Genomic DNA, 72,089 nt, shown 5'->3' on the forward strand with positions numbered 1-72,089 from the left:
TGTCGTGCTGCTGCAGTGTATCAAAAGTTCTCGTCTTGAGTCCACGCAACACTTCAGCTTTCGCCCTCTCAGCTTGTCCATTGCTCCGGGGGTGTGCCATAGAGGCAAATGAGATCTTGCATCCGAGGGCATGAACATATTGCATGAAGGCATGACTCATGAACTGGGTGCCGTTATCGGTGATGATCCTTGCCGGAACTCCAAAACGACACACCAGATCTTTCAAGAACTTGATAGCTGACTGAGCAGTCACCTTTCTCACGGCAGTCACTTCCGGACACTTTGTAAACTTGTCGATGGCAACGAACAAGAATTCAAAGCCACCTAATTCTTGGGAGAAGGGGCCGAGGATATCGAGCCCCCAGACCGAAAATGGCCATGATGGAGGGATTGTCTGAAGAGCTTGGGCAGGCAGGTGTGTTTTCTTGGAATGGAAATGGCAGGCTTCACATTTCATGACTAGCTCGACCGCATCTTGGAGGGCTGTGGGCCAACAGAATCCTTGCCGGAATACTTTCCCAACTAATGCCCTTGATCCAATGTGGGAGCCGCACATTCCTTTGTGAATCTCAGCCAGCAGTTCCTTTCCTTCTTCCCGGCAGACACACTTCAATTTCACACCGTTGGACCTCCTTCTGTACAGAGTGTCATCGACAAACTGATACATACCGGCCCTCCGGGCTACTTTTTCAGCTTCATCTTGGTCGCCGGGAAGTTCTCCGGTCTGGAGAAAGTGGACAATGTGCCTTGCCCAAGTTGGAGCCTAGGGCTCGGCAACGAGGACTAACGGCACCTCCTCTGCGGCGGGAGCACCAAACTCGTTCGCGGGGTTCGTGGACCCGGCGGGAGGGGGTGGTCCGGTAGGCTGTGAGGAGTTGTTTCCGGCAGGGAATCTGCCGGGAGCAGACGGCTCTACCGGGAGAGGCTTTTTGGTGTCCAACTTTCTCCTTTTCCGGGCCATTGTTTCTGGGGATGCGGAGGATTGAGTGAGATGGAGAACAAAAGTTCCTGGTTCCACAGGAAGCTTCTGCGCAGCACACTTTGACAGATGATCAACTATGTTGTTTTGCGCACGGGGTACGTGCTCTGTTTGCAATCCGTCAAAGTGCTCCTCCAATCTCCTCACTTCCTCGACGTATGCCTCCATCAATGGACTTTGGTAATCCTTGTTGACTTGTCTCACCACAAGCTGTGAATCTCCTCGAATGATCAGCTTCTTAATTCCCACTTCAGTTGCAATCCTGAGCCCGCCAAGGAGCCCTTCATACTCTGCTGTATTGTTGGTTGCTTCTTCCCGGGCAAAATGCATTTGGACGACGTACTTCAAGTGCTCCCTGGAGGGGGCAACAAGAAGCACGCCAACCCATGCACCTTGCAGGGAAAAAGCACCATCATAATACATAATCCATTCTTGGGGTGATTCCTTGCCGGGGATAGCTATTTCTGTTACTTCCTCATCAGGAGTTGGCATCCATTCTGCAATAAACTCTGCCAATGCCCTGCTCTGGATAGTTGATGTGCTCTTAAACTTCAAACCAAAGCTGGATAGCTCCAAATCCCACTCCACTATTCTGCCAGTAGCCTGAGGGTTTCGGAGTATCCTGTGCAACAGAAAACGAGTGACAACCATGATCTCGTGGGCTTGGAAGTAGTGGTGCAGTTTCCTTGAGGCCATGATAAGACCAAAGATCGACTTTTCACGACAGAGTACCTTGATCTAGCCCCTTGTAGCAAGGAGCTGATGAAGTACACTGGACGCTGCACCACCTTCTTCCTTGCCGCGTCCTTGGGGTTGCTCTCGTTGCCGTGCTCATTTCTGTCCTGATCCTTCTCTGATTCTGCCGGTCGCTGCCTACTTTCTGCCTCATCCACTTCTCGCTGTGCTACCAAGGCCGCACTGACCACTTGGTTGGGTGCTGCCAAGTACAGCAGCAACGGCTCCTGGGGTTTGGGAGCAACCAAGGTAGGCACGGATGATAGATAGGTCTTCAAATCTTGTAAGGCTGCATCTGCTTCCGGGGTCCACTTCATAGGCCCTGCCTTCTTCAGAATTTTGAAGAGCGGTAGGGCACGCTCGGCAGACTTGGAGATGAATCTGCTTAGTGCGGTAACCCATCCCATCAGGCGCCTCACATCTTTAATTGTCCTTGGCGCTTGGATTTGCTCGATAGCTTTGATCTTGTCGGGGTTGGCTTCGATCCCGCGATGGGAAACGAAGAACCCAAGCAGCTTGCCGGAGGGAACACCGAACACACACTTCTCCGGGTTGAGCTTGAGATTGATCTTATGCAGATTAGCAAATATTTCCTCCAAATCCTTGATAAGGGAGGCCTTATCCTTGGTCTTGACCACAATATCATCCATGTAGGCTTCTATGTTTCTGTGCAACTGTGGCTCAAAACCAATCTGGACTGCCCTTGCAAAAGTGGACCCGACACTCTTTAATCTGAATGGCATGCGGACAAAGCAGTACGTACCACATGGAGTGATGAATGACGTCTTCTCTTCATCTTCCTTGGACATGAAGATCTGGTGATATCCGGAGTACGAGTCCAGAAAGGAGAGCAAATCACAACCTAAAGTGGAATCCACAATCTGGTCGATATGCGGCAAGGGAAATGGGTCTTTCGGGCAAGCCTTGTTGAGATCTATGAAATCAATGCAAAGCCTCCACTTTCCATTAGCCTTCCGTACTACCACTAGATTTGCCAACCATGTAGGATGCAGTACTCCTCTGACCAAACCAACTACTTCAAGTTTCTTGATCTCTTCTGCATTGACTGCTGCCTCTCCAAGGCCTGCTTCCGGACTTTCTGTTTGACAGGTCCGGCATGTGGGCAGACAACAAGGTGGTGCTCGATTACCTCCCTGGGAACACCGGGGATATCAGATGGTTGCCAAGCAAACACATCGATATTTGCCCGCAGCAAGGCAACGAGCGTGCTTTCCTATTTGTCATCAAGGGTGGCGCTGATAGTGAAAGTACTATCAACGCCAGCCAGCCCTGTCGGGACCTTCTTCACTTGGGGTACAACAACCTTGGATCTCTTGCTGTTAGAACACTCCGGCACGTCATCAATGGGTGTCGTGCACTCAGTGGGGGTACACTTCCCGGACTCTTTGTCGGAGGCCTTACGGCTTCTCTTCTTTCCTTTGCTTTCCTCGGCGGGAATTGCTGCTGCCGCTGCCTCTGCCGTGACAGCGTCCCGGTACATCTTGTCCACACAATGATTGCATCCTATCATTCGATGGGATGGTGATGACTCCCGGTGGCCGAGGCATCTTCAAGGTGTTGTAGGCATAGTGGGATGCCGCCATGAACTTAGCCAGGGCCGGGCGTCCAAGAATCCCATTGTACGGCAGGGGGAGATCAACCACATCAAACACAATCTTCTCAGTCCGGTAGTTTAGTTCTCCCCCAAACGTTACCGGCAACGTGATCTTTCCCTTAGGATGGATCCTGCCGGGATTAACTCCTTGAAACGTGACGGTAACCTCTAGCTCTTCTTCTCCTATCTGAAGCCTGCTGATGACTGTCGGGGAAATCAGATTCAACCCGGCCCCGCCATCCACCAGCGTCTTTGTGACCTTGAGGTTGCGAATCGTTGGGGAGACCAACAATGGCAAAAATCCTACCGCGGTGGTACGGCTAGGATGATCCTCCTCGTCAAAGATGATGGGCGTACGGGACCATTTGAGCGGCTTCCGGGCCTCTGGCGCTGGTTCCACGGCATTGACCTCTCGTGCCCGCCGTTTAAGTTGGCTATGAGAAGTGTGCAAAGATGCACCTCCATCAATGCACAGGGCGTATGTGGCCTTCTGAAAATCTTGCTCACTGGTTTCCTCTTCATCCCCTCCATCACTATCATCATCACAAGTATCCTTCTTTCATCCCTTGGCGGGCTTTCCTTGGTTCCGATGGGGTTCGCCGGGGCGGTTTGCTTCACCACCTCGGCCCTTACTGCCAGCGACATTCTGACCTTTCTCCTTATTACGCTTCTCATACTCTCCTTTCTGCTTCTTGACAAGCTGCTCAACTTGGTAACAGTCTTGAAGGTCGTGGCCCTTGGTCTGATGAATCTTGCAGTACGGCCTATCGCCTTTCCCAGCCTTCTCGGCAGCAGCGGCTTCCTAGCATTCAGCGCACGCGACATCTTCCTTGCCGAGGGCCTCAGCTTTGGCCTTCTTGCTGGTACTAGGCGTGCCCGATCCTTCAACAGTCATCACTGCCTTATCTCTCTGCTTCTTACTGCGCTTCTTGCCCCTCTTCTGATTGGTTGATTCATCATCATCCTCTGAATCAACATTGACACAATCTTCCTCTCCTGGCAACTTCCTTCCTCCATCCGAGCACACTTATCTACTAATGTGTAAAGCTCCTTCACAGTCTTGGGCAACCGCACGTTCATCTTAGAACGAATCCGGCGGTTCCGCACATTGGACTGGAAGGCAGCTATAATGGCTGCCGGATGGATATTTGGAATATTCCTATGAACTTTGCTGAATCTCTGTAAATACTTACGGAGAGTTTCTCCTTCCTTCTGCTGTAGAAGCTGCAAGTCGTTGGGCCTGCCGGGCTCTTGGTGGCCACCGGTGAACTCGTGGCACAGGTGTGCCCATGACGAAATGGAGTTCTCCGGCAGGTGCATCAGCCATGACCTGACATTGGATTTTAGGGCCAAAGGGAAGTAGTTGGCGAACACCTTCTCATCTCTTCCCCCGGCAGCCTGAACAGCGATGGTGTAGATGCTCAGGAACTCTGGCAGGTTTAGCCTCCCGTCGTACATCTCAGGTATCTCTGGCTCGAACGTGCGAACAGACAGCCAATAGACTTGCCGCAACTCTCGTGTAAAGGCAGGGCAGCCAACCTCGAAAGGTAGGCACCCGCCAACACCGAGCGCAGGCTCGTCGGCGTTGAGGCTGTTGCACCCGTCGGTCTGGCGGAGGTCGTCGCGGTGTCGATCAACAACGACGCACGCGTCTCCCCAGCGCCTATCCTCCGGGGCTCGACGTTGGCCTGGACATTCTCGAGGGTTAGAAGAGGCCATCGAGATGTCGTCGGGGTCTTGATTTGGTCGTGCTTCCGCTGGCTGCCGTGGCGGGGACTGCACCGTGGGGATGGCCCCCTCAGTGCGGGCAGCAGCGTGAGCCGCTGTTGTCGCTTGGGGAGGCTGTGGCGGGCCAGCTCGCCGTGAGCCCCCCCAGCTTCGGCGAAGCCGATCAGGCTTTGGATGGTGGCTCGCCATTCGTCCATCTGCTAGGCCGCTGGCGGAAACATCAGTAGCAGCTGAGCCCGCGCCATGGCCTCCAAAGTTGTACTTGCCATGGATGATGATGAAGTCGACCGTACCGTTGCTCGGCTCCTGACGGTACCAGCGGCGGTAGAACTGCGCCCCCGCTGTTGTTGCGGGGAGACCACCTAGAGGTGGAGCGGCGATGGTGCTCGAGGGCCAGTGGCTCCGTCGGGCGCAGGGGCTTGGCCGGCCCGTCCTGGGGGAGGTGCACGCGCTGGGGCCGCACCCATGGTGGGGGCGGCCGGAGGGCGGCGGTTCACCCCGGTCCGGGCGCCGTTGCTGTGGCTGTGCCCGTCGGCGGGAGAGAGGGGCGTAGATGGAGTGACCCCCACACCCGTACCTTGGGGAACGTGGCCGTCGGGGTGTTGCTGATGTTGTTCCCCTCCGGTGCCTCCTGCTCCTGCGTCGGCGGCGGGGGAAGCGGCGACGGCGCCGCCTGCTCCGACCACTTCCCCAGCAGCGTCCGCTTCCTTCGAGGTGGATGGGTGATACGTCTCCAACGTATCTATAATTTTTGATTGTTCCATGCTATTACATATTCTGTTTTGGATGTTTAATGGGCTTTATTATACACTTTTATATTATTTTTGGGACTAACCTACAAACCCAAGGCCCAGTGCAAATTGCTGTTTTTTTCGCCTATTTCAGTGTTTCGCAGAAAAGGAATATCAAACGGAGTCCAAACAGAATGAAACCTTCGGGAACGTGATTTTTGGAACAAACATGATCCAGAGGACTTGGAGTGGATGTCAAGAAACAACTAAGGAGGCCACAAGGCAGGGAGGCGCGCCTGCCCCCTGGGCGCGCCCCCACCCTCGTGGGCCCCTCGTGGCTCGACCGACCTACTTCTTCCTCCTATATATACCTACGTACCCCGAAACCATCCAGGAGCACCACGAAACCCTATTTCCACCGCCGCAACCTTCTGTACCCGTGAGATCCCATCTTGGGGCCTTTTCTGGCGCTCCGTCGGAGGGGGCATCGATCACTGAGGGCTTCTACATCAACACCATAGTCTCTCCGATGATGTGTGAGTAGTTTACCACAGACCTTCGGGTCCATAGTTATTAGCTAGATGGCTTCTTCTCTCTCTTTGGATCTCAATACAAAGTTCTCCTCGATCTTCTTGGAGATCTATTTGATGTAACTCTTTTTGCGGTGTGTTTGTCGAGATCCGATGAATTCTGGGTTTATGATCAAGATTATCTATGAACAATATTTGAATCTTCTTTGAATTCTTTTATGTATGATTGGTTATCTTTGCAAGTCTCCTCGAATTATCAGTTTGGTTTGGCCTACTAGATTGATCTTTCTTGCAATGGGAGAAGTGCTTAGCTTTGGGTCCAATCATGCGGTGCTCAATCCTAGTGACAGAAGGGGAAACGACACGTATTGTATTGTTGCCATCGAGGATAAAAAGATGGGGTTTATATCATATTGCTTGAGTTTATCCCTCTACATCATGTCATCTTGCCTAATGCGTTACTCTGTTCTTATGAACTTAATACTCTAGATGCATGCTGGATAGCGGTCGATGTGTGGAGTAATAGTAGTAGATGCAGGCAGGAGTCGGTCTACTTGTTGCAGACGTGATGCCTATATACATGATCATGCCTAGATATTCTCATAACTATGCTCAATTCTATCAATTGCTCGACAGTAATTTGTTCACCCACCGTAATACTTATGCTATCTTGAGAGAAGCCACTAGTAAAACCTATGGCCCCCGGGTCTATTCTCCATCATATAAGTTTACATCTACTTTACTTTGCATTCTTTACTTTCACTCTTTATCATAAAAATACCAAAAATATTATCTTATCATCTCTATCAGATCTCACTTTTGCAAGTGGCCGTGAAGGGATTGACAACCCCTTTATCGCGTTGGTTGCAAGGTTCTTATTTGTTTGTGTAGGTACGAGGGACTTGAGCGTGGTCTCCTACTGGATTGATACCTTGGTTCTCAAAAACTGAGGGAAATACTTGCGCTACTTTGCTGCATCACCCTTTCCTCTTCAAGGGAAAACCAATGCAGTGCTCAAGAGGTAGCAAGAAGGATTTCTGGCACCGTTGTTGGGGAGTCTACGCACAAGTCAAGACATACCAAGTACCCATCACAAACTCTTATCCCTCGCATTACATTATTTGCCATTTGCCTCTCGTTTTCCTCTCCCCCACTTCACCCTTGCAGTTTTATTTGCCTTCTTTTTCGTTTGCCTTTTTCTCGCCAGATCTATTGTTTGCTTGTGTTACCATGTGCCTTCTATTTGCTTGCATCTTTACTTGCTAAAAATCTATTGATATGGATCCACTTAAATTGTTCTACTTGGATCATCTTCGATCCTTATGTGCTCGTGCTGAAACCCCAACTAGCCTAGTTGATGGGAAATCTTTAGATGAGCATGCTAATTTTGTGCGTCACCATTTGTCTGAAAAAGGGAGACTCTTATGGGATCAAATAAATAGATTGTTGTGTTATGCTTGGAATCTTTGTGAAATTTGTGATATTACTTGTTGCTCTAAGAACCCTAAAAAACACCTCCCCTACCTATGTGAGTTTAATGAAAATGAAATCTTATCTTCTTATGCAAAGGGTGTTTATAGTTACTATGATATCGAACAAATTGAAGAATTTGTTGCTTTTAAGGGTGCTTATGAAGTTGCTTCTTTGATTGAAAAGTATGATATTACTCTTTACGAATCTGAAAATTTTGACATACTTGAATATTGCTATGAAACTATGCTCATAATGTCTATGTCAAAGAATTTATTGAGAGAATGACCGTTGCTTTGGGAAAAAATAATGATATGCATGAATCTATAGATAATGATGATTCCGATGATTTGATTGAAATATCCCTTGATGAACATGATGCTTGCTATTCTAGTGGCCATGATGCCAATATTTATGAAGATGAATTTGCTATAGTTCCTTATGTTAAACATGAGATCGTTGCTACTGCACCCATACTTGATAGTTCTTTCGATGAAAAGCATGATTGCAATGATGTTATTATAAATTCTCTTGATGTCAATTGTGCTAATAATATGCCAAACTCTAAGCTTGGGGATGCTAGTTTTGCTATGTCTACTACTTGTTGCAATGATCATGATTGGGGTGATTCTTCTTATGATCTTGAAAATTTATTTAAGTCCCGTGATGAATATGAGATTGATAATAGTGTTTGCAATAGTATTGAAAGTGGGTTTGGAAGAGTGTCAACTTTAGATCCCACATATTTGGATAATGTTCAATCTTATGAAGTTTTTGATAAAAGTGGGTTTGGAGAGGTCATCAATTTAGTTTATGTTATTCCCACTATTTTGGAAGAGTGTCAACTTTGCATGCATATGGATCATCTAGAGAATATGTTATGTGATAGCTATATTGTTTAATTTGAATATGATCTTACATGTAATTATTATGAGAGAGGAAAATATGATTATAGAAGTTTTCATGTTAAATTACCTCTCGCCATGGTGAGATTGCTATCGTCTTTTTCTTCTTCCTTGCATATGCTAAATTTTCCTTTCTATGATAATTTGTTTGCTTATAAAATGCCTATGCATAGGAAGTATCTTAGACTTAGATGTGTTTGTCACATGCTACATGATGCTCCTTTTGTGCTTCAATTCTTGTCCTTCATGTGAGCATCATTAAAATTATCAATGCCTAGCTAAAAGGTTTAAAAGAAAGGCGCTTGTTGGGAGGCAACCCAATTTTATTTTTGTTCCTGTTTAGCAATAAATATTTGATCTAGCCTCTGGTTAGATTTGTTTTATTGTTTTAATAAGCGTTTGTGCCAAGTAAAACCTATAGGATCTTCTTGGATGATAGTTATTTGATCTTGCTGAAAAAGTCAGAAACTTTATGCTCACCAAAATAATTGTTAAAAATCACCAGAACGTGATAAAATACTGATTCTAATTGCAGTAGATCAATAAACAAATTATCTAGGTCTTCCTATTTTGGTAGATTTTTCTGAGTTACAGAAGTTTGCGTTAGATGCAGATTACTACAGACTGTTCTGTTTTTGACAGATTCTTTTTTTCGTGTGTTGTTTGCTTATTTTGATGAATCTATGGCTAGTAATGGAGTTTATGAACCATAGAGAAGTTGGAATACATTAGGTTTAACACCAATACAAATAAATAATGAGTTCATTACAGTACCTTAAAGTGGTGGTTTGTTTTATTTCGCTAACGGAGCTCATGAGATTTTCTGTTGAGTTTTGTGTTGTGAAGTTTTCAAGTTTTGGGTAAAGATTTGATGGATTATGGAACAAGGAGTGGCAAGAGCCTAAGCTTGGGGATGCCCAAGGCACCCCAAGGTAAAATCCAAGGACAACCAAAAAGCCTAAGCTTTGGGATGCTCTGGAAGGCATCCCCTCTTTCGTCTTCGTCCATCGGTAACTTTACGTGGAGCTATATTTTTATTCACCACATGATATGTGTTTTGCTTGGAGCGTCTTGTATGATTTGAGTCTTTACTTTTTAGTTTACCACAATCATCCTTGCTGTAAACACCTTTTGGGAGAGACACACATTAATCAGAATTTATTAGAATACTCTATGTGCTTCACTTATATCTTTTGAGCTAGAAAATTTTGCTCTATGTGCTTCACTTATATCTTTTAGAGCACGGCGGTGGTTTTATTTTATAGAAATTATTGATCTCTCATGCTTCACTTATATTATTTTGAGAGTCCTTTAGAACAGCATGGTAATTTGCTTTTGTTATAAAATTAGTCCTAATATGATAGGCATCCAAGATAAAAACTTTAAAGTGCATTGAATACTAAGAGAAGTTTGATTCTTGATAATTGTTTTGAGATATAAAGGTGGTAATGTTAGAGTTGTGCTAGTTGAGTAATTATGAAATTGAGAAATACTTGTGTTGAGGTTTGCCAGTCCCGTAGCATGCACGTATGGTAAACGTTATGTGACAAATTTGAAGCATGAGGTGTTCTTTGAGTGTCGACCTTTGTGTGGAGGTCGGGATCGCGCGATGGTTAACTCCTACCAACCCTTCCCCTAGGAGCATGCGTGTAGTGCTTGGTTTTGATGACTTGTAGATTTTTGCAATAAGTATGTGAGTTCTTTATGACTAATGTTGAGTCCATGGATTATACGCACTCTCACCCTTCCATCATTGCTAGCCTCTTCGGTACCGTGCATTGCCCTTTCTCACCTCGAGAGTTGGTGCAAACTTCGCCGGTGCATCCAAACCCTGTGATATGATACGCTCTATCACACATAAGCCTCCTTATATCTTCCTCAAAACAGCCACCATACCTACCTATTATGGCATTTCCATAGCCATTCCGAGATATATTGCCATGCAACTTTCCACCATTCCGTTTATTATGACACGCAGCATCATTGTCATATTGCCTTGCATGATCATGTAGTTGACATCGTATTTGTGGCAAAGCCACCATGCTTAATTTTTCATACATGTCACTCTTGATTCATTGCATATCCCGGTACACCGCCGGAGGCATTCACATAGAGTCATATTTTGTTCTAAGTATCGAGTTGTAATTCTTGAGTTGTAAGTAAATAAAAGTGTGATGATCATCATTAGAGCATTGTCCCATGTGAGGAAAGGATGATGGAGACTATGATTCCCCCACAAGTCGGGATGAGACTCCGGACGAAAAAAAAGAAAAAAAAAGAGGCCAAAAGAAAAAAGAGAGAAGGCCCAAACAAAAGAATGAGAGAAAAAGAGAGAAGGGACAATGTTACTATCCTTTTTCCACACTTGTGCTACAAAGTAGCACCATGATCTTCATGATAGGGAGTCTCTTATTTTGTCACTTTTATATACTAGTGGGAATTTTTCATTACAGAACTTGGCTTGTATATTCCAATGATGGGCTTCCTCAAATGCCCTAGGTCTTCGTGAGCAAGCAAGTTGGATGCACACCCACTTAGTTTCTTTTAATGAGCTTCCATATATTTATATCTCTAGTGCATATGTTGCATGGCAATCCCTACTCCTTGCATTGACATCAATCGATGGGCATCTCCATAGCCCGTTGATTAGCCGCGTCAATGTGAGACTTTCTCCTTTTTTGTCTTCTCACACAACCTCCATTATCATATTCTATTCCACCCATAGTGATATGTCCATGGCTTGCGGTCATATATTGCGTAAAAGTTGAAAAAGTTTGAAAAGGCTAAGTATGAAACAATTGCTTGGATGAAACCGGGGTTGTGCATGATGAGAGCATTTTGTGTGACGAAAATGAAGCATGGCCAAACTATATGATTTTGTAGGGATAAGCTTTCTTTGGCTATGTTATTTTGATAAGACATAATTACTTGGTTAGCATGCTTGAAGTATTATTATTTTTATGTCAACATTAAACTTTTATCTTGAATCTTTCGGATCTGAACATTCATGCCACAATAAAGAAAATTACATTAAGGAATATGCTATAAATCATTCCACATCAAAAAATCTGTTTTTATCATTTACCTACTCGAGGACGAGCAGGAATTAAGCTTGGGGATGCTTGATACGTCTCCAACGTATCTATAGTTTCTGATTGTTCCACGCTATTATATATTCTGTTTTGGATGTTTAATGGGCTTTATTATACACTTTTATATTATTTTTGGGACTAACCTACTAACCCAAGGCCCAGTGCAAATTGCTGTTTTTTTGCCTATTTCGGTGTTTCGCAGAAAAGGAATATCAAACGGAGTCCAAACGGAATGAAACCTTCGGGAACGTGATTTTTGGAACAAACGTGATCCAGAGGACTTGGAGTGGACGTCAAGAAACAACCGAGGAGGCCACGAGGCAGGGAGGCGCGCCCCCACCCTCGTTGGCCCCTCGTGGCTCCACCAACCTACTTCTTCCTCCTATATATACCTACGTACCCCGAAACCATCCAGGAGCACCACAAAACCCTATTTCCACCGCCGCAACCTTCTGTACCCGTGAGATCCCATCTTGGGGCCTTTTCCGGCGCTCCCCCGGAGGGGGCATCGATCATGGAGGGCTTCTACATCAACACCATAGCCTCTCCGATGATGTGTGAGTAGTTTACCACAGACCTTTGGGTCCATAGTTATTAGCTAGACGGCTTCTTCTCTCTCTTTGGATCTCAGTACAAACTTCTCCTCGATCTTCTTGGAGATCTATTTGATGTAACTCTTTTTGCGGTGTGTTTGTCGAGATCCGATGAATTGTGGGTTTATGATCAAGATTATCTATGAACAATATTTGAATCTTCTCTGAATTCTTTTATGTATGATTGGTTATCTTTGCAAGTCTCTTCGAATTATCAGTTTGGTTTGGCCTACTAGATTGATCTTTCTTGCAATGGGAGAACTGCTTAGCTTTGGGTTCAATCATGCGGTGCTCGATCCTAGTGACAAAAGGGGAAACGACACGTATTGTATTGTTGCCATCGAGGATAAAAAGATGGGGTTTATATCATATTGCTTGAGTTTATCCCTCTACATCATGTCATCTTGCCTAATGCGTTACTCTGTTCTTATGAACTTAATACTCTAGATGCATGCTGGATAGCGGTCGATGTGTGGAGTAATAGTAGTAGATGCAGGCAGGAGTCGGTCTACTTGTTGCAGACGTGATGCCTATATACATGATCATGCCTAGATATTCTCATAACTATGCTCAATTCTATCAATTGCTCGACAGTAATTTGTTCACCCAGCATAATACTTATGCTATCTTGAGAGAAGCCACTAGTGAAACCTATGGCCCCCGGGTCTATTCTCCATCATATATGTTTACATCTATTTTACTTTGCGTTCTTTACTTTCACTCTTTATCATAAAAATACCAAAAATATTATCTTATCATCTCTATCAGATCTCACTTTTGCAAGTGGCCGTGAAGGGATTGACAACCCCTTTATTGCGTTGGTTGCAAGGTTATTATTTGTTTGTGTAGGTACGAGGGACTTGAGCGTGGTCTCCTACTGGATTGATACCTTGGTTCTCAAAAACTGAGGGAAATACTTACGCTACTTTGCTGCATCACCCTTTCTTCTTCAAGGGAAAACCAACACAGTGCTCAAGAGGTAGCAATGGGTGAGCTGTAGGACTGGATTTCTTCTTGGGCGCCATTGCCTATGGCGTCGTCAAAGATGAAGATGGTGATGAAAATGACGCACACTGCACACGTCTTCGGGTTTGCACAAGCGAGCCACCTACCTGGCGTGCCAAAGATGTCGCAGGAAACCACGGCCGCCTATGGGGCCAGGAGGCCCCTTGCTGGTTCGGCAGGGGGACGTCGCGTTGTACAAAGAGCAAACGAACGTGTGATAGCACGACAAAGATCACGCGGGCAATTTTACCCAGGTTCGGGCCACCGTGAGGCGTAAAACCCTACTCCTACTTTGGTGGATTGATGGTGGAAAGGTGGTGGAGGTGCATAGTACACTTGCCCGGCAAGGCCACTACAAAAAAAAAGACACATCTGTGACATTTTGGGCCGAACGAAAAAAAATTCTGTCATACATATGACACTTCTATGACGATAATTGTGACAAAACCCGGTATCATCATAGATGTGGTGGGCTCCTACTTCTATGACAAAAAATCATGACAGAAAATGGGCTTTTCGTCCTGGGCGGGCCGGAGACGCAGCTGTATGACATTCTTTGGGCCATCCATGACAGAAAAAACCATGGTAGAAGCAAGGGGGAGGAAAGTTTCGGGGAGTTCCCGGTTACGGTGGAAGGTCGGGGGCCGAGCGATGCGCGTTTCTCTCGTACACGTGCGCGCGTGTGTGTGAGGCGTTGGCTCTAACTGAACCCGAGCGAGGCATTGGGCTCTAACTGAACCCGAGCGATTGCACTGCAGGCTACGCGTTACTGAACCCGAGCGATCGATCGATGGCTGTTAACTGAACCCGATCGAGCGATTCCTTCGCTACTGCTGCTAACTGAAGCCGATTGATTGGATGAATAGTGAGCGTTGCGGGGGGGGGGGGGGTTGGATGAACAGTGGGCGGTGGCGTTGCCTCTGGATGAACAGGACCCCGTGGTGTGGAGGGCTGGATGAACAGTAGATGGTGGAGGGGTGCCCGTGGAGGGGTGGTTGAACAGGACCCCGTGGTGTGGAGGGCTGGATGAACAGTAGATGGTGGAGGGGTGCCCGTGGAGGGGTGGTTGAACAGTAGCCGGTGGAGTAGCGCGCGGTGGAGGCTGGATGAACAGGAGCCCATGGAGGCTGGAGGAGGTCGACGGTAGCCCGTGGAGGCTGGAGGAGGTCGATGGTGGAGACGAACAGTATCCCGTGGAGTCCCGTTTTGCGGTACGCCACACCCCTCCCGATCAACAGGACCCCCGTTTCGACCATAGTGCTCCAACACAAGTCCGTTTCCTCCGCTTTGCGGTACGCCACACCCCTCCCGATCAATAGGACCCCCGTTTCGACCGTAGGAGGTCCGTTTCCTCCGTTTTGCGGTACGCCAGAACCCTCCCGATGAACAGGATCCCGTTTCGAACGTGGCCAGTCAAACACAAGGCCGTTTCCTCCGTTTTGCGGTACGCCAGGCCTCGTTTCCATCGCCTGTTCCGTCCAAGCCCTCCCGATGAACACGACCACGCATTCCGTTCCGACCCAGCCGGTTGGCTCCCACGCGTTCCGTTGCCTCCAGATGAACACGACGCATTCCGTTGCCTCCCCATGAACACGACGCATTCCGTCGCCTCCCCATGAACACGACGACGACGATGTTTCTCCGTTCCGACCCAGCCATGTACACGAGCCCTGGCCGTACATATGCGCGAGTAGGCGTTCGAGACCCTGCCCGTATGTACATACGTGGCCGTATTTTCTTTCTTGCACCATGGCCGATGTACGTACTTGTACATGCTACGTGCGCGCCTCTACTACGACACGTACGTGCCTCTACTACGACACGTGCGCGCCTCTACATCGACCAGTATATATGTACGTACACGTTCGCGACCAGAATGACAACGCTACGTACGCTCGACCAGGTGGGTCCCGACTGTCAGGAACTTCCTTGCCCGCGAAGATGTAGCTGGTGGGTCCCAGCAGTCAGGGGGGCGAATCATTTTTTTTTGCCCGGACGCACTTCCTTGCGTGCGAAGGTGTAGCTGTTGGGTCCCAGCAGTCAGGGGGGAATCGTTTTGTTTTTTTTGCCCGGACGCACTTCCTTGCGTGCGAAGATGTAGCTAGTAGGTCCCAGCAGTTAGGGGGGCGAATCGTTTTTTTTTCAGACGCACTTCCTTGCGTGCGAAGATGTAGCTGGTGGGTCCCAGCAGTCAGGGGGAAACGTTTTTTTCATGAAATACGGTGGCCCATCCGGTGGGTCCCCGCTGTCAGGTGGAGGAATAATTATTTTGCGCGCAATAAGGAGGCACTTCCTTGCTGCGGCCGTGGACCCAGCTGTCAGCCTCTCCACGTACAGTCCACGTCGGATGGAAGCCATTCCTTGACCACATTGACCACGCCGCGCCGAGAGCACCAGGGCGGTGGACGACGGTGAGGCCTAGGAAGGGGACGACGCGGAGCCGGGGAAGACGCGGCTGTGGATGCCCACGCGTAGAGGAGTATGAGGGTTCACTCGTTCGGCTGCGGTGTGAGGCTGCCGTCGCCACAGAATAACAGGGGGTGTGGGTGCGTAGAGGGATGGCCTGGCCAGCGGTGGGAGTAGTAGGGGGCGGTGAGCCCTCCGCGGCATCACAGCCGGCCACGGGCGGCAGGAGCAGGCGGCACGACCGGCGCTGCTTTGGGCGGCTGGAGCAAGAAGACCAGAGGTTGAAGAAGCACTACGGCTGTTGGATGGACATCGTACGGTCACTGGAGCTAGAATCGTTCATATATTGACTAAAGTTGACAAAGGCCTCCGTCCCTGTCAACTTAGTAGGCCCACAAGTCAGCCTCCCACCAAGGTGGGTCCCAGCTAGCAGGGGGTATTCATTTTTTTGTCTGTAATAAGGAGGCACTTCCGGTGGGTCCGAGCTGACAGCGGGGGGAACGTTTTTTCGCGAAATACGGTGGCCCGTCCTGTGGGTCCCAGCAGTCAGGGGGAAACATTTTTTTCGCGAAATACTGGTGGCCCGTCCGGTGGGTCCCTGCTGTCAGGTGGAGGAATAATTATTTTCCGCGTAATAAGGAGGCACTTCCTTGCGGCCGCCGTGGACCCAGCTGTCAGCCTCTCCACGTACAGTACTCTTCCGATGGAAGTCGGTCGTTGACCACATTGACCACCCGCGCCGAGAGCACCACGACGGTGGACGACGGCGAAGCCTAGGAAGGGGACGACACGGAGCCGGGGAAGACGCGGCAATGGAAGCCCGCGCGGAGAGGAGTACGAGGGTTCACCGGTTCGGCTGCGGTGTGAGGCTGCCGTCGCCGCAGAATAACAGGGGGTGTGGGTGAGTAGAGGGATGCCCTGGCCAGCGGTGGGAGTAGTAGGGGGCGCTGAGGCCTGCGCGGCAGCACAGCCGGCCACGGGAGGCGGGAGTAGGCGGTCCTGCCGGCACTGCTTTGGCGGCTGGAGCAAGAAGATCAGAGATTGAAGAAACACGACGGCCATTGGATTGACATCCAACGGTTACGTCTGCTAGAATCGTTTGTTGACGTATATAATAACTAAAAAAATCTTGCATACGCGTCAACTAAACAGGCCCACAAGTCAGACCACTCCCTCTTTTTTTTAATAATTTATATATAGCTCATGGCAACTTCTTGTGCAATTTATTGCAGTCGTTTTTTTTTGGTTGGCCAGGTCGAATTTCACATATTTCTGTGGGTTCCAAACTATTTTTAATACCGAAATGTTGAGCCAGATTTATAGTACTTTGAAGATATATTTAAATTAGGTTAATGCCCAGTGAAATAGGAATCTGAAAATGTGAAAAAATTAAGAAATTATAAAGTAATTGCCAATTTGTCATCTGTTTTTATATTTACAACCCATTTCATATTACTTTCAAGATTTGCAGGCATCTTGAAAGAGTTGCAGCCCATCAGGGCATTGAAAAATAAGTAGGCCTGGATTGGGTATTCTTCAGAAAAAATAAACTGGGCTCATTTTCACAAAGAAAAAATAGCTGGGCTGGTCACATGGTGAACATAAAATATAAGCCTGGGCTAGACGGGCCACAGCCCAGTTCAAACCCTGCTCCGTCTCAACAATACCAAACAAAAAAAATACTGCTCGAGTAGCTACGTCCCAGGTGTCAGCCGATCTTGTGCGGTTCTCTTGTCTATTGTCTACATACGCTCACAATGTCTTGGGTCCCAGATGTCAGGAAAACACTAGGAGGAAGCATTTTATTTTTCCATACGCTGACGTGGTGGGCCCCTACTGTCATCCTCTCCACGTACTTCTGTCGATTCCTGTTGTTTGTTGACCATGTTGACAACGCGAGAGGGCGGCGCCACGGCGAGCGCACCAAAGCGCGTGGAGGACGTCGGCGTTAACGATTTAGGAGACGGTGGGGCGGCGATGCGTGCGCTAAGGCGCAGCTAGCCGTGGGAGGCGGAAGCAGGCGGCCCCGCCGGTGCTGGTTTGGCTTTGGCGGCTGGAGGAAGACAGGACTGAAGAAACACGACAGACTGTAAAAGCAGTAGGAGTACTTAACAACCTTAACTGAAACCAGCAGGGGCACTTAACAACCAAAGCTGAAAGCAGTATGAGTACTTATACAGGTTCAACCATACAAAGCACGCCTCGAACAGTGCTACTTTGCCTACAGTTAGCCAAGGGTGAGGCTGCCAAGCCCCAGGACAAGGCCCAGGCGCCACCCCGCGCATCCACAACCTTCTGAAAGCGGCTTCATCTCGCAATGTGGTCAATAAACAGGATATTCGCTTTAGAGCCATGGAAAAGCATGAACATAATCTTATGTCCTATTCTCCAAGATGGACGGGCATTCATTATTTGAGACCACCCATGAATAAGTATCTTTTCACCTCCAAGGGGAATTGAGTAGGTCGACATAAACATCATGTTGTGACCAAGCGCAAGTCTGACCCGACCATGGTCAGGCATCTGTACAGGAACAATAGAACTCGGCAGTTCCCGTTTCAAGAAGATCACAGCTGTAAAACTGTGTATAAGCAATAGTTTATGAACAACATATATAACAGAAAACAGCTCGTACCATAAGTTTCTCGACACAGTTGGACCTGTTCAACGAGTGCAGTAGTGGCACACATATCCCACGTGGCCTTCCACCATTGAAACGCCCCACAAGGACCTCAAGACGATCAATAAAGTGTAGGAACTTGTGGATGTCGATCCAGTCAACTTCAGTGCCATTAGTAACAACCGAGTTATTACAGAGTAACAAACGAGCAGACTGCTTAACTCTGAAAAAACCTACACGTGCCACCAATTATAAGAAAATATTAGTTAGAAGTAGCATCTTCGTGAGAGATTCGTTGCTACTTCTAAAGTTAAATTATGATTAGTTAGACAGAATAGGTGGATTAAGAAGTAATCGAGGCAACAAGCAAGAACCAGATACAAAACTAACATGGATGAACAATTGGAACGACGTTGGGGTGGAAGATCGCAGTGAAGATGAGACCAGGTTCTGCTATTTCCATCAACATTCGTGCGCCAACTTTCAGTCCGTAACACTTGAGAAAGTTTATCCAAGTTCGGCCATAAGAAAAGCAGCGATCTTCTTGGTTCATGAACCCAACTCGGAACTTATATCCATGGCTTGTCTTCACTGTGACCATTAGACTAGTGTATTCAGTTATGGCAAGGCCGAGCATCTTGAGTACATGTGTTCTGGCAGAGCAAATAATACACTGCAGGAAAAATAATATGAGAACACTGCATGTTCAAAAAAACCCCACCCACCCGGATAGAAAAGAGGATTCTAGGAACATACTGTGCGCGTTTCAAAATGCTGTGTTAGGATGAGAAGGAACAAGTGTGGCGTCTCGCCGAGGGTGCAGAAACCTGTAGGGTACTCGCACTTTGGGCACTGCAAATGAAACACACTAGATTCAGTAGGAAGAAAAATGCATCAACGGCGGCGGCTGCCATCCTAGGATTACCTGCGACCAAGGGGCTTGGATTTATCGGGGATGGATGAAGAATTCGTACCTGGTTCTCCATGAGAAAACCCTATGCAATCGCCGAGAGGGGTTTTCTCTGAACAAGCAGACGAGGGAGAAGGGGATTCAGGCCCAGTGAAATATTGCCGCTTCGTCCGTCCAGCTTACTGCTAAAGCTGGAAAGGGGGGTTGTGATTTGACGGCTCATTGGGCATTACTGCAGCGCTACGACCGGGGTGTGTCTACCGTGAAGTTGTGCACTCTAATTTGTGCATATGGCACATGGACCCCGTTGCCGGTTGCCCCACATATCAGCGAAAGGAAGTAGAAAGACAGGAGTAACTAGTTACACATAAATATATTTTTTATAGAGAGATACTCCCTCTGTAAAGAAATATACAAATCTTTTATATCACAGGCTCACCTTGCCGAGAAATATACTCCCTCTGCAACGCACGGGCATTATGGGGGTTCAGCTTTTTTATGGGGGTTCAGTTGAGAATATAATACTCAGATAGGCTCACGGTTCTGGACTTTGGGCCGCAGGCCGACCCTGCATGTTTGGGGGCCCATGTGTTCTACCTCAGCGCTTTTCATCTTGCAAGCGATCAGTACGGCACTGGTTTTAGATGCTGTCGCAAGGGGAATACACAAAATTGAATAAAGCACGGCAGCTGTTGGAATGAAATCGAACGACAGTTCCTGACCAGCAATCAGATTTGCAATTCTATCAATGATATACCATGTGATAAATAATACTGTCGTACTACTTATACACACAGGACACTTGTTTCACCATGCCAGATTATTACATCAAAATCTCTCGGAGGATAGATCAGTCCGGCAGTTGTGTGCTGCTACTGAAGAATTTCAAAGTTGATTTGGACCAGCTCTCCTTGCCGAGAAAGTTCGATTTTGACATCATCCCCTACCGCAAGATATGATTTAGATTTGAACCTTGACCATCCTTTAGCATCAATCATCATGCGACCATCCTTTGTACTTACGGTATATTGAGCAGGTTCATTCACACCAAGGCTGCGCATGGTAAGAGAAACTTGGCCGCGGTCGCCCGGATTGTTGAACGACTCCCTCGTTGCTCTAGGAATTCTCTGTTTGCAAACAAGAAGACATACCCAAATAGTTAGATCAACACAGTGAATCATGTGAAACAACATGGAAAGAAAAAAGAACGAAGCACTTGGGTGGCCAATGCTTACCAAGAAGGTGGACATGTCGGTTTTTGTAAGGACTTTGGTATATGAAGTGCGAACTGCAGCCCAGTCTGTTGCCGGTGCAACTGCACAGGCCAGAGCAGATGCAGGTGCAAGTGTTGGTGCAGGTGCCGAAGCCGCCGCTGCTGCCGGAGATGGTGCTCCTTGTAGAGCTGGTGCCGGTGTCGATGCCCGATCCTCCGGTAGATCAGACTGATCCGCTGACGCGGTCGGTGCCCAATCCTCAGCTGAATCAGACTGAGCTGCTGCCGCTGTCAGTGCTAGAGCAACTGTCGGTGCTCGATCTGTGCGAGACAGCGGCGATCGTGTCTGGTCTGCTATGATCAGCTTTCTAACTTGACTAGGATCCGTGACCGTGATCCAGTTTTTTCTTCATTTCTTTTAAACGCGAGAAGGACTAATTGTGGCATTTAGGTTAAACCAAACTGCACTTCATCATAGGGATTCAGCTCGTACTCAGACAACAGACTGATCCAATTTTTTCCAGTAATATAAGTGATGGACAGTGCCTTCGTTACTGACACGACATAAGAAGTGAAACCTGCAAAAATAGCCATCGTAGAGCAAACCAAACGGTTTATTCTGTGATGAATGTCACATGGCAGAACCTGCATCATAAAATTGCAGGAAAAGAAAGAAAACATGACATTAAATCAATAAGATTTAGACAGTAAATCAATAAGATTTACTTGATGTGACACGAGTGAATCCTTACCAGGAAATCACTATGTTGAAGTACTAAACAGAAGATTGATCGTCCAACTAGGCGTGGCATGCAGGGGCCCCGCCTACTCCCACAAGCAGGACAGTCCAAAGGTCGTGACAAATCGTATGGACCGAACATCCATGGGACTGGAAATCCTGGTGGGTGCGATAAACCCTGCAATGCATACAGATATTGGAGTGTAACCATAATTGATAAACCGTCCTCACAAAAAATATGATCTGGATACTTCAAAATATACAGACTGAATTGAGTGGACAGACATTGACATAGACATTAACATAGACCGTTCACACACCAAAAGCGGCAGTACTAATAAACAATACAGGGTTCACAAACACAAATCAAGTACTGAACAATAGTACTTACTAAAGACAAGCAAAGTTGCACTAACTAAACTCTGCAGACTATTTCTTGCCACCGACCTACGGGATGAACCCCGCATAACTAACTAGGCCATGGACTTCGTGTGAGATGTCTACATGCACCATCACCATCTTGTCAACCTTGGAGAACCTAACAGAGTGGTCTTTCCACTCATAAACATGATGATTAAGACAGGCCGCATCAGATTTGTTGGGAAGCTTTACAAGAACCACACCCTTCGTAATCGAAGGCACAGCCAGGAAATTGTTGTGGTCAAGTACAGCCTCGAGAACACGCCTGACAACAATGCTACAGGAAAACACTAGTTCAGGACACGTGGTGACAAGGACACAATAGCTGGATAGTTCAGCAGTAGAACTCATCATCAGGTCTTCCAGTTCACATGGCATGACTTTGAGAACTTCATCTCCACCACGGACCTGGTTCTAATTCAAACAGAAACCATATTTTATTACTACCTCCGTTCAGAAATATAAGATGATTTTCGATATTATGTTCCATATATGACTACATATATGCACAGAAATGAGTGAACAAAGACACTAGAACATGTCTTCAAAGGCATGAGAGCAGAGGGATTACATGCAATATCCATAACACAAGTTACTGAGGCAAATATACCCTCTTAAAAGGTAGCATTGATGTTCATAAAGTACTCCCTCCGTCCCAAAATTCTTATCTTAGATTTGTCTAGATACGGATGTATCAAGTCACATTTTAGTATTAGATACATCCGTATCTAGACAAATCTAAGACAAGAAATTTGGGACAGAGGGAGTAGTTGAAAGTAATCTATAAGAAATCAGTGTCAACCTCTCGCATGTTTTGGTCAAAAGAGGAATTTAGAACCGTCATTTGGCACACTAAAATCACATGCAAGATCACCCAGAAAGTTGTACTACCAGCACTAGTACTACATGTTAGATGAAAAAATACGATCAAGATCGAGAAAAAGATCGTCAACAAGAGACATTACCTGGACTTGCTTAATGAGGGATCCCGGAGAGGGGGGCTTGGATAGGGCGATGGCTTTGAGCTTGTCTGCGGTAGTCTCGGTGGGGTGCTTGCGCTTCTTCGTACCATGAGCCTCGACAGTTTTGGCCAGAGCCATAGACATCACGTCGGCCGGTGCTCCGGCGTCCATCCAAGAGAGGAAGCTGAGAGAGAAGAGTGAAAGGAGGAACGAGATGAGGGAGAAGCGAAGCGAGTGGGGGTTTTCTTCAAGAGAGGAAGCTGAGAGAGAAGAGTGAAATGATGGTTGCTTCGTCCGTCCAACTTACTGCTAGAAAGGAGGGGGTTTTGTGATTTGACGGCTCATTGGGCATTACTGCGGCGGTTCGATCGGGGTAGTCTACCGTCACTCTACTACGGAGTAATTTAGTGCATGGCTGGTGGACCCAGGTGCTGGCTGTCCCACACGTCGGCGAAAGTGAGTAATTTAATGCATGGCTGGAGGAGGATCCGCACAGTAGAGCGTGTCCACTGTTTTTCTGAAGAAAAAAATGACTACAGCAAGCGTTTCCACTCTTACGACGGAGGAGTGCGAAACACGGCAGCCACTTGAACATACACAGTGCTCCTACTACTAGGCATGTGCAGTGGTTCATACGTCAGTACTACACAATCTTGTTGCTAGTGTAGTAAGATATGACGATAACAAATGATGTTGTGCGCATGTCAACTACTCCTATATGTAACATAGTACCGCTTTTTCGATTGTCCGGTCGAGAATGAATGGTGAGATCAATGTTAACAGAACTAGGTCCACAGCGCACGGAGAGTACGGTGCTACAGTACTCCACGAAACATGAACCATATGAAGCACGAATAGTGTTAGGCAGGGTGTATGAAGGGTGCACGGGATGGGAGCAAAAGTTCCCTTCTTGACCCACTTTTGGGTGTTTGGCAGAGTGCATGAAGGGTGCATGAGTCCACACTAGTAGGTTGACAAAAATACACGAAGAGGAAACAACTATATTGATATGAGAATGCAACCAAACACACCCACACGCTTTGTGCTACAGTGACTGATCTGCACCGTCTGAGTTTGATCCAACGGTCATGTTGCGCCGAGACATGGACATGCCCATGCAGAGGGCGCCTAAACACCACCGAAGTCCCTCTGCTTCTCGAGGCGCACGACGTTGGTGATGCAGGGTGCAACCGCCCGCAGAGCCCACTCCCGGTCGACGGGAGCCAGCTCGTCAAAGACGGCGTCCAATGGCACGAATGGGTTCCGGTGACGGAGCCCTGAAAGGATTCGCCCGGCAACGGCAACGGCAGCCCGCAAGCCCTCCTTGTCCAGCTCAGCCCCCACCATCGCGTGGAGACAGCTCAGCTCCTCGGAGATATAGGTGAAGAAGGAGACCAGGTCAGGAAGCCGCAGCTCGTTGAAGTCGACCGGGTGGTCGAACGGGTTTAGCCCGACGGCCGGCATCGTCGCGCTGGCACGACGGTAGGCATCGCGCAGCCGCAACACGTGCGTGGCAACTTGGTTCACCAAGTGGCTGAGGCGATCCTGGACCTCGTCACGATCGGCCGCTCACGCTCCAGCCGGCTCCCCTGACGGCCTATCATATCTCCCGCTTTCTGCAGCAACGCCGCCGTCGCCTCGAGCATCTTTGTGGTGGACGCCTGCCGCTTTTGAAGCTCCGTGAACTCCCACACATAACGGAGGAGCATGACACTCCTCTCCTCCTTGAGCTCACGGAGCTCCACGTCCTTGGCCCTGAGCTCCGCATCCTTGGCATGGAGCTCCTGTGTCAGGCGCCTCACCTCGGACTCCGTGATCTGCTGCGCCGCCATGGCACCAGGTAGAAGCAATGGGGAGAGGAAGCAAAGGGGGCGAAACGGCTGAAAGGCAATGCAATCTACGGGAAGGCGAAGGGAGCGGGGAATCTTTTGGTTTTCACCACGGTAAAACACCAGTCGACGACTTCTCACATCAGGGAGCAGTGGGTTTTTACAGGCGGAGTCATCGTGACTAATTGCTGCCGCGCCTGCTCCCGTCAATCAAAAAATTAAAAATCCTGCCGCGCCTGCTCCCGTCAATCAAAAAAATAAAAATCCTGCCGCACCCAAACACCAGAGCAACGCCGCGGTGGATATTTAAATTTACCTGCCGGCAAGTAGATAAAAAAGGGGTGAAAAAACAAATATGGCGGCGGCCTAGCTAATCGGTCGAACTAGCCCAACTAGCTAGCCACCGTGCTTCACTGATGTACTCGGCGGGAAAGGTGGTCTTTCGTGATTTGACGACTCATTTACTTGCTTTGGTGCTACGACCGAGGAGGACCCAGAAAACATGCGGTAGGGCGTCCCACGTCAGGAAGAATATATGCGTGCACCACCCGGGAGGACCCCGAAACCGCGCGGTAGGGTGTGCCACGTCTCGGCACGGAGGAAAAATGTGCGTGTAAAAATATACTGTATCAGACGTAGTACCTATGGTTCGACCTCGGGACCCAGCCAGTCGGTCGAAAACACCCCACTAGCCACATAGCTTCATCATGCAAACATGGCACGGAGGATAGATGTGGTTATCTCCGTCTCGACCAGCCACAACGTCTCTTGTTCTAGGCGATTATTCTATTTTCCAAGCTTTTTTTTAGTTGTAATAACACCACAGCAAGCTAGCACCGCTCTTCGTGTGTGCCCGTGCAAAGGTTAGATGATGGAGAGAAGAGAGATTGAGATCGCAGACCTGGGACCCACCAGTAAGTGAGACAACGGTCATGCACGTGTTGACGAGGCACTCCCTCTACTCTACTCAACGCAAGTACTGTATAAACCAAGTTATGGGACAAAGCCAACAACCGTTTGTTTTTTCAGGCTATCGACTTACGCTTTGTAGTCCAGGTTGCCAGTTCGAATCTCGTCTTTCAGATTTGTTAGTTTTAGGTCCAAATTTGATTAATGACAAGTGGGACCCCCGTGTGTTGTTCTGATATTTCAGCGTAGGATGGTTTTTTGAACAAACACTTTGCGCGGTTAGACAAGTAACGACACAAGTTACACGTATTTTGCAAGTTTACGAACAAAAATGACAGCGGCATAGAATATCACATCCACCCCGCAGCTTAGATACTATGGTGATATGAGTTTTTACACCGTTGGAAGTGATATCCAATGGCTTGGGAGTAGTCTTTGTAATTATGCGCAATTTCCAAACTCTCCAAAGGTTTTTTTGCAAATAAAACATGCAGGCCTCGTGTGTGCCGCTGCATCTTCGATCCAACGGCTCCCCGGTGCTCATATTAGGTGCTCCCCATAGCTTAATTACCCGCTACGGTGATATGAGCATCTAAGTCGTATGATCAGTGATCAGTTGGCACATGCGTAGTACTTGTACTTTCTGCGCATTTCCCAAACTCCATCAGCTATATATTGCAAAAATATTCAAACCTCCTACTGTGGGCCATTAGATCTCAGTGAACTCGTATCACCATAGAATCTACGGTGCGGGAGCACCTCATACTCTCCCGTGCGAGAAAACATAAGGTGCTATCGCAGCTTGGATGCTACGGTGGTACGAGCTTGGAGGTCGTTTGATCTGAGATCCAATGGCATCTGAGCAATCTTTGTGCTTGTAAGCAGTGGCCGAACTCTTTTGGGGCTTTTCTGCAAAAAACCATTCGAACCACCGAGGAGGTGTTGGGTCACAAATCCAACGCCTCCGAAGAGCTTGTATCACCAAAGCATCTAAGGTGTGGTAGCACATGATATTCTTACATACAGGAGAATATGATGTCCTCCGTCATCTTAGATGCTACGGTGATACGAGCTTCGAGGTCGTTGGATATGGGATCAAAGGGCATCTAAGTAGTTTTTGTACAAACTGTGTGCAATTCTCAAACTCATCAAGGTTTCCTGCAAAAATATTAAGACACATCATGTGAGCTGCTATATCTCAGATCTACAAGCTCCAAGCAAATCGTATCGGCATATAGCATCTAAGGTATGGGGGCACATGATATTCTCCCGGGGAGGAGGGGTGGGGGGTGCACAACCAATCGGTGGTTGGGAGGGTGGGGACAAATATAATCTAAACAACCCTAAACAGAGCTCCACAATTTTATCTAAGGTCGAGGGGTTGACCCCCGACAATCATAGCTCCGCCTAAACACAACATTTGCATGTACTGTAGTACTAGACTTAATATTCATGTTTCAGTTTCATGTTCATTTTAAATATTGAACTGAGGACCATGGATGTCTTACATTTTACTCCCTTCGTTCCTAAATATTAGTCTTTTTAGAGGCTTCAAATGGACTGGCACATACGGATGTATATAGACATATTTTAGAGTCTAGATTCACTCATCTTGCTCCGTATGTAGTCACTTGTTGAACTCTCTAAAAGACTAATATTTAGGAATAGAAGGAGTATTTTTGAATTCGTGTCATACATGCATGGTTTGGAAAAATAGATGCACTATACTTATTGGATTGTTGTTGTGTTCGTGCGTGTGTGTCTCTGTGTGTGTGTGTGTGTGTGTGGTCATATGCTTGATACATACAAAGTTTTCTCACCTCCATATTGTTCATCTTTTAAATTTGAATTTGCATTGGAAAACTTACTAGGGATACCATGAAATGTGAAATCCACGTTGAGATCACTACATCACAAACTCACTCCAATTCAACAACTCGTCATAAATCAATTACCACGTTGAGATTAGTATTTGCAAGGAAAATACGGGTATTGTAATACACATAGATTCGTTCGGCAATTTAAAAGGTTCCTTTCGTATTCTCGAATGGTAGGACCCCACGGCGTACCAGCCAGACCTTGGCTCGTGTTGATCATTAAAAAAACGGGCTCGTGTCCTTCGGTGGCGTGCGTGGTACGCACATTAGGCAACCCCAACCAGTCGAGCCTCAGCGTTTCAAGTCGAAATATCTGGCGGCCAGAATTCCAGCCCTAGGAAATTCCCCTCATGTCCCCGGTCCATAATGACTACCGATGAACAACGGAGGGATGCTTTAGTAACTAGACAACGTTACCTACCATGCCGAGAACGGTTCAATTCCCTCGGTCGCTGCTCGTCAAGGTGACCCGTCAACTGCATTGCCTAGTACTACTACTACTACACCGGGATGAGCACAGAATTGAGCCCGTTTGTTCGTGCCTAGTACTTGAGTTAATATATCAGGCAATGCATTGGTACGGAGGGATTATCCTTTTACTCTGCATATATAACTTGTCTGAAGTCTAACTAAGCAAAATGTTTGACCAAATCCTTTCTTAAGATATACAACAGGACAGATGTACGGCTTGAAAATTTATTGCATGATGCAGGTTATGATATTGTTTCGAATCCTGGATCTTAAATTTCAGAAAATCCAAAATTGAGCATAAATTCTTGAAACTAAGCATGGTCACATGATATGGCACAAATATTACTTCGTAAGTTTTTTCTTCAATTGAGACAAGCTGCTTATGACAAGTTGCACAAATGAAGAGCCAAGGTATTTTGGAACAAAGACCTGTCACGTTAAGGCGAACGCTTTCACTATTGAAACCGTGGGCATTTACGTGCCGCCACGAGTCCCCGCTTCTCATCGGCAGGTGCCGTCCGAGCAAGCATGTGAGTCGACGGGAGGCGTGCGAGCAGACCGTTGCGCCGGCTGTCAGGGAGGCGTGCGAGCAGACCGCTGTGCAGGCTCACCGGGAGGCGAGCCCTTTGACCAGGCTCCGCCGCCCACCGTCATCCCAACTGCTCCCACTTTTAATGTCGCCGGCGCCGCAATTTAAAATTAACCCCGCACTACCCGGTATCGCTACAATCCTCTCTCTTCCTCTCCGATTCTCCTGTCGTCTACCTCCAACTAGCCTGACCTAAATGTACGCCATGCCGCATCACGATGGTCTGCCCTTAGTGTTCCAGTTTCCTGAGGAAGACACCCAGCCGGAGTCTCAAGAACATAAGGCGCTTTGGGACGAGCTTGAACTAGCCTTGCGGGAAGACGCCATGCCTGTCCCCGCTCCCGTTCTGGCTCCCGTCGCCCCGACTGCGCCAGCGCCCATCCCCGTGGCATTGATGGGCTGGGAGCCGCACATTGTCGTGGAGCTTGATCCCACGGGGTTCCACGAGGTCCCCGCCGACTTTCACGCGCCCGTGCACCTGCCAGCGCATGCGCCTGCGCGTGCACTGACGCGCACGCCCGTGCCGGTGCCCGTGCACCTGGCAGCGCATGCGCCTGCGCGTGCACTGACGTGCGCGCCCGTGCCGGTGCCCGTGCACACGAATGTCTCCGCTGCGCCGTTGATAGCGCATGTCCCCGGGCGGGTGCCAGTGCCCCCCTCAGCGGCATGGATGGCCGCCGTCGACCGCTTCCTTGCACCAACGCCAGTCGCCTCGTCCCGCCAGTTGACTCGCTCCGAAGTCCAGAACATTTTGGCCCTCCTTGAAGCTAGGCCAACGTCCAGGAGTACGCCAACAACGGCGCAAGACGCCGCCGTCGCCGTCGATCAGTGGCCCGACGACACACGGAGCATGGCAGAGGAGCCGCTTCCCACCGCGAGACGCCCCCGCCGCCGCCGCGTAATCTAAATTTGCCATGAAAAACGTTCAGATTGCCATGCTTAAAATCCGAACGTTTATCATTTCCGTTATTTTATATTTATCATCGTATAATTTAAAGTCGGAGTCAGATTGAACGAAATATATGGTTTGATCGATTGAATGTTCTGCTAGAGCCGTATCAAATTAAATATAAAACGTCATCAAGCCACATGTATTCCTTGTCATCCAACGACCTAGACTGCTTCAATGTTGAGCGCTCAACACGTTTAGCGTGCAGTTAATTTCATGCCAAAAATTAGTGCTAATCACATGACAACACGCAAATAATATCCTAGTAGTTAATATCCGCATGCACTTAATATACTTCCAAATTAACGTGCATTGCACGTACACACTGACTAGTGCTGCTAGTATGTGAAACTGGTGCCGTGACTTGTGAACGCGTCCAGATATGGTCAACGGCAATATCGCCCGCGAGTTCTTCCTGTTTGCCCGTGCGTCTAAACGCAGAAGGGGAGGAGAGAGAGAGCACACATGGAACCCACCAGTAAGTGAAGGCGAATAGTACTAAAAATAATATTACATGTTATCTATTAATTAGGTTGTGGTAATATAAAAACATTATGTGAACAATGGGGGTACAACAAACATTGCTATTCTACGTATGTTGCCTATTGACGTGCGGCTTGAAGGCCCGGTCACATGTTCGATCCTCGTCCTTTATTTTTTAATTTGTATATGGGTCCAAATTTGTTTCATGACATGTGGGCCCCTCGGTGTGTAGTTTGTAGCACTTTAATTTGTGGGTCAAAATTTGTTCCATTCCAAGTGGACTATCGGTGTGTAGTTTTGTAGCTTATTTCTAATAATTAAAGAGAACAACATAGTTTTTTCAATAATACCATGGTGCGACGTTGAAGGCGAGAAAGGACGTGCGAGAGAGCGATGACCGAGCCAGAGGGAAATCAACTAGGGGAGTTGCGTGGGTTGCAACGGTGTTTGACGTAGTTGTGGGCCGAATGCTACGAAAATATAATCTAAACCGACCGGAATAAATGCCTACACAAATTAATCCAAGGTTGGAGGGCCCCTCGCAATGTAAATAGCTCCGGCTTTGCGAGGGATGGAGAGGTAGTAGCTTCAACGCGTGGAAGATACGGTGTGAGAAAGCGAGGTCAATCGAGAGATATATAGATAGAGAGACAAAGTGAGTGTGGTCCGACATTCATTGAACAAATATATATGCTCTGGAGAGATATTGTCCGATTGAGCTTTTTGGCAAGGGTGAGGGCTGTAAGATAGAGCTTGAGAGATGATCCAGTCACAGACGTGTAGATATATTTTGTGCGTGGGAGGAAGCAAGGTCAACCGATCACATAGGGTCGCCGTGCGATCGAAAGAGTGAGACGGGTTGGGGAGAGTGACCTAGATAGACGATGTGCGTGAGAGAGTATACAATGTGAATAGGTCGAATTGGGCTCAAACATGGTGATATATCGTTTTTGTCCGAGAAAGAGCGAGGTCAATCGAGACATACGGAGAGAGAGAGAGAGAGAGAGAGAGAGATTGAGTGAGCGTGGCCCACCATGAGGTCGAAAGAGTGGCGGCAGCTTGGATGGACTGACCTAGATAGACAATCTGCGTGAGAGAGTATAGAGTGTGTCGATCGAGGCCCGAACAGGGAGATATATCATTTGTGTGTGAAAGAAAACGAGATTAAACGAGACTCAGATAAAGAGAGCGAGATTGAGCGAGTGTGGCCCGCCGTGCGGAAGAAAGAGTGAGACAGTCTCGAGGGAGTGACCTAGATATACACTGTGCATGCGTGCGCACGAGAGGTTGGGGGGCTAGATAGGCAATGCATGTATTTAGCGCGAGAGGGTGAGAGGGAGAGGGGGGAGAGAGAGAGAGCTCGGCATGGGGTGCAATGGCGGGTGTGTGAGGTAAATACATTTGGTAACAGAGTGGAAAAAGGGGTTGTGTAGTTGAGAGACTTAGAGATCGAAACATGGAGAGAAAGAATGAACGTGTGTTGGAAACCGATAACTTCCTAAGGTGGTTAGGAGAGGAAGATTGACCGATACAGGAAGTATGTAGCATTTGTGCGGGGGGGGGGGGCTAAAAACAACATTTGAATGTACATAGTACGAGACTTAATATCGATGTTTCAATTCGGTGTACATTGTAAGATTTGAACCGAGGACCAGGCATACGGGTAATTATTTTGAATTCGTGCCATACTAAGTTTCGAAAAGTTGACATTGACTCAGTTTGTTGTGCTATTTTGTAGGTCATATGTTTGAATCCATCCAAAAGTTTGCTCACTACCATGGTGTTCATCATATACATATGAATTTGTATTAAAAAACTAGCGTGGATACAGTGAAATGCGAAATCCATGTTAGAATTGGAGATCGCTATGTGACATACACTCTAATTCAAATAACTAACTACGTGACACACACTCTAATTCAAATAACTAATTATGTGACACACACTCTAATCCACGTTAGCGTGGGTACCGTTTCGATTTTTTTTCAAATAACTCCTCATTAATTAATTTATAGGACTCCCTCTGTTCACTTTTATAAGACCTTGAAGACATTTCAGACAATGTGCAAAACAGTTCATTTTAAGTTGTCTGAAACGACTTACAAAAGTGAACGGATGGAGTATCTCGTTTCGAATGACTAATTATTGCAAGGAAAACACAGGCATGGTAATACATACAGATTTGTTTGCAAATGAAAGAAGATTCGTTTGCATTCTCAAATGTAGGCGCACCAGGCAGACCAGGGTCATGTCGGGGTGGACGCTGCTTCGGTGCCTTAAAGGCAACTGCCTTTGGGTCACTGACATGTGGGCCAGCCACCTATTGGGCCCACATGTCATGGACACAAAGGCAGGTGCCTTAAGGCACCGAAGCATAGTCCTGTCGGGCTGGTCGCGTGTGTCGGGCGGACGCGTAGCACCCAGCCACCCACCCCCCCCCCCTTAAAAAAAGGACGACGACAATATAAGTTCGCGCTTCCACGTTTCGGATTGAAATATCTGGTGGCCCCAATTCCAGCCCTGCAAAATCTCTCTTCTCCACCGTCCCCTTCCGCGCCCAGATTGCTCAAATCCCTAATTCGCCGCCAACCCTCGAATCGCCCCTCGTCTCATCTCTTTCCCCACCGTTCCCCACCTCTGTGCCAGACGACGACGACAAAGACGACGGTCGCGCTTCACCACCGCACCGGAGCTACCTCATCTACGCCCTCGTCCACCGCACCGGGTGGTCCACCGACAACGTCGGTCGCCGCAACCGACGTGCCTCACAGACACCGAGTTCCACCGCATCAGGTGCGCTTCACCGACGCCGTCTCCCAACTCACCGGGGCTACTTCACCGAGCACATCGTCACACCTCCGCCCCCCGAGGCCGTTGGGGCTTCACCAACGGTCTCGTCCACCGCATCATAGCGCTCCGCTGCCACTCAAGATCTGCATCCATGCGCGGCCAGCCAACGCCAGCGCATCACCCTCAACGGCTCTGAAGTGACCCGCACTCTAGCTAGGCGAGCATGACCAAACGCCGGCCCGAACTAGGTATCCACACATCACTCCCTTGTGCACTGTTCCGACGATGTTTGGATATCCTTTCACTGCTCTCTTAGCTTACACGCCTATGCAACTCTGACTTTAACTCTTATTTCTTCTGGAGATATCATCTGAAACAAGCAAATCCATTTTTTAGCGAAGCATGACGGCGCTACGGGATCTGGTACACATCTTGCACACCCGTGTAACCTTGTAAGTATCTGTCCTCCGGTACAACATCAAGGTCGATTCCTCTTATTTGATCAACCATTCGCCATGTCAAAAATGCAGAGGGGGATGCAAGGAGCACAAGGCCTGCACATCCAAGCAAGTGGTAAACATGGACTTGTACATGGAACATCCCAAGCGCAAGCAGAGCTGCAGTGAGCCTGTACAACGAGCTAGCGTAAGTCCCTGCATTTCATTTAATTCGTACTGGCATTCGTGTATGATTTGTGTGCAGTGGCTGATCCACGAATTCAAGTTACCAGGGGCGAACATTTAACTTAAAAAATACGAAGGCACTTGCACTCCGGAAATCAACATAACTTGAGAAATGTGAAGCTACATGCACTTTGAAAACTAGCTAATGATCCAAAGTAGTTCAGATTATAAACACTAAATGATGCAAGCACCAAAAACACAAAATGCAACATGGTGTACAAGGACTACAAACATGGTCTGTACCTGCTTGAATTATTCGTTCTCTGGCTGAAAATATCGAAGTGTAATTGCACGTATAACCAGTGCGCAAACTGCATATCAATATATCTATCCTGCACAAGTATGCCAATAGTTTCAAACAACAGATTAGAAAAGTATTTATGCTATGTTGTCATGATACGGGTACTTTCTGGTAGATGGCCTCGACGTTTCCTCAAGCTATGAAAATGCACTATAATTTGCTTGTCATCAATGCCTGCAAATCTCTGTCTCTCTCAACATAGTAGATCATCATTAGACACTAAATCCTTCAATGAGCTTGCAAAATGCTTGCATTAGATCCCTCATTAGACACTATATGTTCATCACCAGGAGCATGTAAAATGTTTGCATCAAATCCTTCATTAGCAGTCTGTTCATTAGACACTTCAGGCTCAAGAACAACATGAGCTTGTATGTTTGCATCGGAAACTTGATTAGATACATCAGATTCAGTCCGTTCAGTATTGATTGGGGGAGTTATAAAATAAGTAGATATTGGTTTCATTTTCTCATAGATTCCCTACATACAAGCAGTTTTACAACACCGTCTGGTTTAACTATTGGCTAGAAATTGAAGAGTTGAATTAGATATAATCAGGGATGTGATGTACCTGCTCGTTGCGCATGCTACTCTTGCAAGCTGCGACTGTCCGTTTGCGCAAGCTCGATGCCATGCCCGTGCTGCCGCCGCTGCCTCCCACCCAGGCTACACCCACGCTTGGATCTTCATCTTCTTGTCCGTCCGTTCGCTTGAAGCCCGGCGACCGCCCTCCAACGAGGGCATGAGGAAGTGTTGTGTCGGTCTGTCCAGCGGCGGCTAGGTTAGGAGCGAACCAAACTGGAGGCTGGAGCGAATGAATTGGGATTTTTCCTGCTGTCGATCGATATGGGAGGCGCTCATTTGGGCCGCGAGCCTGCTATAGGGCCTGCCTTGCACTTATGTTATTGGCCCATCCAAATTGAAACATTTTTCTTCATTTTTTACATTGCCTGCTCTTGCATTCGGACGAACAAAACTAGCATGGGCCAACCTGGACGACTCAAACTAGGTGCACACTTTCCAGCCACCTAAGGCGCCCGCCCATACCAGCCCCTATGGTGGCGTCGCCCCTTTTTGCGTGTATGATTGGATAGTGAAAAATATTCCAGTGGCGCTTTTGATTTACCCATAGAATGGTTGAATTGCTTGTTTCTATGAACTGAGTTCACCAATAATGTGAAGGATGCCAGTCTTTTCATCCTATTGTAGATTGCTTAGATCTCGATATGCCAAAAGTAATCGCATGAAATATACAGTAAAAGCTAGTGTGATGTGTTTGGCTACAACTAGTCTAACTACATGTCCTCATATAACATATCAAGGATGCACCATCTTACCAGATTAACCATTCGACTTACCCATGCAGTGTGGGAAGAAAGAAGTATTGGGACTACGTATCCAAGCAATTGATGCCATGGACTCCTTCGTACAACCTTGTAAGAGAAAAGGAAGTTGCAGTGTGCCTGTACAAAGAACTAGCGTAAGTTCAGTTACCTGCTTCTCGGAATTTTAGTTAGCCACTTATTGCAAAATTGTTCAATTACGTTGCTTGGCTTAATTTAGTTTGCTACTGATTACATAATGGCACAGCCTGTTAATCATATTGAGACTGCGCCTATCTATGTGTTTGATACTTACTGTTAAGAATTACCTATTTGCCTAAACTTAAATATCTACTTATTTGTTTAACTGCTTTGCTGCTGCAACAGCGGGTTACAATGATGTTAATAACTACTTTTCAACATCCAATTGAAACTCTTTAATTCCTTTTTTGTTTAACTGGTTTGCTGTTATAACTCCCAGTTGAGATGTTTTGCTAACTTCAACTTTTCTGAATCCAATCGAAACTTTAATGGCAAAACAGGTTAGCCCAGATCAAAGAGCGAGGTCCCCATAGACGTTGCATCATCCCACAGCAATGGCACCGGCCCAATCGTGCATTATGAATTGCCAACTGTTGATGCTCTAGAGGCTAAACTAGTGGTAGAAAGAGATTCTGCTTATGCACTTAGAGATGAAGTTGACATGTTGAGGAAGCAAACAGCACAATCACAAGCAGTACTCAAGACAACCATTAAATATTTGGTGGATTTCAAAACGAAGCAAGCTGAGACTAACCAGATTGTTAAGGTCCTGAAGGAAAAGAGGAAATTAAATTCCTACTTGGTAAATCATAGGTGAAATGTTCTTTCCATAGTTGAATAACCTTTGTGTTGTCTGTTCATGTAATCAATCAAACCATTTGTTTTAGAGATCATGTAATAATTGTTTTTTTTTGTTTTTTGGTTTGTAATTTTATTTTAGCACAAGTTTGTATTAATTGATAAGACTCGGAGACATTTCATTTGGATTGCTGTGCCAGACCTACAAATATGCCAATCGGGCTGAATGTGCATTCAGCAGTAGTAGTAGTATAGATGGACCATAAGTGGCACGCATCGGAAAGGGCCAAGATGCTGGCTAAAAAAAGGATGTTGTTGTAGCCAAAAAAAAGTACAGCGGCCTGGCTTATGTATGTTAGTTGATATTATTGATCCATATACTATATAAGTGTTTATATGTCTGTTAGTTCTGTACATTCTTGGTTGATTGACTCGGTATTTGAATCTTGATACATCGCTTGTGTACATATCTAAATGGGAAGTACACATTATGTTGCGTGTGACATTTGAGTTGGACATGAAGTGTTCCAAATATTCGAATTCACCTTAAACTGGATTCTAGTTTCTGAATTTGAGTATCGACATATTTAAACCATATTCATATATGACAGTGGAATACATCTTTGTCATCCTTTTGAAGATATATAAAAACACATAGAATGATTTATAAAGATTCATATAGGAATACAAAATGGATTCGAATTTAGTTGCCAGGGTAAACGTGGATGCTTATTGTCCCAAAATTCGAAAGAAGCAGCAAAATGTCCACTCCCACGTCGGCTGCCCGAAGCCAAGTGTTTGGGAGATGGAAATTACTGTCTACCCATTACACGGACAATCCATCGGCCCGATTTCCACTGCTCTAAATAGGGGTAGGTTAGTAACTTCAATTAGACGTGACACGACCGCCTCTGAGCCCATTCCGACACGGTGGGCGTCAAACATGGGCGGCAAAACTCATTTGATTCAAGCTCGTCCGAAAGACCTCTGTTTCTCCCTCCATTCCCCATTCATACACAGTGGGCGGCAAAACAAACTCGACTCGGCCGAAATCGATGTAGGCAAATATTTTCAATAGGGGCAGGTTTGTAACTTCACTCAGACGTGACACAACCGCCCTACCTATCAGCCCTGTTCATACACCGTGGGCGCCAACCATGGGCGCCAACCACCCTCTCCTCGCCCGAAATCGCTCTGGGCAAATATTGGCGAGATGCGAGATTACCGTCCTATCCCCAACCGACGAGACGTCCAAATTTTAAATGGGGGATAAGTTCGTAACTTTCCCATATTTCAGACAGGCGCGTCCCAAAAACATGGTTCCCCGTACCTCTCCCTCCATTTTCCTATTCATACACCGTCCACGCTAGAACACCCCATCCCCACACCAGCCTCCGTCCGCCACCCCATCCATCGCCGCCGTCCTCCACCACATCCATCGCCACCGTCCTCCACCATGCCAGAGCGCCTACCAAGATCGCGTCGTCCACTGCTAGAGATGGACGTTTCTCATCCACGGCGACAGACGAATAGCCTTGCATCGCGTCCTCTCGCTTCATCGGCGTCGTCGTCCTCTTTGCCGGGGCCGCTCACACGACCTTCTCTTCCACCGCAACGGGACTTATCCCCCGATGCACCCGTCTACCGTCGCAGATCTGCTTCAACACCACCGACAGCCATCGCACCCCCGATGCCTACATGGCGCCGCAAGAGAGGTGGTACTTCATATCTCCTCAACTTTTTCATCTCAACCAGAAAATAGAACTTAACTTGGTTACTCTACTTTCTTTTCAGCTCTTAGAATTTAGTTCTTAGTTCGAAGCAAACAATGGATGCTAAATATCATTTCTCCGGTTTGCAGCTTCAAATCTGCCACGGCACAGCCATAATACGGTTTAATTGATCATGCTTAGGGTTTAATTGATCATGTTGGTTCCGTGGTGGTTTCTTTAATAGAAATCGGAGAGGAAACCCTCTTTTTCTAAAAAAATATGCTTAGAGTTCCCCCTTTTATGATCACTATACGATCAGAATACGTGCTTCATGTCATAATAACACTACTCCACCCATCAAGCTAAACAAGCTTAGTTGTTCAAATACGAATCTGATATTATTAAAACAGAGTTGTTTAATTGGTCAGCTAAATGTTCCTAAATTAGTTTCGAAAATGCATGTTTGCCACTCGGGTGTGTATCTCTACAGGGTGCCCGCGGTGGGCCGGCCCACCCTGGGATTTTGGGTCGTCCCAGGCCCCGATTCCCCTCTGTTCTACTGCGCGCTTCCGATCTCTACTCGCCCCCAGCCGCCTGCCTCGCCGGCGACTTGCCGTCCCCGGACGGCATGACTCTAGGAGGAGACGCCGGACTAACAGGAGGCTAGGAGCCGCTCGCCGAACAGCGTCACCGCTGCCCGAGCGTGCCGCCGTGCCTACCTTCCCAGTCCGTTCAGGGCTCAGGCGTGCAGCACCCACCAAGCCAACCCGATTTATCCTGAGATACGTCCTCAACACTTAGCAGCCACTCCTCATCACCCATTTTCTAATTGATTCATTACTCATTAGGCAGTTCTGTCATTAGGGTTTGTTGTGTGCTCAGTGCTACCTACACTTAATGGTTCAGATGTATTTCGGTAATCTTTAGTACCTCTAAAGTTCACAGGGTTTTCAAAATTCCGGCCCTCAGAACAGAAACTAGTCATTTTGGATTGTTGGTCGTAGTGACTATGACCCAGATTACTACTGCAAGCCAGGTTTGTTGACAATTTTACTTGTCTTTCTTACTCATTCGATATAATATCCAATTATTCACGTCGATTAGTTGCAAACAATAAATTCTTGAGTTATCCTTCCCTTGACATGGAGAAGGGCATTATAAAGACGGTGTTAACTGTTAATGTAAGTCAGTCCTTCTAAAGCCTTTATCCTCAACTGCTGTTTAATTTGCTCATACTCCCTATCGTTTACTGCTGTTTAGTTTGCTGTTTCTACCAAAATGCATGTTCGTAAGAACCGTAAGTTCTAAGTTTTACTTCTAAAACCAAATTCCTTATTCATACCATGCACATTAATTAATACTCCCTATATGTATGCTTGTTTTTGTGGATCTATAATCCAGTGTGTGGTGAAGCAGCCCACGTTTGCACCTTGTCATCTCCTGTTTTATCTTACTGATGTTGCTGATGATATGAACAACATGCCATGTACATTATCCAGAATAGATACAATGATTTTCTTTGCCCTTCATCTATGCTTGTTATGTTGACATGGTAATCCAGTAGTGTGGTGTAGCTCCCCGCATTATGAACAATGCCAAATTATGCTATTGATATTTTGAACTTACTCTTTATTTTCTAATTTGAAATTGGATAGAATTGACAGAATAGTTATCATCTTTGTTTATACACGTGCAAAACCTGTCATCTCTCTGCTTTGTTTCAGGGTGATATGCCTGATGGCATGCACAAGTCTGCTGAAGGCTGTGAGACAAACCCAACATATATTGCAGCAAAGAAGGCAAAACATCTTGAAGATAGCGAGACAACCCCAAAGTCTTGTCTTGATGCAGTGTTCAAGTTACTTGAGACTAACAGTCAGACAAGCTCACAGAATTCATTGTCTGAATCAGTTCGACTTCTTCAGTCCCAAGTTCTAGCATAAAGGCATTCTACAACTCAACTTCGACTTGAAGTCCTATCTCTAAGAAAGATTGCGGAGAACACCAATGAGAACCTCATCGCTAAACAACTACACCTGGAAGCTATGACCGACATGCTAGGCCGGTCTCACAGCCTTGCTCAGCAGCTTGCGCAGCAATTCCCCCGCAAGGCTAACCTTTCTTGAACTATCTTGGAAGTGGTCTCGGTTCAGTATTATTTTGTTACGCTGCAATGGTGCCCAGTTTTTGTAATCTGCTTCTTCGTTGCGCTTTATGATCACTGGTGGCGAACTTCGATGCCCAGTGGATGTAATATACCTTAAATCCTTTATTGTATAGTGTAGGTTTATTCTTAGTTACTATGCCGTAATTTCTTTATTGTCTAGAGTAGGTTTGTTCTTAATTCCTACTAGTTACTGCCATCATTCGCTATCTGAAAAAAATCAGATGTAGTCGACCGGACCGAAACATTTGACTCTAACGGGCCAGGTTTTTAGCAGGCCACAATTGGGCCGGCCTGCGTCTTTCTTGGGCCCGAATGATTGGGGCCTTCACACATTGCGCCAGGCCCAAACTTACACCGGCCTATATTTTAGTTGGGCCTTTTGTCGACCCAGTGCTTAGTTTGGCCCAGGTAGCGTTGGGCCATTAATAGGCTGAATATTGTACTGGCCTGTTATGGCCGAGATGAAACCACGGGCCTTTAGCAGGCCAAAATGCATGTTGGGCCTCAATTTTCACTAGTCGTCGACGGGCCTTCAGCAGGCCGAAATGTAGACCGGGCCGTTTTGGGCCCAGTTAGCTCACGGGCCGTTACCAGGCCGAAATATATCTCGGGCCTTAGTTGGCCCACTGATATCATGGGCCTTTAAGAGGCCGAAAGCTTAGCACAGGCATCAACGGGCCGAATTACGCGACAGGCCTTTAACAGGCCCAAAGTCACGTTGGGCTTAACTGTTGCCACCTTTAGCACGGGCCGTTAGTGGGCCTGATGTCCCGTCGGACCATATATGGCCCATGGGCAACACGGGCCATTCCCAGGCCAAAAGTCACACCGGGCTGAAATGGGCCCATGTCTACATCAGGCCTCTAACAGGCCGAAAGTCACTGGGCTGTAGATGGGCCCAAATATTCGGTGAACAATTAACGGGCCATATCTGGCTTCGGGCCGCAAATGGGCCCAAATATTGGGTGAACAATTAACGGGCAAGATCTGGCTTCGGGCCATAAATGGGCCCAAATATTGGGCGAACAATTAACGGGCCAGATCTGGCTTCGGGACGTAAATGGGCCTTTATTAAGCAGGCCGTTATTGGGCTGGCCCACTAGTACCTGATTAAGTTCTATGGGCCTTTGACTGGGCTGGCCTTTTTAACCTATATGGGCCTCTGTTGGGCCCAGCCACGTGTCGACGTATCATAGGCATGTCTCCTCCAATGGACGGGCGACATCTGGCCCACTGACGAGCTGACAGGTGTTCCCTTCGGCCAATCAGAATTTTACACGTGGAAATTTCCCATTGGTCAGGGCTGTTAACGGGTTATCGGATCCAAAATCCGACCCGATAGCTTAACGGCGTTCCGTTACGGTGGATGCCACGTGTCGGTCACCCTTGACGAAAGCACTTCTGTGACGCGCGATTTATCGTCATGGAAGTGGACACTTCCGTGATGATAATTTTGGTAATGTCATGGAACACTTCTACGACAGCACAGGTATGACTATCTTGATTCTGTCATAAAATCGTCATGGATGTACATGCATGAAAAAAAACGCGACCTACTGTGACAAACACGTATCATCACAGAAGTGTTTTTTTGTAGTGAGGGTTGGCTCGGGGCTGCAGCGACTACACGCGTATGGGCATGTGAGTGTTCCAACCTTCTAACCCTTTCTACAGTTGCCATGGGCCTCCTTTTATAGATTAAGGGGTCACCGCAGTGGCAAAGTATTCATTATGCATTGATATGATAGCAAACAGTGCTATGATACCTAACTCTGCGGGTTGGCAGGGTGCATTAAATGTGCCACTTAACGTCACATCGATGGTTGCCTGGCAAGGCTTGCCGGGCTATTTTGCCAGCTCCGCGCCTGCTTGCTTGACACATCGCAGGACGGGTGTCATCTGTGGGCTTCTCCTGCAGAAAAGGGGTGCCATGTGGCGAATGGTTGCCACTTAATCACTTTGCGGCTTGACACCACACTGATGGACGACATGGGTCGTGGTGGAGTGGTTGGTGAGGTGATTTTGCTTCCGCGAGCCCCGGCAGGCCCTGCCGGGGAGCCTTATCATATGCTTTTGGGGGTGGCCACTTGGTGATATCTTGCTTCTCTGGCCTGAGTTGGCGCTTCAACCTCGTTCCTGTGCCTGTGCACAGTCTAGGCAACAGACCCAGGGTTTGTTGCACCGACCCAGTGGGTTGAGTCAGATGAGGAGTCCATTCCTGCTGCTTCAGAGGAGGAAGCTGATGGGTGATCACTTCAGTGGGAGCTACCACCTGTGTCTTAGGTGTCCTCTCTGCCTTTTTGTTGTCTCGATGCCAAAGGGGGAGAGAGTGTAGGATTTGCGTGTCTCCTTCTCCTTGCTTTTCGTTGAACCTTTGTCGTTGCTTTGGTTTGTGTTATTTGCGTGTGAGTCCAGGAGACCTATTCTATCATATGGTGTAAGACATATGCCCTCAATCCTATGCTTTTATTGTCAAGTATGATTAGTAGCTTGTGAGTTTATTTTGTCTTGTGCCCCTATCATCATGCTCACTTGCTATACCTTGCTTCCATGCTTAGTGTTACTTATATTCTTGCAAGGATTGCCTTGTCTATAAAATATAGGGGGAGTGTTGATCCTAGTGTGTGTGCTTTGCAGTCCAAAGCATATCTATAGAATGCACACATCTAGGGGGAGCCTTTCTATATTTTATAGATTTTGGGTTTGCTTATGCTCATTATATATCTCTATGTGCAAATCCCGTATTGTCATCAATCCACCAAAAAGGGGGAGATTGTTAGGGCATATTTCTCCCTAAGTGGTTTTGGTGATTGATGATAGTGTTTTTGCGGACTAATCGTGTGCATTAAGCATTTCAGATATCTCATGTCTAGGCACAAGACGATTCGGTGCCCCTCGGAGCCTATCAAAGTCGGTTGTTCTCTACGTTTCTTTTCGGTGGATTTGACTCGTAGGAAAGCCGTACTATTAAGAGGGGGTCCGCTTCGGAAAGGTTAGGGTGCAATCAACACGTACACATCTGTTCCTTTGATCGACCTTTCCTCCGCATCAATGGAGCACCTGTCGGTGTTCTGGGAACGGGGGTCCCCAGACTTGCCTGCCTGCGGCCCGCGGCATGGCTCCACTCGCGGCCCAGTACGGCCCGCCTTCACCAACAAATGCTCAAGACCCTCGCGAGGGGCCAAGCCTCGCGAGGCGGACGGCACAAGACCTCCTCAGGGGCGGCCTCAACAGGCGGGCTCGCGAGGGGCAGAGAGATCAAGGCAAGGGACACCTCGCGAGGTTCAGGTGACGCAAGCCATGACGACCGGAGCCAGGCGGGCGCCAGCGCGCGTAGTGTCCTCGTTTCCTCTTTGGTGCTAAAGGGGCAAGCGCAGGCGAGGAGTCCTGAGGCATCAGGCAAAGGTTTCCATATCGGTGCAACGAGACCAAGACCAGCAGGACGGCAGGACGGAGGTCACCGTGGAGCCCAAGACGGCGTCACCACCAGAGCCTTTGGTAGGCGAAGACTACTTTTGTCAGGATAGCTTGTACTAGTTGTCTCCCTTCAAACTGGCCGTTGTGGCATGCCTTCCCGCTCAATATTTGGGAAGAGGACCAAGGCCTCTATAAATAGGACTAGCCACTACAGTAGGAGGCAACTGATTCAGATCATCCTCATCCACACAAGTCCATCGAGCACAAGAACACCTCTCCTCAGGAGGCTGTTCTTCCCTTGTACTGTTCATCATCAGCCTAAGAGGCAATCCACCACCACCACACTGGAGTAGGGTATTACACCACAACGGTGGCCCGAACCAGTATAAATCTTGTGTCTCTTGTGTTGCGAGTTCGTCGTGCTAGCCTTAGAGATCGCGGCGAGGCTGTGGGCGAGATTAGGTAGGGGGAGATCTTCGCGCGTACCCCAGTGTTCGAACCTTAAGGGTTTTTCCGGAACCCGAAATCTGACATTTGGCGCGCCAGGTAGGGGTGCGCCGGAGTTTTCCTTCCGCCAGTTGATCCGCCGACACTCCACGACTCCGATGTCCGGTGACCCGAGCACCAACGCTGACCACTGGGCAGCCTGGCCAGCCAGAGCGGCGCTGTCTGCCCAAGAAGACCTCAACCCCGCGCCCCAAGTAGCGTGCGCACCGCCAAACGCTGCAGGGCGCGGGCGGTGTGGTCACACGCCGTCCGCCCTTACCCCACGACAAGCGGAGCAGCCGCAAGGGCCTCCAGCCACGCCGCGGCCATGGCGCCGCTAGGGATGAAAACGGAGCGGAAACGGATGGAATTGAGTGCTATCATATTTGTTTAAATATTCTTTTGCAGAAGCGGAAACGAATACAGAAACCCCAGAAATGAATACGGAAACAGATACTACCGCAAACAAACACGGAGCGAATACAAAGCGGATACGGAAACAGAAATAGGCATTGATCGGAACTTAAAAACCCCTTGAATCATAGAGAAATACACACAAAAACAAACAAATTTAATGAGTTGTTAACATGGCTACAAAATAATATCATTATGTTATCAACTTAGCATAGTATTGTACTAGTACTGGACAATTGCGTATAGGGTCAAGCTGAGTGCATGTGTGGTAGTAGAAGTTGGGCCTTAGATCCATTCTACTAATTGTGTCATTGTGTTCTCTTTGGTGGTTGGGCTACAAAGCAGCTAGAGGTCTATAGTAAAAACAGAAATTCCATATTCACGGAAACGGGAAGTTCCATTTCCATGCATGTTCCATCGGAAAACACCGTTCCATTTTTGTTTCCGTTTCCGCATAAAAAAATTCCATTTCCACTTCCATTTTGCAAATTTCCATTTCCGTTTTCATATTTTCTCTCCATTTCCATTTTTCCTCCGACAGAACAGAAAGTTTCCACTCCATTTTCATCCCTAGGCGCCGCACACCCGACGGGAACAAGCAAACATGAGGGCCGCGCTCACGGTGGCTCGGGAGCTGCTGTGATGCCGGTTAATGGAGAGTGGCCGGGATGCGTTGCTGGAGCGCGTCGCCGAGCTCCTGGACGCCGCGGCTTCGGGAGCACCGCCCTTCTGCTCCCTGCTTACGCCTCAGGCCGCGGCCGGATCGCACGGCGGGCCTCGCCGCGCCCGCGTGTCCCCGGGCGAGCCCCTAGGCTTCATCGACACCGGCGCAACCAATGGCACCGAACGCCCGCTCGCACCCGCGCCACCTCAGATAAGCGCGGGCACGAGCGTCGTCGCCTACGGCCCCGGCGGGCAGCCTCCCTACCATCCTCGGGGCGGCGCGCTGGGTCGGGCAACATGGAGCGTGGGGCACTACGGCGAGGTCTTTGAGGCAACGGCCTGGGAAGCCTACGTGCCCCGCATGGTGGACCAGGAGTACGCATTGGAAGACGACCCCAGCTCGTTCCTCGAGCCGGGCTGGGAGGAGGAGGCGCTAGAAGCTAAGACCTTTCAGGAGCCTCGCCAACCGCGCCGGCGACAACAGTTATAGGGTACCACTAGTTTCTCAGGAGCAAGCTTACTCTAACCATGGGTCGCAGGAGGGTTAGGTCACAGCAGCGGATGGCGGCCCTAGCTCGACAGCCTCCCTTCTGCCAGGAGGAGCGCACTGGGGGCTGCAGGAGAGGGGCCGGGAGCAAGGCCCCTCCCCGCGACGCACGGAGCAGGGCGTCCCCCGGAGGTAGGCCCTCTGCCGGGGAGGCGCTGGAGAGCCTTCCCCCCGGCAGAGGACCCGTGGTCGCCGAGGGCGCCGCTGGCGTCCCCTTTGCCCCTTGGCGACGTCCTGGTTTCCGGACGCCCTCAATGGTGGTCGAGGGCGGTGCAAGGCGGGGCCCTCGTCTGGTGATATGAAGTAAGGCTCGCGCCTGTGAAGGTCTCCGCTCGTGACACTCTCACGTACTAGTGAGTGGGGCTGTACATGCCCGGGAGTCTTAGGAGCGCCGCCCTCGGGCCTCTGGGGCTCCCTCCCATGTCCTAGTGGAAGCACTTAGCTCCGCGCTGGTGAGAAGACAGAAGACTAGACTAGGCGCCGGACGTGGCCATTTGCTTTTTAACCTCTTTTCTGTAGCCCTGCTTTCTGGCCTTGGATTTAAGTTTGAAGTTGAATTTTCATTGGAATGCGCGGGGGGTATCTTTTCTTGTTCGTGCGATTTCTTGCAACCTGGTTCCTCACCTTAATTTGAAAGTCGTGCCTGTTGCCTCCCTTCGTGAGCTCCTCGCGAGCGGGGGCTGGACGAGGCACACGCACGCCACGCGCACGTCCTACCACAGCTAGCGCTTGCTTCTCGCGAGGCCCACTCGGGTGGATCGACAAAAGCTCACGGCCTCACAAGCCAGTGTGGAACCCGCCTCGACTAAGGTAAATCACAGCGGTAAGCTCACGGCAGGACTCACGGGTTCGCAAAAGTTCATCCACAGCTCAGCCCAAATAATAGAAGCAACAATCTGTTTGCACAAGGGGCTTCCCCTCCCAAAATGCTCTCACAACTTCCAGGCCGCGCCCGAGATTTTGCGTGCAGGGTAAACAGCAGGAAAGCACGGGTTCAATCGGACATGTCGCTCACTGCGTCCCCCGGGTCGCCTTCAGACGCGTCGCTATCACCGTCGCTGGCATCATCATCACCTTCACCGGCGCCGCCCTCGCCGTCGTCGACCACGTCGCCTTCATCCGCCGCGACCATCACCGCATCGTCATCAGAAGTAAAGGCCCTGACCAGCGCGTCCACGTTGTCTTCCACCCATCGCGCCAAGTCGCCCCGGATGGCCGCGGGTACGGGAGCAATGGCGGCGTCAAAATTGAAGTCCGGGTAGGTGTTCTGGAGATGGCTGAAGACGCGGGAGAATGCGCGCCCGAGCAGGCCGCGACTCCTCTCTTCAACAAGCTGGCGAGCCCTCTCGGAGCGATTCTCCAGGCATGTCACCACGTCAGTGAAGAAGCGGAGGTGGCTAGCGTAGTCGTTCGCGTGGGGATGAGGAGCGTTTTTGTCGCAGATGAAGCCCAGTGCCGTGTTGGCCCTGTTCCTGAGGTCTTGGAGCATGGGGGCATGCACGCGCTCCAGCGTCCACCGTTGAAGCACTTCCTCCCTGCTCTGCTGCGCGATGGACTCGGCATTGGCGACACGCTACTGAAGAGAAAGCAGCTCGGCGTGGGCGGAGGCCAGCTCAGTCTGCGTCGAGGTCAGGACGGCCGCGGCGGCCTTGTCGCGTTGCTCCACCTCAGCCAACTCTGTCCTGAGGGCAGTAGTCCGGCCCACGGCTTGGGCCTCCACAAGCTACAGCTTCAGGTCGTACCTGCCGATAAGATCCGCGCGCGCCTTGGCCACCCTGCTATCGACCTCCTTCTGGATCCTCGCCTCGCGCGCGTTGGCGGCATCCTCCGCTTGGACGATCTGGCGCTCCCTCGTCTCCAACCTCTCAAGCTCATGGCTGTACTCCATTGCTTCCAGTGCCATCGCTTCCTCGCGCTTCAGGATCTCTTCCTCCTCGGCAGGCGTCCCCCTCATCGACGCAAGGGCGGCTTGGCGCGCCTCCACCTGCTGCTCCAAGGAGGCGCTCCAAGCTTGGAGCTCCCACGCGCGTTTCTCTGCGATCTCGCGGCAGCGGTCAGCTTCGCGGGCTTCTTCCAAGGCTCGGGAGCAGGCCTCGCGCGAGGTCGCAAGGGATGCCTCGGCCTTCGCATTGTCAAGCTCGCACTGGTGGCGCCCGAGGTTGATGGCCACCTTCAGTTTATGACGCTCCTCCACCAGCCGAAGGCCCTCGTCCTCGAGGCGCGCATCTACATCCACAAGCTCTCCGCCGAGCCAGCTCATCGCGGCCATCACCTCCTGAAAAAGCTCATGGCGGACGACACTCCATTCGTGCGCTAATTTAAGCATGTTGCCGACCTCGTCCTCTGCTGCGGGGCTGCCGACGGGGTCCGAAGCGGCTCACCCCCTCTCAGCGGGAGGCTGGGGGCTGCCCCCCGGTCGCCGGCCAGACCTCGCGAGGGACCCGGATGGGCGGAAACCTGCTGCTTGAAGGAGAGCCCAGGATCGAAGCCATCCAGCCGCCGTCCACCATCAGAGGAGGAGCCCTTGGCACGCTGGCCGCACCCCAAGCAAGGTCGCGAAGGAGAGACGGCAAGGGCATGGGCTCGAGGCGCCTTGCATGCAGGCTTGCTTCTCCGGCTGACCCGACGCCAGGGGCGGCGTGCAGGCTTGGGGCGCTCAAGGCTAGCGGGGGAGACGAGGCGAGAGGAGGTTGCTTCTGGGGAGACTCCACAGCCTTGGCAGAAGGGATCCTGAAGAGCCACCGTCAGGAAGGGAAGCAACACTCGAGGAATTACAAAGATAATGCACTTACTCGTCTATGGCGATGTACTTCCTATGTTTCAATGGCCGGATGGTGCCACTGCTGTAGCTTGGAGACTCCTTCCTCTTATGGAGCGCCGCGAAGTCCATGCGAAACTGGCCCAACCGTTGGACGTGGCGACCAGCACGGGGCGCGACTGGATAGGCACCCAAGGAGACGACCTCAGGGGCGCCAAGCTGGGGAGAGCTATCGAGCTCCGCCTCGCGGCGACCTGCCGAGGCCTCAGGAGCTTCGGCCTCAGGAGCAGCGGACTGCGTCACCCCCTCAGCTGCCGCCCCAGGGCGAGAATCACGGGTTCCCGAGGATGACGCCTCGGGAGCCTCAGGCAGCGTCGACACCTCGGCACCCGCGCCTCTAGTCTCCAGCGGTGCTTGCCTCCCTGTGTCCACTCTTGGGGAAAGCTCGGCACCGGTGACAGGGAGCGGAACCACGATGACGAGGTTCTCATGGGGCCCCACAAGGCCAACTGGACGCAGCCCCCATTCATCGAAGGAGGGCATCTGCCCCACGAACTCCACCCTGTTCGAGCAGCTGTACAAGCAACGGCCCTCCTGCGGCAAGTCACCTGGCGAGGGGTCACCGGCCAAGAGTTCGAGCACCGTTCTTTGTGCCTCAGCCAAAAGCCCCGACGCCTGAAGCCTCATGCGATCCTGGTCGCCGGTCAGGGCCCACATCGGCTGGGAATGGCGCTGGAGTGGGGCTATGCGGCGTCGGAGGAACTCCTTCATCACCTTGGGCGTGGTCACACCAAGATCCTTCAGCCTCCTCAGCCGGAGCCAGATGAAAGAAAGACGGGAGCTCACGAGCTCCTCGTGACCCCAGCCAGAGCTGGGGACCGCGGGTGATGACGGAGGCGAGAGCAGGGGGCTGAGTACTCCGACATCAACATACACCCACCGTATCCAAAACTCGCTCGAAGACGGCGGGAGATCGAAGTCAATCCCCGAGCCGGCTGTCGCCGCCACGGCCTTGAAGCTCAGGCACCCCGAGCACTGCCGAGGGTTGGTCAGGTGCAGCGAGAAGAAATGGCGCAAGAGAGCCACAGAAGGAGCGATGCCCACCATGGCCTCGCAGACAAAGGCGAAGACAGCGAGAAGGGCGACAGATTGGGGATCAAGGTGCAGCATATAGATCTGGTAATGGGAAAGCATGGCATCGAAGAAGGTGGAGAAGGGAGGAACCAGGCCAGCCCACAGGGCGTCAACTAAGAACTGGACCTCGGTGGCTGTCCTATCGATGGTGGCTCGGGACGCAGGCCAGGCCACCGTTCCCCCCCATTCGTTGAAGCCGGTAGAGAGCGTCGGGCGGACCTTATCTATGGCCTCCTGGTTGAGCACCCGCGATTGGCCGACGGCGGGCTCGACGGCTGGAGGTGGGCTGGCTGAGGACAGGGGCTTCTTCCCTTTCTCCGTCCGGTTTGGCGCCATGGCGGTAGAGAGTACTGAGCTCAAGTCGGATTGGAAGAGGGAGCAGAGGTACGAGGAAGCGAGGAAGTTGGGGAACGCGTTGCCAGCAATGGGGAAATAACCATGTAGGATGCCGTGGCCGCCTAGCCAGGTGGATTACAAGGCTCCATGAGGAAGCGGGGCCGCCCACGTCCAATCAATCGCCATGCATCGACCAAGGCCGCAGGCTATTGGGGCCTGCGGCGCTCCACACTTGCCCTTTGGCTTCGCCTCGAAGCCAAGTCCGAGCGCGCCTTGGGCCCGGGGGCTACTGTCGGCGTTCTGGGAACGGGGGTCCCCAGACTTGCCTGCCTGCGGCCCGCGGCGTGGCTCCACTCATGGCCCAGTACGGCCCGTCTTCACCAACAAACGCTCAAGACCCTCGCGAGGCGGACGACACAAGACCTCCTCAGGGGCGGCCTCACCAGGCTGGCTCGCGAGGGGCGGAGAGATCAAGGCAAGGGACACCTCGCGAGGTTCAGGTGACGCAGGCCATGACGACTGGAGCCAGGCGGGCGCTAGCGCGCGCAGTGTCCTCGTTTCCTCTTTGGTGCTAAAGAGGCAAGTGCAGGCGAGGAGTCCCGAGGCATCAGGCAAAGGTTTCCATATCGGTGCAACGAGACCAAGACCAGCAGGACGGCAGGACGGAGGTCACCGTGGAGCCCAAGACGACGTCGCCACCAGAGCCTTTGGCAGGCGAAGACTACTTTTGTCAGGATAGCTTGTACTAGTTGTCTCCCTTTCAAACTGGCCGTTGTGGCATCCCTTCCTGCTCAATATTTGGGAAGAGGACCAAGGTCTCTATAAATAGGACTAGCCACCACAGTAGGAGGCAACTGATTCAGATCATCCTCATCCGCACAAGTCCATCGAGCACAAGAACACCTCTCCTCAGGAGGCTGTTCTTCCCTTGTACTGTTCATCATCAGCCCAAGAGGCAATCCACCACCACCACACTGGAGTAGGGTATTACACCACAACGGTGGCCCGAACCAGTATAAATCTTGTGTCGCTTGTGTTGCGAGTTCATCGTGCTATCATTAGAGATCACGGCGAGGCTATGGGCGAGATTAGGTAGGGGGAGATCTTCGCGCGTACCCCAGTGTTCGAACCTTAGGGGTTTTGCCGGAACCCGAAATCCGACAGCACCATCCGGCTATCCATGTCTCTGTTGGGGAACGTAGTATTTCAAAAAAAAAATCTACGATCATGCAAGATCTATCTAGGAGAAGCATAGCAACGAGCGGGGAGAGTGTGTCCATGTACCCTCGTAGACCAAAAGCGGAAGCATTTAGTAACACGGTTAATGTAGTTGAACGTATTCGCGATCCAACCGATCCAAGTACCGAACGCACGGCACCTCCACGATCTGCACACGTTCAGCTCGATGACGTCCCTCGAACTCTTGATCCAGTTGAGGCCGAGGGAGAGTTTCGTCAGCACGACGGCGTGGTGAGGGTGATGATGAAGTTACCGGCACAGGGCTTCGCCTAAGCAATACGACGATATGACCGAGATGTGTTTCTGTGGAGGGGGCACCGCACACGGCTAAAAGATCAACTTGTGTGTTCTAGGGTGCCCCCTCACCACGTATATAAAGGAGGGAGGGAGGAGGCCAGCCGGCCCTAGGGGCCCGCCCAAGGAGGGGAGTCCTATTAGGACTCCAAGTCCTAGTAGGATTCCACCAAGAGGGAGAGAGGGGGAAGGAAGGAGAGGGAGAGGGAGTAGGAAAGGGGGGCGCCACCCCCCCTTCCCTTGTCCAATTCGGACTCCATAATGCATCGTTCCGCAACTAACTCATTAGTCACATTGCTTGCAAGGCTTATAGTGATGTGCATTACCGAGAGGGCCCAGAGATACCTCTCCGACAATCAGAGTGACAAATCCTAATATCGATCTATGCCAACTCAACAAACACCATCGGAGACACCTGTAGAGCATCTTTATAATCACCCATTTACGTTGTGACGTTTGATAGCACACTAAGTGTTCCTCTGGTATTCGGGAGTTGCATAATCTCATAGTCATAGGAACATGTATAAGTCATGAAGAAAGCAATAGCAATAAACTAAACGATCATAGTGCTAAGCTAACGGATGGGTCTGGTCCATCACATCATTCTCTAATGATGTGATCCCATTCATCAAATGACAACACATGTCTATGGCTAGGAAACTTAACCATCTTTGATTAACGAGCTAGTCTAGTAGAGGCATACTAGGGACACTCTGTTTGTCTATGTATTCACACATGTACTAAGTTTCCGGTTAATACAATTCTAGCATGAATAATAAACATTTATCATGATATAAGGAAATATAAATAAGAACTTTATTATTGCCTTTAGGGAATATTTCCTTCAGTCTCCCACTTGCACTAGAGTCAATAATCTAGATTACATAGTAATGATTCTAACACCCATGGAGTCTTGGTGCTGATCATGTTTTTCTCGTGAGAGAGGCTTAGTCAACGGGTCTGCATCATTCAGATCCGTATGTATTTTCCAAACTTCTATGTCACCCTCCTTGACTAGATCGCGGATGGAATTGAAGCGTCTCTTGATGTGCTTGGTTCTCTTGTGAAATTTGGATTCCTTCGCCAAGGCAATTGCTCCAGTATTGTCACAAAAGATTTTTATTGGACCCGATGCACTAGGTATGACACCTAGATCGGATACGAACTCCTTCATCCAGACTCCTTCATTTGCTGCTTCCGAAGCAGCTATGTACTCCGCTTCACATGTAGATCCCGCCACGACGCTATGTTCGGAACTGCACCAACTGACAGCTGCACCATTCAATATAAATACGTATCCGGTTTGAGACTTAGAGTCATCTGGATCAGTGTCAAAGCTTGCATCAACGTAACCATTTACGACAAGCTCTTTGTCACCTCCATAAACGAGAAACATATCCTTAGTCCTTTTCAGGTATTTCAGGATGTTCTTGACCGCTGTCCAGTGATCCACTCATGGATTACTTTGGTACCTCCCTACTATATTATAGCAAGGCACACATCAGGCCTGGTACATAGCATTGCATACATGATAGAACCTATGGCTGAGGCATAGGGAATGACTTTCATTTTCTCTCTATCTTCTGCAGTGGTCGGGCATTGAGTCTCACTCAACTTCACACCTTGTAACACAGGCAAGAACCCTTTCTTTGACTAATCCATTTCCAAATTAAGCGTCTTGATCTATCTCTATGGATCTTGATGCCCAATATGTAAGCAGCTTCACCTAGGTCTTTCATAGAAAAACCCTTATTCAAGTATCCTTTTATGCTATCCAGAAATTCTATATCATTTCCAATCAACAATATGTCATCCACATATAATATTAGAAATGCTACAGAGCTCCCACTCACTTTCTTGTAAATACAGGCTTCTCCAAAAGTCTGTATAAAACCATATGCTTTGATCACACTATCAAAATGTTTATTCCAACTCCAAGAGGCTTGCACCAGTCCATAAATGGATTGCTGGAGCTTGCACACTTTGTTAGCACCCTTTGGATCGACAAAACCTTCTGGTTGCATCATATACAACTCTTCTTCTAGATATCCATTCAGGAATGCATTTTTGACGTCCATTTGCCAAATTTCATAATCATAAAATGCGGAAATTGCTAACATGATACAGACAAACTTAAGCATCGCTACGGGTGAGAAAGTCTCATCGTAGTCAACTCCTTCAACTTGTCGAAAACCTTTTGCAACAAGTCGAGCTTTGTAGACAGTAACATTACCGTCAGCGTCGGTCTTCTTCTTGAAGATCCATTTATTTTCTATGGCTTGCCGATCATCGGGCAAGTCAACGAAAGTCCACACTTTGTTCTCATACATGGATCCCATCTCAGATTTCATGGCCTCAAGCCATTTCGCGGAAACTGGGCTCATCATCGCTTCCTCATAGTTCGTAGGTTCGTCATGGTCAAGTAACATGACATCCAGAACAGGATTACCATACCACTCTGGTGCGGATCTTACTCTGGTTGACCTACGAGGTTCGATAGTAACTTGATCAGAAGCTTCATGATCATCACCATTAGCTTCCTCGCTAATTGGTGTAGGAATCATTGGAACTGATTTCTGTGATGAACTACTTTCGAATAAGGGAGCAGGTACAATTACCTCATCAAGTTCTACTTTCCTCCCACTCACTTCTTTTGAGAGAAACTCCTTCTCTAGAAAGGATCCATTCTTAGCAACGAATATTTTTCCTTCGGATCTGTGATAGAAGGCGTACCCAACAGTCTCCTTTGGGTATCCTATGAAGACACATTTCTCCGATTTGGGTTCGAGCTTATCTGGTTGAACCTTTTTCACATAAGCATCACAGCCCCAAACTTTAAGAAACGACAACTTCGGTTTCTTGCCAAACCACAGTTCATATGGTCTCGTCTCAACGGATTTAGATGGTGCCCTATTTAACGTGAATGCAGCCGTCTCTAAAGCATAACCCCAAAACGATAGCGGTAAATCAGTAAGAGACATCATAGATCGCACCATATCTAATAAAGTGCGGTTATGACGTTCGAACACACCGTTACGCTGTGGTGTTCCGGGTGGCGTGAGTTGCGAAACTATTCCGCATTGTTTCAAATGAAGACCAAACTCGTAACTCAAATATTCACCTCCACGATCAGATCGTAAAAACTTTATTTTCTTGTTATGATGATTTTCCACTTCACTCTGAAATTCTTTGAACTTTTCAAATGTTTCAGACTTATGTTTCATCAAGTAGATATACCCATATCTGCTGAAATCATTTGTGAAGGTCAGAAAGTAACGATACCCGTCGCGAGCCTCAACACTCATCGGACTGCATACATCAGTATGTATTATTTCCAATAAGTCTGTTGCTCGCTCCATTGTTCCGGAGAACGGAGTCTTAGTCATCTTGCCCATGAGGCATGGTTCGCAAGCATCAAGTGATTCATAAGCAAGTGATTCCAAAAGCCCATCAGCATGGAGTTTCTTCATGCGCTTTACACCAACATGACCTAAACAGCAATGCCACAAATAAGTTGCACTATCATTATTAAACTTATATCTTTTGGCTTCAATACTATGAATATGTGTATCGCTACTATCGAGATTAAATAAATATAGACCACTCATCAAGGGTGCATGACCATAAAAGATATTACTCATATAAATAGAACAACCATTATTCTCTGATTTAAATGAATAACCATCTCGCATCAAACAAGATCCAGATATAATGTTCATGCTTAATGCTGGCACCAAATAACAATTATTCAGGTCTAAAACTAATCCCGAAGGTAGATGTAGAGGTAGCGTGCCGACGGCGATCACATCGACTTTGGAACCATTTCCCACGCGCATCGTCACCTTGTCCTTAGCCAATCTTCGCTTAATCCGTAGCCCCTGTTTCGAGTTGCAAATATGAGCAACAAAACCAGTATCAAATACCCAGGCGCTACTACGAGCATTAGTAAGGTACACATCAATAACATGTATATCAAATATACCTTTCACTTTGCCATCCTTCTTATCCGCCAAATACTTGGGGCAGTTCCGCTTCCAGTGACCAGTCCCTTTGCAGTAGAAGCACTCAGCTCAGGCTTAGGTCCAGACTTGGGCTTCTTCACTTGAGCAGCAACTTGCTTGCCGTTCTTCTTGAAGTTCCCCTTCTTCTTGAAACTAGTGGTCTTGTTAACCATCAACACTTGATGCTCTTTCTTGATTTCTACCTCAGCATCCTTTAGCATTGCAAAGAGCTCGGGAATTGTCTTATCCATCCCTTGCATATTATAGTTCATCACGAAGCTTTTATAGCTTGGTGGCAGTGATTGAAGAACTCTGTCAATGACACTATCAACCGGAAGATTAACTCCCAGTTGAGTCAAGTGATTGTGGTACCCAGACATTTTGAGTATATGTTCACTGACATAACTATTCTCCTCCATTTTGTAGTTGTAGAACTTATTGGAAACTTCATATCTCTCAATCCGGGCATTTGCTTGAAATATTAACTTCAACTCCTAGAACATCTCATATGCTCCATGACGTTCAAAACGTCGTTGAAGCCCCGGTTCTAAGCCGTAAAGCATGGCACACTGAACTATCGAGTAGTCATTAGCTTTGCTCTGCCAGGCGTCATAACGTCCAGCATTGCTCCTGCAGCGGGTCTTGCACCTAGCGGTGCTTCCAGGACGTAATTCTTCTGTGCAGCAATGAGGATAATCCTCAAGTTACAGACCCAGTGTGTGTAGTTGCTACCATCATATTTCAACTTAGCTTTCTCTAGGAACGCATTAAAATTCAACGGAACAGTAGCACGGGCCATTTATCTACAACAACATAGACATGCAAAATACTATCAGGTACTAAGTTCATGATAAATTAAAGTTTAATTAATCATATTACTTAAGAACTCCCACTTAGATAGACATCCCTCTAATCATCTAAGTGATCACGGGATTCATATCAACTAAACCATGTCCGATCATCACGTGAGATGGAGTAGTCATCAATGGTGAACATCTCTATGTTGATCATATCTACTATATGATTTACGTTCGACCTTTCAGTCTCCAGTGTTCCGAGGCCATGTGTGTACATGCTAGGCTCGTCAAGTTTAACCCGAGTATTCCGCATGTGCAAAACTGTCTTGCACCCATTGTATGTAAAGTAGATCTTATCACACCCGACCATCACGTGGTGTCTCGGCACGACGAACTGTCGCAATGGTGCATACTCAGGGAGAACACTTGTACCTTGAAATTTAGTGAGAGATCATCATATAATGCTACCGCCGTACTAAGCAGAATAAGATGCATAAAAGATAAACATCACATGCAATCAAAATAAGTGATATGATATGGCCATCATCATCTTGTGCCTTTGATCTCCATCTCCAAAGCACCGTCATGATCACCATCGTCACCGGCTTGACACCTTGATCTCCATCGAAGCATCGTTGTCGTCTCGCCAACTATCGCTACCGCTTAGTGATGAAGTAAAGCAATTACATGGAGATTGCATTTCATACAATAAAGCGACAACCATATGGCTCCTGCCAGTTGCCGATAACTGTTACAAAAGATGATCATCTCATACAACAATTTATATATCATCACGTCTTGACCATATCACATGACAGCAAGCCCTGCAAAAACAAGTTAGACGTCCTCTACTTTGTTGTTGCAAGTTTTACGTGGCTGCTACGGGCTTCTAGCAAGAACCGTTCTTACCTACGCATCCAAACCACAACGATTTTTCGTCAAGTGTGTTGTTTTAACCTTCAACAAGGACCGGGCATAGTCAAACTCGATTCAACTAAAGCTGGAGAAACAAACACCCACTAGCCACCTGTGTGCAAAGCACGGCGGTAGAACCAGTCTCATGAACGCGATCATGTAATGTTGGTCTGGGCCGCTTCATCCAACAATACCGCCGAATCATAGTATGACATGCTGGTAAGCAGTATGACTATTATCGCCCACAACTCTTTGTGTTCTACTCATGCATATAACATCTACGCATAGACCTGGCTCTGATACCACTGTTGGGGAACGTAGTATTTCAAAAAAAATCCTACGATCACGCAAGATCTATCTAGGAGAAGCATAGCAACGAGCGGGGAGAGTGTGTCCACGTACCCTCGTAGACCGAAAGCAGAAGCGTTTAGTAACGTGGTTGATGTAGTCGAACGTCTTCGCGATCCAACCGATCCAAGTATCGAACGCACGGCACCTCCGTGATGTGCACACGTTCAGCTCGGTGATGTCCCTCGAACTGTTGATCCAGTTGAGGCTGAGGGAGAGTTTCGTCAGCACGACGGCGTGGTGACGGTGATGATGAATTTACCGACGCAGGGCTTCGCCTCAGCACTACGACGATATGACCGAGGTGTGTTTCTGTGGAGGGGGGCACCGCACACGGCTAAAAGATCAACTTGTGTGTTCTAGGGTGCCCCCCTCCCCACGTATATAAAGGAGGGAGGGAGGACGCTGGCCGACCCTAGGGGCGCGCCTAAGGAGGGGAGTCCTATTAGGACTCCAAGTCCTAGTAGGATTCCACCAAGAGGGAGAGATGGGGAAGCAAGGAAAGGGAGAGGGAGTAGGAAAGGGGGGGCGCCGCCCCCCTTCCCTTGTCCAATTCGGACTACAGGAGGGCGCGGCCTGCCCTGGCTGCCCTCCTCTCTCTCCAATAAGGCCCATGATGGCCCATTAGTTCCCCTGGGAGGTTCCGGTAACCCCTCCGGCACTCCGGTTTTACCTGAAACTATTTGGAACACTTCCGGTGTCCGAATAACATGGTCCAATATATCAATCTTTATGTCTCTACCATTTCGAGACTCCTTGTCATGTCCGTGATCTCATCCGGGACTCCGAACAACCTTCGGTCATCAAATCACATAAACTCATAATACAGATCGTCATCGAACTTTAAGCATGCGGACCCTACGGGTTCGAGAACTATGTAGACATGACCGGGACACATCTCCGGTCAATAACCAATAGCAGAACCTGGATGCTCATATTGGCTCCTACATATTCTACGAAGATCTTTATCGGTCAAACCGCATAACAATATACGTTGTTCCCTTTGTCATCGGTATGTTACTTGCCTGAGATTCGATCGTCGGTATCACCATACCTAGCTCAATCTCGTTACCGGCTAGTCTCTTTACTCGTTCCATAATGCATCGTTCCGCAACTAACTCATTAGTCACGTTGCTTGCAAGGCTTATAGTGATGTGCATTACCGAGAGGGCCCAGAGATACCTCTCCAACAATCGGAGTGACAAATCCTAATCTCGATCTATGCCAACTCAACAAACACCATCGGAGACACATGTAGAGCATCGTTATAATCACCCAGTTACGTTGTGACGTTTGATAGCACACTAAGTGTTCCTCCGGTATTCGGGAGTTGCATAATCTCATAGTCATAGGAACATGTATAAGTCATGAAGAAAGCAATAGCAATAAACTAAACGATCATAGTGCTAAGCTAACGGATGGGTCTTGTCCATCACATCATTCTCTAATGATGTGATCCCGTTCATCAAATGACAACACATGTCTATGGCTAGGAAACTTAACCATATTTGATTAACGAGCTAGTCTAGTAGAGGCATACTAGGGACACTCTGTTTGTCTATGTATTCACACATGTACTAAGTTTCCGGTTAATACAATTCTAGCATGAATAATAAACATTTATCATGATATAAGGAAATATAAATAACAACTTTATTATTGCCTCTAGGGCATATTTCCTTCAGTCTCTGCAATATGTAGGCTGCCAAATGCTAAAGCTTCTGTGGCGTGCGATAGTACTGCTCAAGGGAGCGGTAGTACCGTAGGGTCCAGCGGTAGTACCGATCCTGGTGAGTGGTAGTACCGCTGTCTCCAGCCCTGACGCTGACGCATGCAGAAGTAGGCACGGATGTAATTTTTTACATCCGTCCCTACGCGGTAGTACCGCTCCCTGTGAGCGGTAGTACCGTGCTGGATTTTTGCACAACTCCAACCTCAGCGAAAGTAGTTACAAAAGTAATTATTACTTCCGTGCATTTCCAGCGCTAGTTGAGCTCTGCCTTACGGTAGTACCATAGGGGCGCGCGGTAGTACCGCTCCGGCGGTTCTACCACTTGTTGTCGTGTGCAACAGGCCCTCATCTGGTCACTACCGCGCAAGCAGTAGTACAGCACCCTACAGCGGTAGTACCACGGCTGTGTGCGGTAGTACCGCGTCGCGCGGGCTGAGAGAGGGGATAACGGTTGGATCTTTTCCCCTACTATATAAAGGGGGTCTTCTTCCCCAAGAAGACTACCTCTTCCCTCCCCAAGCTCCATTGTTGCTCAAACCTTCATTTTCGCCCGATCTCTCTCCCTAGCCAATCAAACTTGTTGATTTTCTAGGGATTGGTTGAGAAGGCCCCGATCTACACTTCCACCAAGAGATATTTGATTCCCCCCACTAATCCCTTGCGGATCTTGTTATTCTTGGGTGCTTGAGCACCCTAGACGGTTGAGGTCACCGCGGAGCCATATTCCATTGTGGTGAAGCTTCGTGGTGTCGTTGGTAGCCTCCAATTAAGTTTGGAGATAGCCCCAACCTTGTTTGTAAAGGTTCGGTAGCCGCCTTCAAGGGCACCAATAGTGGAATCACGGCATCTTACATTGTGTGAGGGCGTGAGGAGAATACAGTGGCCCTAGTGGCTTCTTGGGGAGCATTGTGCCTTCACACCGCTCCAATGGAGACGTACTTCCTCTCAAAGGGAAGGAACTTCGGTAACACTTCCTCGTCTCCACCGGCTCCACTCATGGTTATCTCTTACCTTTACTTGTGCAAGCTTTTATTGTGTTGCATCCCTTGCTTGTGTGTGTGCTTGTTGTTGTTGCATCATATAGGTTGCTCACCTAGTTGCACATCTAGACAACCTACTTTGATGCTAAGTTTAATTTGGTAAAAAAGCTAAAAATTGTTAGTTGTATATTCACCCCTCCCCCTCTAGTCAACCATATCAAGCCTTTCAACCTTGTTGTGTCAAATAGTGATTTGCTTTTAGTGGAATGTCGTGGAATTGTCACGGCAGATGTCCTAGTGTGAGGACTTAGTCGTGAGACCAACGCATCTATGTGGTAGCTTGAGAGGGGTTGAGCGGAATCGAGAGACGCAACGCAAGACAAAGATTTAGACAGCTTCGGGCCCCGGGAAACATCATCCGGTAATAACCCTACATGCTGTTTGTGGCTAGGTCTCATTATCCTCATGAGGGAGTCGCCGGTAAACCGGCTCTTTGTGTCTAGCCCTAGAGATTGTTTCTTCTTCCTTCTCCCTCTTTGGGGAGCCCTGCCCCTCCTTATATATGTTGAAGGGGCGGTTTACATGACTAGTCCTAGTTGGATTAGGATTACTCTATTACAAGTGGAGTCCTAGTCTTGCTTCCTTTATAAGGGAATATTCCTTATGCCTTTCCTTGTAAACCGGCCCACCATAGTATGAACCGGCCTTCTGGGCCTTGGGCCTTGTCATCCATCTGACCCGCCCGCCGGGTCACCAGTGAGTCATAATGACCAGGCGGGTTGCTTGTAAACCGCCAGGTCAGGGCGGGTCGCCAGTAAATCGCCAAGTGTTAGTGGGGTTTTCAAATAAACCGCCAAGTCCGGTCGAGCTATACTTCCGGCCGGTTTACGCCGCGGGGTATATCCCCGACATTAGCCACCAGTTTAATTTGGATTTATCCATGTTAAACTGATCCTGTAAAACAAATACAAGAACAAATTTGACAGATTATGCTCCGGGTTAAGAATTCTTGTAAACCGGCATCTGATCATCCTTAAGTCCTTGTCATTTCCTCCTTCTGAAAAATCCGAGTCAATAGACCAACTTCATAATCAATTTGTTTGTAGAAGATATTTCGTAAATAAAGAATCCATTTGAATCGGCCTTCAATGCTCTGATTTGAAAAAATACTGGTCTTCAAATATTCAACTAATATCAGCCGGTTTTAAAATGTAGAACTTGCCGGTTTATCATTGCCAAAATTGCTGGTTTATAAATATTGATGGCACCGGGTCATAATTATTGATGGTCTATTGACTCGGATTATGAAGCTGGTCTATTGACTCGGATTTTTCAGAAGGAGGAAATGACAAGGACTTAAGGATGATCATATGCCGGTTTACAAGAATTCTTAACCCAGAGCATAATCTGTCAAATTTGTTCTTGTATTTGTTTTACAGGATCAGTTTAACATGGATAAATCCAAATTAAACTGGGGGCTAATGTCGGGGATATACCCCGCGGCGTAAACCGGCCGGAAGTATAACCTGACCGGACTTGGCGGTTTATTTGAAGACCCCGCTGACACTTGGCGATTTACTGGCGACCCGCCCTGACCTGGCGGTTTACAAGCAACCCGCCTGGTCATTATGCCTCACTGGTGACCCGGCGGGCGGGTCAGATGGATGACAAAGCCCAAGGCCCAGAAGGCCGGTTCATACTATGGTGGGCCGGTTTACAAGGAAAGGCATAAGGAATATTCCCTTATAAAGGAAGCAAGACTAGGACTCCATTTGTAATAGAGTAATCCTAATCCAACTAGGACTAGTCATGTAAACCGCCCCTTCAACATATATAAGGAGGGGCAGGGCTCCCCAAAGAGGGAGAAGGAAGAAGAAACAATCTCTAGGGCTAGACACAAAGAGCCGGTTTACCGGCGACTCCCTCATGAGGATAATGAGACCTAGCCACAAACAACATGTAGGGTTATTACCGGATGATGTTTCCCGGGGCCCGAAGCTGTCTAAATCTTTGTCTTGCGTTGCGTCTCTTGATTCCGCTCAACCCCTCTCAAGCTACCACATAGATGCGTTGGTCTCACGACTAAGTCCTCACACTAGGACATCTGCCGTGACAATTCCACGACATGGAACCACAGAGTTCCAAGTTAAAAAAATAGTAATTTTCTTTTTCTAGGAAGAAAAAGGAATGATGGTATGATGGGTAGTGGCGGGCTCCACGCAAGTTGGAACGCAGCCCTCTGTGCAACACATCCAACCACCTCATTGTTCGACTAGCTCAAAAAAAAACATGGTTCAAAGCTACTCCATTCGTCCCATAATATAAGAACGTTAAGCTATTGTTTTACCTTGAAAAATGTTTCTTATATTATGGGACGGAGGAGTAGTTTTGTGAGAGGAACGTGCCTACGCGCTGACACAAATAACAGCTGACGCGTCACTAGCTAGTGGGGCATTAAACGGTTGTTGAGCCAGCTGATCCGGATGAGCCGGCCGATGCATAGTGTGGTCCTTCTTTTCTTCGGTTTAAAAAAATCACATGTCTTATGTTTTCATACACATTATACATTTTTCGTATACATTGGTTTTTTATACAAGCTTAACATTTTTCAATATTTCATTAACATTTAGAAAATGTTTTGATGCCTTATTTTTTAAAATATATTGTACATTTTTCATATACAATGAAAATATTATATATTATATACAATGAAAATATTGTACATGTTTGGAACAAATTTTTAGAATACATGTTATTTGTTTTTCAAATACATTGAAACATTTATAGAATGTTATGAAACATCTTTTAAGCATTCTACAATATTTTAACATTGTATAAATATTTTGAAACAAATTGTCATAACATATTTTTAAAAGCTTGAACATTTTGATGAATGTAACATACATTTTTAAATGATATGAAACAATTATATTGAATTATATGAACATTTTTTTACATAGTATAACCTCTTTTTAATCTGATGTGCACTTTCTAAAACATGTGAACATTTTTGAAATGTTACATACAATTTTCTAGGATGGTACAAACATTTTATAAAAGTTGAGCGAATATTTTCATCATTTATACTTTTAATTAAATTAACTAAACTATGTTTTCATCATGTATATATTTATTACTTTTAATATAAAAAGGAAGAAACAACTCATGTAACGTTAGCGTAAACAAAACCGCATGGCTACTGGGCTGGCCAAGTAGGCTCCCTTTAGGCAATACTTTGACTTGCCCACCTGCGACTGATGGAAGAATATCTGGTGCACCGGTGCACTGAACTCATGTTGAACATTTTAAAATGTTCAACAGTTCTTTTAAAAAATAGCACATTCAAACAACATCAATGTAGGTTGTCACAAAATTTCAAGCCAAACTTCAAAACATAATTTGAAATAGAAAATGACATATTCAACCCTGAATAGTACATAACATAAGTTGAGCTTTAGATTTGGCCCGTCATCGCACTGATTTCAAATTTGTCATTTTGTATCTCAAGACATGTTTCAAATTTTGAAACGAATTTTTTTACAACAAACATTGATGTCGTGTCAATGTGTTAGATTTTTTCCAGTTTTTTTAAAATGTTATACGGCATCCGGTGCACCGGTAGCACCAGAAGTTTGGGTCCACCAGATATATTCCCGCAACTGACTCCTCTAGGCTATGTCAAGCCGTCGAGGTAGGATTAGGCTCGGGCAAACCCTGTATGGCGCCTTATGCGCCTGTTAAAGGAATTTATCCCGACCGGCACACCCCCTCGCCGAGCTGGGCCGACCCAGTACCATTTTTCCGTTTCAAAAGCAAAAAGGGTGCATGCTATGGTTTCGAACTGATGACATATACGTTCAGAGAAAAACGACCTAACCACCAAGACATCGCAACACTTGCGCATAGATTTTTTTTTCTATTTATACTTTCCCCAGTACGCAGAAGCCCCAGTTATGGGAAACTTCAAGCCAATTTTCTTTTCTTTTTTACTGCGGTTTTTTCCTGGACCGGTTTTTGTGTGGTTTTATTTCTTTTTCTTTTTCTGCTTCTGTTTCTTTTCTTTAATCTTTTTTCCTTTTCCTTGCATTTTCTTTATTGTTGTTTTTTCTTTTTTTTTCAAGATGTGCGAACTATTTCAAATTCATTGAATTTTTTTCAAGGTGGTTGAACTTTCTTCAAATTTGATGAACTTATTTTTCAAATTTAGTGAACTTTTTCCAAATTCATTGAGCTTTTTTTCAAATTTGATGAGCTTTTTCCAATTACAGTGAACCTTTTTTCGAAAATTGATGAACTTCTTTTTTCAAATTTGATGAACCTTTAAAAAATTTGATGAGCTTTTTCCAATTTCAATTAATTTTTCCCTCGAAATCGATGAACTTTCTTTCAAAATCGATGTACTTTTTTCAAATTTGCTGAAATTCTTTTCAAATGGATGATTTTTTCAAATTATATGAATTTTTAGAATCTATGATTTATTATTCAAATTCTATGATTTGTTTTTAAGTTTGTGAACTTTTTCTCAAATTCGATAAATATTTTACAAAATCGTTGAATTTTTCCTCAAATCCGTGATCTTTTTTCAAGTTTGTGAACTTCCTTTCTGAAATCTGTGAACATATTTGAATTTACATTTTTTCCCATTTTTGTGTTTTTTTCCTTTCATTTTCCAAAGTGAAGGGTGGACAGGTCAACTGGTCAATCACAACCGGACAAATCAATCGAGTGACCAGGAGGGGAAACTGTCGAGGTGCGATCGAGCAATCTTCTACATAGGACCGACCCATGTTTGTGTGCGCGAACGCTATTTATCGCATTAAGCGATCGCGCGGGGAAGTCTCGCTGAAGCTTTTTCTCCCTTGCGTTGTCTTGGGCGGCCCATTTACATGCATGTGTTCGTACAAAGGAAATGAGAGAAGGGGGATTAGATAACTTCAGGGTGAAGACGCGCTGCGCCAGCCACTCCGCCGGACATACTTTCGCGGTAAGAAAAAGGGTCACAACCTACTTGAGCCTACTCGAGCCGTTTTCTTCCAGATTTTTTCCTTTTTATTTTATTTTGTTTCTTTTCTTTTTTCTTCTCCATTCTTCTGTCATTATTTTTCACTCTCTTTCATTCTTTTTTGCATTTTCTTAGTTTTTCTCCATTTATTGTTTGGTTTCTTTCTTCTCCTCGGTATTTTTTGTTTTGCTTTTTCTTTTTTCTTCTCCATTTTTCGTTTTTCTTTTGTGTTTTCTTATGTTTGTTTTTGTTTTCACTCCACATTTTTGTACATCTCAAAAACATTTTTTTGTAACAAGTGATCAACATTTTTTGTATACACCTTCAAATTTGTATGAATGCTATTTCAACATTTTTTAAATACTTGTTCAACATTTTAATAGTTATTCAACATTTCTTCAAATACTTGGTCAACATTTTCAAATACTTATTCAACAATTTTCAAATACCCTTCAACATTTTTAATACATATTCAACATTTTTACATACTTGTTTAACATTTTCAAATACTTGTTCAATATTTTAAATATGTGTTCAATATTTCTCATATACTCATTCAACATCTTTTAATACCCATTCAACTTTTTTCAAATAATTTTTCAACAATTTTAATACTTCTTCAACATTTTTTACCTATTCAACATTTTTTCAAATGTGTTTTTGAACAGTGTTTTTTGTTATATATATATAAGTATAATTTTTTTTTGAGGGGTATATATATAAGTATAAATAAAGTGCAAAAAAAAATAAGAACAAGAAACAGGAAGAAAAAAATAGGCTGTGGCTTGCGCGTGGCTGGGCCGGCTGTCTGCGGCCCAGTCGGGCGATTCCTTCAGCGAGCGAATGCTCGTGGCTGTGTAACGCGACAAATAGTCGCGGCCTGTTTGTGTGTGCGTTAGCGAACTATGAACCGGCGGTTAGAACACCGATTAGGAGCTCCTTTAGGCCCGGCCCAGATAATGACAGACACACCATCTCTCCTCGAAACTGGACTGAATTTTTGCGAGAACTATCGATGCCTGTAGCTCGCAAGTACCTCTAAAAAAAGCTCACAAGTTTTTTTTAGACAAAAAAAAGCTCACAAGTGACTCTACCAAGTTTCGGCAGCGTGCCCAAAGCACTTGTTCACTGCTTTGGGATTTTTCGTTTACTTTCTGTTGCTTTATTTATTGTTTATTTTTTATCCTTTTGGTTCTTTCAGCCTTTTTTGTTTTTGTTTTCGTTTTTTATTTCTTATATTAAAACACGGTAAACAAGTTTTAATGAACAAATTTGAAAACAGACTAACTTTTTGATATACGGTGAAAATTATTTGAAATACACCTTGAACCATTTTTTAATACATGATGAACAATTTTGTATATACGGTGAACATTTTTTTAACATATGGTGAAGTCTTTTCTAATGCACACTGAACTTTTTTTAAAGGGACAATAATATTTTTTTGCATTCCTTAAAATAGAGTTTTATTTGGACCTCTTTAGAAAAGCCCAATGCTCGGCTTTTTGAAGAAAAGGGGAAAAATCAAAGACGAAAAAAAAAGCAAAGCACAACCAGCAAATTGAGCGCGCCAGAGTGTGGCCAGAGCATCAATAACTTTATTATGGCGCCTCCTACTCTACTGGATGGCAGTGGGCATCCAATAGGAGATCTCTATCTGTGTGACCTAGCTCCACCTCGCGTCTCGGCGCTAAGGCACGCCCGCCTTAGCGGGCTAGCCCATAAACTCTACAATATAGGTTATATATGTTTTGTATACATATGAACATTTTTGTATACACGCATAACGTCTTTCAAATACATGATGAATATAATTTTCATATATATGTTCGAATATTTTTTCAAATGGATGTTAAAATTTTTTGAAATACACATTCAATGTTTTATTTAGCGGTATTAAATATTTTATAAATTAAATGAACATCTTTTACATTGTATACAGTTTTTTTTTTAAATGTTAGCAACATCTTTGAAACATGTGAACATTTTTCGTACATGGTACCTACAGTCTATTCATGGCACAAAACATTTATTTAATTACATGAACATATTTTTCATGGTATGAACATTTTTAGTTACATGTGATGAAAATATTGTTGAAACACATGAAGATTTTTTTCAAAATGGTACGAAACATTGTTTTTATGTGGACATTCTTTTTGACATTTTGTAAAAAAAAATCGTTAAAATGCCAAGAACATTTTTGTGGGAAATTATAACAGGCTTTTTACTGTCATGAACATTTTTGTTGGATGTTATCAACATCTTTTGAAGTTGCACCAACATTATTTTTGCACTGCATGAAGAATATTTAAATGTGCAATGAACACTTTAAAAGTTTAAGTAAATTAATTTCTGTAATAGTATTTAGAATATCTTGGAAACATAAATAAAAGTAAAAAGGATGAAAGATGAACAAAGGAAAACCAAGAAGGAGAGAAGCGAACGAAGCGACAGCTCCTGACTGAGCGGCTCATTATAGCGTCCCCTTGTGGCGACGCGGTGATACGTGTCGCTGCGAGGGAGATAAAGCCACGCCCAGAAACTCCATCAGGCTTGCTCAGGACTTGATACAGTCCAATTGTTCAATGTTCAAAAAAAAAAACCCGCAAAAAAATACAATTGTTCAAAAAAATGTGATCCTATTTTCTACGGGTTTACACTAGTTATGTCACAAAATAAACTAAATGGTTTATACCTCTTGACTAAAATCAACTCTAGCTAGGTTAATTCTCCATTCCTAGCATGGTTCCCAAGGAAGAGCGGGAGGCAAGTTTTATGAGAGTGCCTCGGTCAAACACGAGGTGTCATAACTCTCATTGAATTAACTATTCTGGTATCGGCAAGAATTAGGTGATAGCGGTAGACAAGTAGTTGTGCGGCGAAATAAAAAGTCTAAAACTAAAGCTATAAATAAAGGACATAAAGTAAAGGACAGAAAATATCTACTCCTAATATCTCGGTTGGTATGATTGCACCTTTTTTTCGTCCCCCAGTTTCGTCTGGTTTTTTGACTGGTTTTTTTTTTCTCACCTTCCACCATCCCTCCCATGTTAATTTTTTCTTCTTCGCACTTAAAACTGAATCGGGTCCGATCTTCCTTCCATTTGTTCGTGCTTGCTTTGGCAGGCGTCGATTCAATTCAATCATGTAAATATTTGATAATTAAGAATTTAAAAATAATACCATATACATGAGATCACCTTCCAAACAGATCTCTACTGAGTTGATGAATATCGGTCGTCCAATCACCAACGATGGTACGACATTTCGCTCAATCACAATCAATTTTGGCCGGTCTATTTGACGTGTGCATTAATTCAATTAAATCAGTACTTTCTCAAAACAACGTCGTCCATTAACTTATATTTAAATCAAATCACTACTTACCGAAACAACAACTATTCTCTACGCCCCCATCGATGCCCCTATCCCACCGATTCCACAGATTTTTTCTAGCTATTGTCATCCGTCCGGGTTCTTTTACCTCGCATGCTCTTGTATCCATGTCACGCATCGATTGGCAAGCGATTTCTTTCCTTCTTCCTTCTCGTATGCAATGCACAACCCTGTGATCTCCTTGATTAGGTGTCGTGCATGCACCTGATTCTTTTCCATCCGAAACTCCCTAATGTTGTGTGCCTCGATGGAAACAGGCTGGGACAGGACTCAGGGGAAGGACACGACCTTGCGATCTCAATCGAGGGCGGAAGACGCCGTCCAGCGGGCTGGCGGCCACCCTCTTGAAGAACACCCTCATGCACGGCGCTGATCGAGACCTACCTCTTCTGTGCCATTCGGCCGCAACGCTCGGATGCCGAACCAGGCCTTGCCCTCCGACATGGCTCATCCCGATCCACACTGGTGCAAGAGCATAGCAGAGATGTAGTACGACATCTTCGCCGCCCCTCGCCAGATCCTCGCGTCCCATCCGACGAGGCGGCCGACCTCCTTCTCTCTGAACCGGTGGGCCGACTGGACGCGCCGAGCAGCTGCAGGTCCAGGACATTGATCCATCGCCCATCAGGATGCGGATGGTGGGGCTCCAGGGCCTCATCGTGAATTTTTTCTCGAATACGCAAAGCTTGCGTATCATTGCATTGATAGAAAAAGTAAGAAAAAGTACAGATGATGGTACAACACATGACACGAACGCAAGAGGTGTGAACATGGTGTCCGGAGCAGAGAAAACATGGGATGCTCAAGCCCAAACAGAGAAAAAACACAGCTAAACTCGCCGCTCAAGGATGCAGCCCAAACCAAACGAACAAGACAATCAGCATCTCGAAATCCACCACCGAGGACGCCGCGAGCAACAAGACGACACCTTCATGAAGGAGAACGACGCCATGGCGCCGTCGCCGTCCGATCCGCAAAAAACGGACCTAGGGTTTCCCCTGGCGCTCGAAGAGGGGCACAGATAGCAGCCATGGCAGCGCCTCCAGGAAGAAAACGGCACCCGCGGGTGTCGCCGCTGCCAGCATCGAAAGATCGAGCAAGGATTTCGTCTTGGCCAAGTCTGAGCAATCCCATGCCATGAGGGCAAAATTCGAAGATGAGAAAGTCTGGTCGTAGGCCGGAACCAACACCACAGGAAGGGGAGCTACTGGAAGAACGAGCTGCAGGACAGGCGGAGGGGAGGATGGCACGGAAGGGGGCGGGTTGGCAAGCCACGCGGAATACCGATGACACAGGCATGAGGAAGGGGGTGTGGGCGGCCGAAGACCCGGACGACCCGGACGAGCACGGATCCGGAAAGGGGCGCAAATCCGGGCTGCCCGGACCGGAGCCGCAGGGACGCCCGGCGAGCTAAAGTAGTTGGAAGGGGACGCAACTCCAGGAGCACGCCGGAGTCGAAGCCGCACCGGGGGGAAGCCGGCCAACCAAGGTCACCTACAGGGGATGGATGCGGAGCTGCCGAGATTACAACAAGCCGGAGGAGTCGGAAGAAGACGCAGCTCCAACATAGTGAACGCCGGATCTGGAGCCGCTGTGGACAGCCATGGACAGGGGAGGGGACGCAAGTCCATAGCCGTCGGTGCCGGAGCCGCACCTGCAGGAGAGGGAGGGCGAAGGAGCGCAAGCCTGCCAAGGTCCCGGTCAGCGCGCTGCAAGGGCAGACGCAACCAGGCAACCGCCGAAAACCACCGAGGAGCAGCCACCCCAAAGCAATGGCCGTAGCCCGGGGGAGGAAGAACGCCTTCGCGGCGCCCCAAGAGCAGACCGGCCCGACCAAGAACCCCGGAACCGTCCTCCCGGAATCCGGCACCGGCACCAGCAGAGGTGCTGACGGTGGCACAGATCTGACACGGGAATAAGGTGGAAGGGGGCGAGGACGCGCTGGCGAACGGGCGGGGTAGCCGGAGCCCGGACGGAGGGGGGCGGGCGAGGGGCGAGGAGGAGGATCCGGCGGGAACACGCCGGCGCCGGGGCGCGCCGGGATCAGACAGCGAAGGGGGGAACGGCGGTGTCCTGGGGGCGGGCCAGCCGAGGCGCCCCGCCGCCACCATCCTGGGAGCCGGCGCGGCTTCGCCGGCCGCTCCTCCGGTGGCGGCGAGGAGGTGGGGCGGGGTGGAAGGGGGTCGCGGGCTAGGTTCCCCCGCCGCCGCCGCCGCCAGGGGAGGCGACGCGGGGGCGCGGGGTGGAGAGAGAAGTCTCACACTCAAAGACTGCACATACCTCATCGTGAATTTGACGTCGTGCATCTTCATAAACTCGCGGGCGGCGTCTGTTGACGATGACCGGGCCGGTCCTTGCCAAGCCTAAGGTGAGGTGCATAAGGGGCGCGTCGAGCCGATGGGCAATGTCGACCATGGCGTGGTACGACAGTGGGTTGCACATCAGGTGGCGGAGGATCATCGGTAGCATCACGTTCTGTTGCTCCTTCGGTGCATCCACACCTTGAGGATCAAGGGGAGATCGAGAGCTAAGAGGATGTGCATGTAGTGAGTTGCTTCATGAACCTGGCTATCAGGAAGCGGACAAATTTTGTTTCATTGTTGTCATGTGTAAGTGTTATAGATTAGTTTTTTGTATATGTTAGCTAGAACACCTATTCGACGGCGTGGGCATCGACTGCTCCATGTACGACGACCGCGTCCATGACCCCATCAGGCCATCACCCTCTACGACTACATCAACCGCTACTAACCTAGCCAACATCCGCCTCCTCAAGGTCATTGTCGTCAAAGCAGGTCAGCTTGTCTTTTGCCTCGATCGATGATCACAACTTGTGGTATGAATGTGCATGTGCATTGAAAATTCGTGACAATATCTATGAATTATAATTAGACAGGGCCCTGATTACCAATTTACCATGAGGTGGACCATCGCCCCAAGAAGAGATCGACCCCTCGGGCAGGTTCATGAGCCAGGAGCGCGCGCTGTCCTTGAGGGCCATGGGGAACCAGTTTGCCGTGACCTTGTTGTCGCTGTTTGCTGCCTCAATGCTTAGCTCATAGAGCTGAAGGAACTCCGCGGGGTCGGGAATGCTGTCGTAGCGTGGGGCAGCTCTGGCTTGAACTTGGTGGGCCAGACCACCCGGCGCAGCTCGCGGGTGAAAGCTCGGCAACCGGGGCTCGCCGAGGTCCCTGCACAAGGGAGGCGGCGGAGGCGCGCCATGCACCACATCCCCAGCGCGAGACGGCGGAGTGCGGAGCGAGCGAGAGGGCGTCGGGGCGTCTCCAGCGGTGTTGACCAGCTCGATGATGCGGCCAAGCCAGGCATCGGCCGGGCGGTATCGGAGCAGCTCACGCGCCATGAGCAGCGAGGCCTGCACATTCGGCGGCCAGCAGCAGGCGAGGGACGAAGAGGCCTTAGCGGTGCGGCCGTCGGGCTGCACGGAGGGGTGCATGGAGGAGTCCTGCTGTTCGCGGGCAGCAGGGTTGATGGCGGCGGCAGCTGCGGCCTCAGCAGAGTGGCGGTGATTGCCACGGCCCGCAGGCTCTGTCTGAGCGAAGCGAGCTGCCCGGTGCTTGGCACGCACGTGGCGAGCGTCGGCCATGGAGTCGGCGAAGCGAAAGTTGGAGCGGAGCGGAAGAACTGCAGTGCACCCCTACCTGGCGCGCCAAAATGTCGGAATTGGGGCTCAGGGGACCCAAAGGTTCAAACTCTGGGTGTGCTCGTTCCTACTGCCCTACTCCATCCTACTACCAACCATGGCGAGGCTATGGCGAGCACGAGCTAGCGAGAGCGGCCGGTGACACAGCGGTTACCTAGGTTTGGGCCTCCTTGCAGTGTAAAACCCTACGCCCTGCTTGGTTTTTTGATTGCACTGGTTCAGGGAGAAGGTGGAGTGCAAGGGTGGAGGATCCAGTGTTTGACCTCCTCTACGGTGGCACCCTGCCCTTGTTTATACTTGCCTTGGTCCTCTTCCACGAATAAATTGGCGGGAAGGGTTGCCACACAACGGCAATTTTGAAGGGGGACAGGGGCGCAGTCTCCCCTGACAA

Source organism: Aegilops tauschii, chromosome 5 (assembly GCF_002575655.3).
Source record: "Aegilops tauschii subsp. strangulata cultivar AL8/78 chromosome 5, Aet v6.0, whole genome shotgun sequence".
NCBI lineage: Eukaryota > Viridiplantae > Streptophyta > Magnoliopsida > Poales > Poaceae > Aegilops > Aegilops tauschii.